The sequence below is a fragment of the Xenopus laevis genome, chromosome 1S (assembly GCF_017654675.1).
Source record: "Xenopus laevis strain J_2021 chromosome 1S, Xenopus_laevis_v10.1, whole genome shotgun sequence".
NCBI lineage: Eukaryota > Metazoa > Chordata > Amphibia > Anura > Pipidae > Xenopus > Xenopus laevis.
Genome location: NC_054372.1, coordinates 72,345,758 through 72,396,420, shown reverse-complemented (window position 1 = coordinate 72,396,420; position 50,663 = coordinate 72,345,758). Strand labels below are relative to the sequence as shown.

Genomic DNA, 50,663 nt, shown 5'->3' with positions numbered 1-50,663 from the left:
TCCCCATTACACTAAAAGTTCTGTTGTTTACTAACTCTGGATAGAAACCAAAGCTACAGTGTGTAGGAGAAAATACTGCGTACTCTATATACAAATATAATGTTATATCTATTTACAGCTATAGAAGGAATCTTAGTATATTTCCTCAGCACTCTGTTTGGTGTCTGAACTTAAATCTTATCAGGAATGCTTTAAGTTTGCAGTCTGGAGTCTTCTAATTCCCTTGACAGCTTTATGGTTCACTGGTACAATTTAAAATGCTATCAATCAATTTTTCCTTTTGAGCTAGTCTTCAGCCTTTACTTTAAGCTCACATAAGAACATTGTCATAATTACAGTGTGTGCAATTAAAAGCATATGTATTGTGAAGGCTGACATTGGATAGGAAACAATGTGGTTTCCCTTAAAGTCCATTCACAGCAGCATGTTAACCTAATTATTCCAAATGAATGGATTGCAGCATACCAATAAGGTCTTAAAGGAACATGGTCATCGAAATAAAATATGAAAACAATGTGAAATGTTGAAATAGTCTCTGGGACATAACCATTTGGTAGCTTTGATTTGATGCAGCATGTTCTTGGGACATTTAGTCAAAATGTGGATCATAAAAGGCTTCTAGTCAAACACCAAATAGTGGAGTACTGAGCTTCTCTGTGGGTTAAGTATTGCACTTTCTTTCAGTGTGGGCAGACTTCATAGGCTGCATCTACTCAGTGCTACTGAAACATTATTCTGCCTGCTTACGACACCTCCAATAGTATGCGATTGTGCAATTTCTCCATAGCAATTATTTTTCTGTGCTGAAAACCCTATTCTTATAGACACACACATCTCTCAGACTTATGAATGGTAACCTAGCCTGAAAGATAACACTGGGGAGAACTTAAATACGTATAGGGGTAGCTCACCCATCGGTGTACAGGTATGAACTATTAGAAAATCATTTAAGCATTAAATAAACCTAATAGGCTGGATTTGCTTCCATTAAGGATTAATTATATTTTAGTTTGGATTAAGTACAAGGTACTATTACCGTAATTCTGAGCTTTCCGGATAATCGTTCCCATACCTGTACTATACAAATGTGTGTTGCTGCCAATGTACTTAGGTCACCCCTTGGGCTAGGGAAAGCTCCCAACAAAATGTAATATTGACAGACTTGTTAGCTTCAAGTAGATTCACCAATCTGTTGCTTTACAAAGGTCCAACCACCTGTAATCTTTATCAAATTACTCTGACCCTGGAAGTGAAATAACTACCCAGGGTTTAGCAAGGGGGCACATTTACTTAGCTCGAGTGAAGTAATAGAATAAAAAAAACTTCAAATTTTGAAGTGTTTTTTTGGCTACTTCAAACATCGAATTGGCTACATTTAATATGTTATAGAATGGCTAATTCTAAGCAATTTTTCAATTGTTCTTCATTTAAGTTTTGAATTATTTAGGGGCACTAAGATGCTTATTTTACTGTTATCTCTTGCGCCAAACTTGCCTTCGCCACCTCAGACCAGGCAAAGTGCAATAGAGTAGATAGTACTTCCTCAAAAAATAGTTGAAAATTTTTCTAAGTCCCAAAAACCGTTGGCAACTTTTCATTTTGAGGGTGATAGGAAATGTAGGGGGGGGGAGATCTTTTGCAGCCTAACATATGGCACAAACTATAAACCGGGCTTATGTGTAGGGCGATATAACAACTCTATTTTATTAAGTTTCCCTGGGCTTGTGTAGTGTAATCTATTTGCTGCAACATATACATCCATTCAACTTTAACTTCCCGCCTTATGCAAATGAGGCAATGCTAGCGCAACTTCGCTTCACTTGCCGCAGTAATGCTAGATCAACTCCGCTCAGGGTTCAGTGCCCTGGACGCAACTTCGGATTTTAGAGAATTAGCGGTGTCCTGTCGAATCTACGCCTGGCGAAGTGTTGCGATGTGAGCGAAGCCGTCGCTGGTGAATTTTTGGAGGTTAATGAATTTGCCCCTAAGCGTTGTCCTGGTAAATCTACTACTGGCAAAGTGTTGCAAGCAAGCGAAGCCGTCACTGGCAAATTTTCAGCGGTTAGTAAATTTGCCCTGCCTCTTCAATTTGCCTCAGAGGGGAAAAATTCCTTTCTGAAGCCAAGATGGCAATAACACTTCTAAGAAGCCATCCAACCACTTCTTAAAGCTATCTTATATATCAGCCTGTACAACTCATTCAGGGAGAGAATTTCACATCTTCACAGTTCACTGTAAAAAAAAAAAAAAAAAACCCTTCTGAATAGATGGAACCTCCTTTCTTCTAAATGCTATGGGTGCCCTTGTGTCAGCTGGAAAGACCTACTGGTAAATAAAGCATGAGAGATTATTATATGATCCCCTTATATATTTATACATAGTTATCATTGCACCTCTTCTCCAGAGTGAACAACCCAAACTTGGCCAGTCTTTCCTCATAGCAAAGATTTTCCATACCTTTTACCAGCTTGGTTGTCCTTCTCCGCACCCTCTTTAATTCAATAATGTCCTGTTTGAGAGCTGGAGACCAAAATTGTAAGCCATATTCTAGATGAATTTGTTTCCTAAAGTTCATTCTGTTTTTTCACAACATAATCTAAAAGTCATTGGTACCTCTATGGCTGAACAAATGAGACAGTCTTTTATGATGATATCCACTATTTTTTTATTTTTGGTAAAGCGCTGAAACTAGGAGACACACAATATTTTAACATCAGTTTCTTCTACCAAGCCAACACATCTACATGGAGATCATTTCCTAGGAAGACTTTTGTCTGCATTTGATGTAGACCTTCATCTTGGGTAATGCCTTGAAGATAGATCCATTGTCAAGACTTTCATACAAAAGAGTATTCATACATAACATTTCTGTTGCTCTTTCTTTGTTTTATAACCCTATGTCACTTCTAGGTGTACACTGTAAAGATGTAACCATACCATAAACTGGCCGCAATCAATGATTTCTTTTCCAACTTTGCCAAATAGCAATTTTACATCTCCCACAAAAAATAATGAGATTATGCTAGATCCAATCTGGCACAAAAAAAATCAGTGGTAATTTGGTTTAACTAGGGAGAAATATAGGACAAAGCAGTTGCATTAAAATTGTATAGCATCAGAAAGTAACTTTTATTCTACAAGTTGTAGTTATATATATTTCTATTAACACTGGGGGGAAAAAACAGTATAATTCGCTGAAACGCTTCCACCATTTTTCAACCTCACACCTTATAAACAGAAACCTTTAGTAACATGCCACTTGAAAGTCAAAATAAATTCTGAAACTTCTGTCTACATTAAAAAAGGTGATTCATCCAAGTGAAATTCATGTATTATTTTAGTTATTTAGCTTCTTATTCAGCAGCTCTCCAGTTTGCAGTTTTAGCAATCTGGTTGCTATGGTTCAAATTACCCTAACAACCATGCATTGATTTGAATGAGAGACAGGAATATGAAAAGGTTAGAGCCTGAATAGAAAATGAGTAATAAAAAGTAGCAATAACAATGTATTTGTAGCCTTACAGAGCAATTGTTTTTAAGATGTTGTCAGTGACCCCCATTTGAAAGCTGGAAATAGTCACAAGAAGAAGGCAAATAATTCAAAACTTAAATGAAGAACAATTGAAAAATTGCTTAGAATTAGCCATTCTATAACATATTAAAAGTTCATTTAAATGTGACTCACCCCTTTCAATGGTCCCTTGACACTGACAGCCCTCCAGTTTGAACACCTAGGGGCACATTTACTTAGGGTCGAATGTCGAGTGTTAATTAACCCTCGATATTCGACTGTCGAAGTTAAATCCTTCGACTTCGAAGCGCAATTAAAGGATTTTAAACCATCGATCGAACGAAATTCCTTCGATCAAAAAAAGCTTGCTAAAAATGGAATATGATCATAATCATACCAGTGTGTGGGTATTTTTTTTTCAAGTACATCATTTATTTGTGTACCATCCATATTTGTACTTTGGCTTCTGGGATCCCATAGAGAAAAAACACCTTTTTTTATCGGCACATGTGCACTAGCTTGAGAGTTTTGGGTGGGCATATAATATGTTCACCAAGTCTATGATCCGCATTTTTGTTTTATTAAAGGAGCAGTAGTAAAAAAACATTTAGATATTGGTATTAACTTACTTTTTTTTTTTTTATTGTGAAGTGGACATATTCACCTCTAGCTGTCCACTTTGGTTGCCGACTTTCCACTCTTGGTTGCACTGATTAACATTACGGGAAGATCGGTATGTCCTCTCAACACTGGCACATTTTAAAGAGCAAGTAAGCTGTAACCATAGATGAAAGCTGTAAAGCTGATCATGGTCAGTTTTGGGTTTCAGTGGTCTGTAACATGTCTTCAATTGTATGCACATGAGGTTGAGTTCTGAATCTAGAACATGTAGTGCCACATTTCTTATGCATAATAAACGGTGTGTTAAAGAAGCATTATATGCTCTCCAAAGGTTTTTGGAGAAGATTACAAGTCCACATTATGTCTGTACCAAAGGACAGAACTAAAACAGGTTTACATAAACAGGACTGTAAAGTTAATAAGCATGGCTGGTTTGGCAGTATTAACCATTTTTGGCAGTTTGGGATTTTTAACAGATATTCTAAAGGTCATGAAACAAACAATAACTTTGCTATGACTGACCAATCTGTAATTCAAACATCAGATAGACTACACTGCAAAAATAAAAGATGAGAGATCTAGAAATGTACATTATACAGAACCCACATTGTTAATGTGCAAGACATTTATAGCAGATTGGTAATGTAGAATACTTTCCATTTATTTCAGAGATCTACTTGCCTTTTTGCCTATAATCAGGAAACCTGATGTTTATGTGCAGTTATACTGGCATGTCTTGGCTTGAGTCAACCGCCCTTCACACTGCTTGGATGATGGAGAATGCCTAATGGCTGGCAGAAGAAAATCTTTTCATTACAAAAGTCTGGTTGGTAGGACACTGGCACACAGCAAAAATATTACTTATATTAGACAAGAAACACATACCTGTGCCCTTTATTACACTATACTTCAAAGGAAAAAGTAAATATATTTAGTCATGGCGGTTATATTTCACCTTTATATATATAAAAAAATGCTTTGGCCTTGGCAATCTCTCCCCTTATAAATACTAATGACATGGTGGGGGGAACCAAGCCCAATTAGACCAGTACCATAATCAAGAGACATTTATCCCAATACATGCTATTACGTAGGGAGGTGCGAACCTATAAAAAAATGACCAGAGGTAAATAAATAGTTAGGGACAACCATATTTAGGGTTTACCTTGATCTATTATGGTGGCTTGTCATTTTTATAATCATAACTTTGTAACTAAGTTTTTTTTAAAATACATACACTTGCATAGATACTAAATGACTTGTGAAATGGGACCAGGCAATGTGTATTCATCAAATCCCGCTTTTTTGTATATTTTAAACATGCTGAAAGGATAACACTGCAAGATGCCGAGGTGTTACCAGATATCTGTCCTAGTTTAAGGAGAACCAAGCACGGAGGACATAAAGAGGAAATCATAAAAATGTATACAAATATTGCAGTCATCAATGGTGTTGGTATTGTATTAGTACAAGCTTAGACTTGGTCTGTGCCCCATTAATTTATATAGTGAATGTTTGAGTTTGTAAAGAGTAATGCAGACACTTTTCGTTCATGCACTTTTTTACAATTGAATTTCCCCTTTTAATGGATGGAAGAAGCGTGTTGCATAGCACTGTACTGTAGCAAAGTTGGGGGAAGGGAAGAACAGTTTATTGCCATTTAAATTATCCTAATAACACAAATATAGATTGTGGGCAGAATGCTTTCAATTTCAACTATTCTAAGAAATGTAATATAAGGCAAGAACACATCTCAAAAGATAGAAAAACATAAAAAAATGGTCAGTTATGAAAAATACTCCTGAGTGAGGGTTAAACAATATAGGGGCTGTTTATAAAGTGCAGCTTGGAAAAAATCATGATCATTGTACCACGTTTTCTCCACATTGCAGCCTGCTGCAAAACAGACTGGAGAGACTTATGTTTCCATAATGCATACAGCACTGCCTGCATTAACTAGTGATGCATTCATGAGGGGAGGGTTGGCACATTAGCCTTACTTAAACACAAAGTTGTCTTGTTGACTCAGGCTGCAACAGAGCCCTCTTCTTACTGCCTGCCCATTTTTTCCTAATGCAAAAGTGTGGAAGGCAGCTGCAAGTACTCTTTAAATGCACACTAAGGGGCATGCTTTCATCCCTTAGTGCTCTTGTGCTTGTGTCTGGGAACTCTGTAAATAAGACCCCGTGACAGTATCAGATTTCAGCATTTGGATTTTTTTTTTGTTCGTGAATATGAACAGTTATTTGAAAGATTGTGCTTCTCCAAATAATATCGGAGCATATAATTTACAGAAACCCCCACTGTTCTCTAACACTGCACTGTTTATACCATCCACTTCCATGCTGCAGCAGAACTCGTTCTTCCATTCGAGGGGCAATATTTCTAGTCAAACTTGTGTATTGCTTGTTGCAATATATTGGTATTGTGTTAATTGGTACAGATGAAAATTAGATTTGATTTAAAAAATGTACTTTCCTGCCTAGTTTAGACTATTGCCCTCCTTAATGAATAGTTGTTATTTGGACAATCTGCCCTTTGATTCCACTGTATTATGATCTCCTCCATTAATTATTTTGGATAAGACACGGCAGCAGTGTGGTGTGATCTGACCTTATGCGGACTTTAGATTCCTGTGTAGAAAACTAGGGATGCACCGAATATAGGATTTGTTTCGGAATTTGGCCTTTTTCAGCAGCATTCGGCCTAATCCTTGTGATTGGGCGAACCGAAACCCTAATTGCATATGGAAATCATGTGACTTGTCACAAAACAATAAAAATAATTTTTCACTTTTTCCTTTCCTGACCCTAATTTGCATATGCAAATTCAGATTCTATATTCAGATCAATCTTTTGAAGGATTCAGGGATTTGGCTGAATCCAAAATAGTGGATACGGTGCATCCCTAGTATAAACATGCAGAATACACTTTTATTGCATGTCCTATTGCCCTTTCAATGCCATGGTCCTAATCCCAGTGCAGTAAAGAAGTCCGGCATCAGACCCAAAGTGAATGGTTCCACAACAATTTAGTTATAGTTTATATTATTCCACACCCCATGTCCACATCAGAAGAACAGAATAAACTTATTGCCAGGACAAGCAGCTACAATAGGTTTCTTTATTGTAAACAAACACACACACACAGAGTAACAGAAACTGTATTAGATATATAAATGCTTATAAATTACAATCAATGAAAGATGCATTACAAGCATATATAGACAGACAGAAAACTTGTGCTCAGCCCTCAGAGTTACACAGATTTTATGAGCAGGAATATGCCCCAATAGAATGAATGTTAACAATGGCTACATACAGAGACACAATGACTGTAAATATTTGGGGATGTCAAGCCCACACAAGCTGCTCTATAGCTTTGCCTCTCAGCTCTTTTAATTTACCATAGATATGGCAAAGTGATAGCTAGATAGTAGTTTTATATTCATTAAAAAATGTGAAGTAGTAAGTATTAGGACACAACAAGGCATTCCCTCAAACTCTGCAATACATTTTGAAAGAAAATAGACAATAATCCATAATTACAGTACTTTAAATGCCAAATGGGATAGCTGCATAAAAACAAAGCTAAGCAATTCATGCATGAAATTATTAGAATATAGAAATCAACCCCAGGCTTTAAAACAACTGTACAGTGAACTTTCCTTTTAACAGCCTCTAACAAATTAAATGTATTACAGGCACTACAGAGCCTCTCCAGTAAGGTTCATATTAAAAAGAGAAGATAAGAGACTCTTCTCAATATGAGCAACAAACACGAGCGCATGTCTATACAAAAACGGTTTGCTTTGGTTGAAGCTTTAAAGGCATATCTCATAATTATGCTGAATAGAAATTGGTATCTGAGGCCTTTGCTCTTAATCGGAAATAAAAAATATCTGCCAGAGCAAAGAAAACAATTACTGGGCTGTTGGTTTCTATAAATGATGACTATTTACACTGACAATACCACATTTAAAAAGACACAAGAAAGAGACGATATTTACAGTTACAATTGGTTGGTGTTGCAATACAGTTTTTTAATCACAATTGTAATAAAACCATTGTAGAGGCTAAAAACATTTCAGAATATCAAAAATAGTGCAGTTTAAAAACAGAACATGTAATATTACAAGTTCTCATTTACCGTAGAATTGAAAACTGCCTCAGAATGGCTGGACTTCTTTGTCATCTCCTCCTGCAAATAAACCCAAAACAAAGGGTAAGCTGCTGCAAGGAATTACCCTGAAAAGTACAGATGCAGCAAATTCATAATAATTGGATTTGGTCAAATACTGAATCCTCAAAAGATGTCGGTGAATCCAGAGCTGCATTCAATCCCTAAATTTGCATATTCATGTTGATAAAAAAAAAAAAACATCAATATTTTACAAAAAAGTTTCTTGCTCAGGTGTTCAGAGCTAAGGTCACATAAATCTAAAAATTCAGTTTGGTTAAACATGGGGAGGACCATTTAGTAAAGGTCAAATTTCAAATTCATGTGATTTTTTTATATGAAAATACAACAACTTGACTGGGAGGTTATTTAGGAAATAAATTTGAATGTCTAATACTTGATCAAATGGTTCTGACCCAAAAATTTGAATCGTATTTGATTCGTTAGTTTTCTCCGAAAATAAAAACTCAAATGTCAGGAAGGCTATTATTAACATCTCCAAATGGCTCAACGAACCTCTGCCATTGACTTGTCCGTGGACTCTGCAGGTTTTAGGTGGTGAATATTCGAATTAAAACGGTTTCCATGGTCGAGGTGTGAAATCTCACATTCAAATTGGGGGATTAAAATTTGTATGTGCGAATTTTGACACCAAAAAAATTCGAAAATTAAAATTTACTATGCGACCCTTAATAAATCTGCCCCTTAGGGGTCAGCCAAATTCAAAATTGTGTATATCCCTTTTAATAAGTAAACATAACAAATAGTCCTACCTACACAAACACGAGAAAAAAAATGAGCCTGCATAATAATTTACTCCACTTTCCATGCAGTGGTATGTCTTTCATTTCCCAGGAGTACTGGGGTGTTTTCTGAACAAAGATTTTTTAGTGATGCAGTATTCAGAAAAATTTTTTGGGTAGCCTTGTAATTTTGCTAATTTGAATGCATGTAACTGCTCAAAACTGATTACTGGTAACACCAAATTGGTTGGATTAGCTCATTAAGCCTTGAAGCTATCTCAGAGGTTTAAACTGTCAGTTTCAACTGTAAGGAATGTAATCAGGAAAGGCCACAAGCACAGTTACTGTAAAACCCAGGTCTGCCAGGCCAAGGAAAATAAAGGAGCAGCATATGCGGAGGATTGTGAGAATGGATACAGACAACTCAAAGATCTCCAAAGACCTGCAAGAACATCTTGCTGCAGATGGTGTATCTGTACATCGTTCTACAATTCAGCGCAATTTGCACAAAAAACATCTGTATGGCAGGGTGATGAGAAAGAAGCCTTTCTGCACTCTCACAACAAACTTGTTGTATGCAAAAGCTCATTTAGACAAGTCACAGTCATTTTGGAACAAAGTGCTTTGAACTGATGAGACAAAAATGTAGTTAATTGGTCATAACAAAAATCGTTTTGCATGGCAGAAGAAGAACACCATAATCCAAGAAAAACGACTGCTAGCTACTGTCAAATTTGGTGGAGGTTCCATCATGCTGTGGGACTGTGTGGCTAGTTCAGGGACTGGGGCCCTTGTTAAAGTCGAGGGTTGGATGAATTCAACCCAATATCAACAAATTCTTCAGGATAATGTTCAAGCATCGGTTACAAAGTTGAAGTTAGCAGGGGTTGGATATTCCAAAAAAACAAGGCATTTATGCAGAGGGAGAAGTACAATATTCTGGAATGGCCGTCACAGTCCCCTGACTTGAAGATCATTGAAAATCGATGGGATGATTTGAAGCAGGCTTTCCATGCTAGGCAAATTTAACTGAACTGGAAAGATTTTGTATGGACGAATGGTCAAAAATACCGCCATCCAGGCACTCATCAAAGGCTATAGGAGGCGTCTAGAGGCGGTTACATTTGCTAAAGTAGGCTCAACAAAGTATTGATGTAATATCTCTTTATCGTTAGGGTGCCCAAATGTATGCAACTGTCTAATTTTGTTATGATGCATATTTTCTGTTAATCCAATAAACCTTATGTCACTGTTGAAATACTACTGTTTCCATAAGGCATGTTAGATATTAAAAAGAAGTTGCTACTTTGAAAACTCAGCCAATGATAAACTCCAAAGAATTAAGAGGGATTCCCAAACTTTTTCATATGACTGTATATATTAAAGGACAAGGAAAGGCAAAAAAATAAAATCCCATTTTTACTTTCTTTAATGAAAAAGAAACCTATCTCCAATATACTTTAATTAAAAAATGTGCAACGTTTTTATAAGAAACCTGGCTGTATGCAGTGAAATTCTCCCTTCTAGTGATGGGCGAATTTATTCGCCAGGCGCGAATTTGCGCGTTTCGCCGCCAGCGAATAAATTCGCGAAACGCCCACGAAAATTCGGGGGAAAAAACGGACGCCGGCGCCGTTTCGCGAATTTTTCGATGTTTCGCGAAATTCGCAAATTTTTCGGCTAAGCGAAATGGCGCAAATTCGCCCATCACTTCATTTACTGCTAAGCAGGGAAACAATCATACTTATGAACAGCAGGGGGAGCCCCCACCTTACTTACCAGCCATGCAGAATTCAAGCAGCTTTGTTTATGACGATCCCTAAGCAGCCCAGACCACACTGAGCATGTGCAGTGTCAGGGTCAGGCAAAGATGTTTAACAAAGTTACAAGATGACAGCCCCCTGTGGCCAACTTTGAAAGCATAAATCATTTGTTTGATTAGGCTTTGTGGTGCAGTAAGCTCATGCTTATATTTAGTATACAAAATACAGCATTTCTAGCCTTAATATATTTTAGACTTGTCCTTTAAGCTATAGTAACATGGCTAGACTGTCATATCATACAAAGCTTAGATCATTGGGAAGTTGCAATTTTCTGCTTAATTTATAGAACTGAAAAATCAAAACAGGTTATGCATGTTTCTCTTGTCTGAAACAGCAGATCAAGCTTGCACAATGGCATAGAAAGGAAACAAAGTGAATTAAGCAAATTTAATTAATAAAAGTAAATACACAAAGTGTATTTGGGCATCTAACTTCTTGTACTAAGCACAGAACGCTAAGCACAACTCACAGGCTTACTTATATAGGGAACAACATACACCACCTGTCACATTGGTTAAAATGATGGCGAGTCATTTGCATTGATTATACTGTAAGTACTACTGTAAGTAGTAATGGTCCGCTGAATATACTAGAACTATGAGGTATTTCCCTTGTTTTGTTTGCTACTTTTAGTGTGCCATAGCCCTAAAAACTCCTCCAAGCACTTTCCCTATATAGTGAAAGTGATAGCTCAGTTGCTGGTGGCTGCCACATGCTGTAACGGCAACTTCTGAAGCCTTATTTCTTACCGGCGTGTGTCCTTCTGCACACATTTTGTTTTGCTTGCGCATGTCTTTTTTCGATCATGTACGTGCGTGTGTCCGTTTTGCATGTGCGTGTCTTATTTGCGCACACGTGTGCCTATTGGGTGCTGCGATCTTCCAGGTTGCCTAGGTTGGCTGGCGCTGATTGGCCTGCATAATTTTATTTAATTATCAAATACAGATACATTGCTTACAGTGCCTCCACCAAGCCATAAACGAGCAAATTAAGTAAAAGTGGACTCAAAGAAGAACCATGCAGCATGCACACTCCAAACAGAAACCAAATGGAATGACCCTCTCTAGATGATCCTGTAGCCAGTTTACTATCCATGCAACATTACCAAAACTAACAAACCTTAGATTAGAAAACAAAACTTTTATGCAGAACTGTTTGTAAAGCAAGTAGATCATGTCCACTGCGCACGCTGCTGTCCAAATTCTGGCAAACCAAATTTGCCTCCTAAACTCATAGGCAATAATAATTGCAATATGTTGCCTGTTTCAATCTGGGTTTAAAATCTTATCTTTAAAAATGGTCCCTTTTTTGGAACTCCTCCAATTTGTAATTTTGTTTTGGACTCCTATTAACTTCTTCCCAACTTACTTAAGACAACATTTCTTTCCTAATGAAATACATTTTGAAATTCATGGTCATTTTAAATGGCAATCATTTTCTATTCTTTTTTTTGTAATTGAAAACCTCATGCCCCAGTGGACAGATTTCTTTACTGCTCACTGTTCCCCATGCCCACTTTAAAATCTCCTCTAACTTTATAGTGATGCTTTCCCCCAAAATACATCAATGAAGTGCAGCCCATTCCTTGCAAACAGCCTGTAGACCCCCATGAAGTCTCACCTTTAAAGGAACACTTCAGTGTAAAAAATAAAAACTGTGTAAATTGATGGGCTGTGCAAAATAAAAATGTTTCTAATATAGTTAGTTATCCAAAAATGTAAACTATAAAGGCTGGAGTGACTGAACAGAACACTAATTCCTGCTTTTCAGCTCTCTAACTCTGATTTAGTCAGCGACTTTAAGAAGGGCCATGTGGGACATTCAGTGAGTTTACAATTGATCCTTAGCATTCAGCTCAGATTCAAACAGTTATGACCCATGTGACCCCCCCCCTCAAGTCACTGATTGGTTACTGCCTGAAAACCAATGAGTGGAAACCAAGAGAGCTGTCACCATAAGAAATAATTCACAATCCAACTTGATATGATAATCAAAATAAACTTCACTTACAGTTTAAGAATTATTTATTTAAATATAGTTTTTTTTTTAGTCTTGGAATTCACAATCCAGCAGCATGCAGGCACAATTTTGTAGAAATGGTTATTAACGCAAGCTTTGCGTCAAAATCTTACTTATATGACACAAAGGGGGGTCTGATACCCCTGCCCATGCACTGGCTACGTAATTAGATGGTGAGGAGAGAGGGGGAATATGGGGAGTGCAGTGAAATCTAGGAAGTGCTGAATGGAAAGTAAAAGTAATTGCCTGCCCCATCCCTAAGGCATAGAAGAGGGGCAGGCAATATATGATTGACAGCTGGGAGTTTTACATGAGTTTATAACAGTTATGGATGTTTTAATAAAAAAAACAAAACAAAAAAAAAAAAACATTTAGGTTATAATGTTTAATTTGAAAAAGAATGTTCTGCTTTTCCTATAACTTTGCCATAAGTACCAATGTGGTCCACAACTGCTGATTCTTTTACAGCCTGTCTTATTAATCTGTCCACTTGCTCCACATTATGCAGAACCCTAGCATCAGATATTTGGCCATGCAGGGTCCTTGAGACAGATTACTCTATTCATCATTCTAACAAAGGAATTCCTTCCCCTGAGAGTCAGCTAGTTCCATTCTAATTTCATTATTAGTTAATTATATTTGTTTTATTGTGAAATTGTTAGATTTGGTTAGATTGTTGCGTTCAAAGATATGGTCAAAGCTGCAACCAATAATAGGTATGACTGGTCTGGGAAACTGTGGATTTTGGCCCTTACTAATAGAATGGGCATGAAATAATCAGGTATTTACAGTATATAAAAATGCAGGTCATACCTTAAACGCTGAATAGCTGCCAGGCTGGCTGGAAAGCCCACATGACTGTTTGTTACTGTCTTGCAGTGGTGTTCTCCCTGGTGTATCTCTAGTTTTCACTGGAGTCTGTAAGGTAAACTATATGAGTACAGTTGTTCACAAAGCTACACATTTTTTTATAACTAGAATGCCTTATGAAATTTGTAAGTATTAAATGGGCATGTAAATGGTTGAATTAAGCTAAAAGTACCAATGTACTCAAGTTTGCAATTTCAGCAATCTGGTTGCTAGGGTCAAGTTTACCATAGCAACCATGCATTGATTTGAAAAAGAGACTGAAATGTGAATATGAGAGGGCTTGAATAGAAAAATGAATAATAAATAATAGCAATAGTAGCAATTGTTTTTCAGATGCCACCATCTGAAAGCTGGATAAAAAAAAAAAAAAAGGGGGGGCAAATAAAAATACGAAACGTTATCTTAAAGGTTAACCACCCCTTTAATACAGTACATTACTATGCACATAACATTTCTGTAGACATCCACCCTATAGTAAGTGACCTAGTAATTTGCCAGTTGTTGCCTTGAGATGACACCCTCTATCCCACCTACAAATTGTAAGACTGCTCTAACTGTGCACGCACCAATACGGCGCTAACTTACAGAAGATGACCGGAGATCCAGAGGGTGGAGCCCATGAGTTTGCTGCGCTTACTCTGCACCGATACGTGAGCAAACTCTTAGGGGTAGTTTCAAAGCTAGCTAACTATGCAGAAGGGAACCATGGAGGGAGGGAGGAATTTACTTCTCCTTTAAGAACACCCAGTTCTAAAGCATGTTAAACAAAACACAATCAAAATTTCACTATAAATTCACAATAACGCTTCTATTAAATCATCTGGCAAAAAAATAAACATTTTTGAGCACACATTTCACAGAGGAAGACTGTAAAACGTAATGCTACAATTACTTCATGAAACAGCAACAGCTTCCACTGTACAATGAAGCAGGGGACAAGCCTTGTAATGGAACAAAAATCAATAATTGCAGTTTTATCTTGCTTGTATCATGCAAGTATGCCCATCTCCCAACACAGCAAAAAGCAATCCATTTTCTGATGTCCATCTTAGCCCTTAACCAATTTTCATCCTGCCCTTACATGCTTCCCATAGTCCTCAACAACTTTACTTATGTTTAGGGCTATGACACACCTGGTAGCCTATTTATTAAACCTCAATTTTTTCTGGTAAAGTCTTTACAAGGAAAAAAAGTTGAATTTTAGAGGGGAAAAAACAAATGTTTCTAGATTTATTATGCTCTGAAGCTGCTAAAAATCAGAATCTGAAAATACTCCAGCTAAAACCCATTGAAATTGTGTAGAAGTCAATGGCAGATGCTCTCTAACAATTGAAACATGTTTTTTACCATCAGGATTCTCAATAGTTTCAGGCTGTTTACTGTTTACTTTAAATAACCTGATAAATTAAAGTCGTTGCGGTGACAATTTGACAAAATTACGTTTTATGGGCGACAATTAAAAAAAAGTTGCACAAATCAAATTGAAGCACGATTATGTCGATTATGAGGTTTATTGATAAATTAAGGGGACTTGGGAGTTTTTTTTAATCAGTGAGAAAAAGTTTCAGTAAATATACCCCCCCCGTGGTGTTTCTGTCTTAATTTTGCTAATCTCTTCATACTATTCAAAATCTGCTCCTAATTGTTTTAAGGAACAGTAACACCAAATAATTTCAAAGTAATTCAAGCATAATGTACTTTCTTCCTGCACTGGTAAAACGTATGCCATTGCTTTAGAAACACTACTATAGTTTATATAAACAAGTTGCTGTGCAGCTTTGGGGCAGCCCATTCAAAGCACATGTTACATAGCAGATAACAGATGCACTCTGTAGAATCCCATTGTATCATACTACAGAGTTTATCTATTATCTGCTAAGTAGCCTGTGCCTTTTTTTAGCTTGAACGGCTTCCCCCATGTCTACACAGTAGCCTATTTATATAAATAGTATATATAGTAGTCTTTCTAACGCAGACACATATCTTTTACCAATAGCAACAGTACATTTGCATTACTTCAAAAGTCTTTTTTTGGTATTACGTTTCCTTTAAGGACCAGTAACCAAAAAAATTAAAATGCTTTACAGATTGTGACTGGTTGACTGGAACCTGAAAATACTATATTTCTTGGCAACAATAATCTTAATCTTAGAGGTGTGAAGAGCAGTGAATACATGTCTAGCTCTTGTTAAAGGAACAGTAACATCAAAAAAATGTGTTTTTAAAGTAATTAAAACATAATGTACTGTTTCCCTGCACTAGTACTCTGTAGAATCCTGTTGTATTCTATTAGGGCTAATCTGTTATCTGCTACGTAGCCTGTGCCTTTGTTCCTTTTATATCTTAAATGGCTGCCCCATGGCTATTTCTTTAAAACACTTTTTGGTGTTACTGTTCCTTTAAGCACACATTAATTGCATTCAAGAGTTTATCTGTTATATGCATGGGAAATGTGGAAGTTGATCATGGCCTTCATTGCAAAAAGGTAGCTTATTTAAATAAATTGTAATTTATTGTATTAGTTTTAGCTGGAGATAAAAGGCATTTACAAGATGTGATGAGTGAAAATTTTCACCACATTTCGATGCGAAAGGGACGGGGCGATAGACTCCAATGGGTGAAATAATGCATCGCATGTTGCCCATATATTTCAATGCATTTGGAGAATTAGTCGCCTTTTCGCAGATTTTCGGCAAATCGGGTCAGAATTGCCCATCTATAGTGATCTGTTCTAAAGGGGTTATTAAATAATGACTTACTAGGTTGTCCAAACTTCTGCACATTCTACTCATTTTACATTCATAATAGTGAGCCAAATCGAGCAAAAAAAAAAAAAAAAAAACGTTATTCGTATGGAGTACTAAAGCTAAACATTCAAAGAGATCTATCTGCTTTCGTATGCAGCTGGACCCCGTCTACTCTCATTTTAGGTCAGTCTCAACGGAATTAAAGGAGAAGGAAAGCCCCAGGGCGCAAAACCCCTCCCCCCCTCCCCTGTGTTGCCCCCCTCCCTCCTCCCCCCTGGCCTACCTGTCCCCCTGGGCAAATGCCCCTAACTTGTTACTCACCCCTCTGCGCAGGTCCTGTCCACGGAGTTCACAGTCGCCATCTTCTCCCACGCGCGTCTTCTTCCTGCTCTGACCGGCGTCTTCTGGCGCATGCGCAGTAGGAACAGGTACCGGTACAGCTCTACTGCGCATGCGCCGAATGTCACAAAGTTTTCCGATTTCACTTCGTGACATTCGGCGCATGCGCAATAGAGCTGTACCGGTACCTGTTCCTACTGCGCATGCGCCAGAAGACGCCGGTCAGAGCAGGAAGAAGACGCGCGTGGGAGAAGATGGCGACTGTGAACTCCGTGGACAGGACCTGCGCAGAGGGGTGAGTAACAAGTTAGGGGCATTTGCCCAGGGGGACAGGTAGGCCAGGGGGGAGGAGGGAGGGGGGGCAACACAGGGGAGGGGGGGAGGGGTTTTGCGCCCTGGGGCTTTCCTTCTCCTTTAAATCGTAACAGCTTAAATAATTTTCTTTTTCTATTAATTGTGAGCCAAATTTAGTTAAAACCTTATAAAGTTAAAAAAAACTTGCAAGTTATTCATCAGTCTCCCCATACCATAACAGACAGTGAGCAGTTTTAAATGGAACATTGTTCAGTTTAAAAGATAATTTCCATTATATGGGTACACCCTAGGACACATCCACCTTTGAAAAAGCTGTTCCTAACCACTTCAGCTTCTTTCAAAATATGGGATATCTACCAGTTTTAAATTAGATAACTTAAAAGCAGGCGTACATCCACTCCATTCTATTGATGCTTTTCAATATACGATTTCATATCTTAACCTTTCCACTTGTAAGAGAGCAGGTATTGTTAAATATGAAGATCTTTTTTATCACAATATAATCCAAACCTTCACTCAACTGTGAGCATTTTTTGCCTACCTGCAAATTACTACTTATTTGAAGTCTCGGGACATTTGCAAAATTAAACCAATGTCAAAAGTACAAAAAAAAAAAAAAAAAATTCACAAAATTTTATGCAACCTTACTGGACAACAATACGCAAAATATGGATATACATATAAACAAATGGGAAAAAGCGCTGTCCTGTACGACAGATCCAATAGATTGGAGTAACTCTTTTCTCACACTCAATATGACTACACACTCCATGAGCCTACTGGAAACTAGCATCAAAATAATGTATGGATGGCATTTAGTACCGACAAAGCTACACAGGATATATCCCAATACCTCTACAAATATATGCTGGAGGAATTGTGGACATATAGGAACTTTTACTCATATATGGTGGGAGTGTCCACTATTACAAACATATTGGAAATTTATATTTGACACCGTGGAATAATAGTACCTATTCAGACGTTTTTTTATTTCCTTAAATCCAGAAATGCTATTGGACCTAATGTTTGGTTTTATTATGACTTATAATACTTATTTCTTAATTTCCTTTTTTTGGTCGGTACCTAACACTAGAGCATTGTTTTTGTTTTGTTTTTCTCTTTTCTTTCTTTCTGGTAATCTACCGGTACATAGTAGATTAAAATACATGCTTTAACTTATTGTATTGTTATGAAAGTAAAATGTAAGAAATGATATAACAACAATTTAAGTACAAACTTTCTACTAGGTTGGGTTTTTTCTTCTTCAAATGTAGTTAATATTCTAAATTACTAAATAAAGGAAAAATGTAAGTAAAAAATAAAGAATCTCCAACATCTGAATTAGTAGTTTGCTAAACTTCATTCTAACTGCATGCAGGGGAAAAAGTGATATCATAAACATTCATAATAAACAGAAAGTGATATGCTAAATGCATGAATCAGGCAAATTCTTATTAGTTATACAGTTGTCTGAAAGCTCTCATTAATGCAAATACATATTCCTGGAAGGTAATACTAATAAATTACCATGATAAAATGACTACTGTATAGATTTTAAATGGACAGCCGTCTCAGCTGAATGCATTACAATATTTTACATATGTGTTGGTTGATACACAAAATGAAGAAGAAACAAAGTTATATATTTACTAACCTTAATAGTAGAAAGTGGTATCTTTCCATTTAATGACTGACTTGAAGTTGAAGAGGATGTGCTGGAATTACTTACAGTGGTTCGAGACATGACAGAATTTGATGTTCCATTAAGCTTCAAAAATAAGCATTTGGAAGGTCAAATTATAGCATAGACAAGAGGTGGATAAGGACAGACACTTTCATGGTTATAAAAAAGCAGGCTATATGCGTCTCTGCTACAACTGGTATTAGTTTTTACAATTAGATTACCAGTGGACCAGACTCTCAGACATACTTCAACCTGCAGCACTGTATGCTTCGACACTTGGCTTGGGGGCTTGTACAAAGTGTTGATAAAGAAGTACAACTGTAAATATTACATACAAATTATGGGGGGGAGTGGATCAGCAGGCATTATTTACAGGTCACCTGTTTAAAAGCAAAAATCTTATTGGTTTCTGTAACTGTACATACTTTGTGGCACTTGTATATGGGTGAATGGGTAGCAGTTGATAAACAAAAATTAAGTCTTTAAGACCAACATTAACATACCGAGGAGAAGGAAAGTATCCCCCCCCCCATGTATTTGGTTTTTTTTTTAAACTATAGTGCAGGAAATGTTTGTAACGTTTCCAGATATGTTCCTGAAAGCAAATACAAATTGGAGGCACTTCTGCTTACTTTTCGAGTTTTATTGCTAGGTGTACCCTGTATACAGGATCCTGCTGGGCGCTTGATTGGGGTCTTGAAAGGAGTGTGCTCTTCTTTCTTGAGGCTCTGTAAGATAAACAGTTACTTTTGTTAAATTAAAAATACAGTTCAGAGAAATGCAGTTCCGTTTTTCCTCAGACATTACACTAAATACAGGCCTTTTGCTTAGTTAACATTGAAGTTTAATTTTCACCTCATGTCCCCTCTTAACTGAATTTTCAACTCATGTAACCTGTCACTGAATTTCATTAGAGGCATCAATTATAACTGATACAATAGTTGCTAACATAATGCAGAAGCTGCTGAGAATGCATCATTTAATGTATCGCTGAAACCGTATTTCAGCATGGAAATCCTCTCTGCAACTGGGTCAATATATTGACTCTGGGTGCATGCAATATTATCCAGCAAAATAGGGTGATTTTAGTTATTTTATGTCAGCCCAGAACTATAAATAATATACAGTACATCATGTAGAGCAAATTCTGTGGAAACAAATGGAGCAAATATTGCTAGTGTGCTGTAAAAAGCATAGATTTCACATTCTAGTCCTTAATATGATGTTCTTTTGTTTGCTGAGGTGATGGCTACCCTTGGGGGAATTGGAACAGGTGGTTCAACCTGAAGGCCAATTAGGGTAAGAATACAGGAATGTGGCCATTTATTTGCCCTTCAAGATACAATGGAAAGCTAAGCTTGAAGGTCACTTGAGGTATGGTTGGGCTATAAATGCTCATTTGCTGCCCTAGATATTCTAGAACAGGAATCCCCAACTTTTTTTTTACCTGTGAGCTACAGTAAAATGTAAAGAGAGTTGGGGGAGCAACACAAGCATGAAAAAGTTCATGGGGATGCTAAATAAGGGCTGTGATTGGCTATTTGGTAGCTCCTATGACTATGTGCACTGGCAGCCTACGGGAGGCTCTGTTTGCCAGTAAACCTGGTTTTCATGCAACTAAAACTTGCCTCCAAGTCTGGAATTCAAAAATAAGCACCTGCTTTGAGGCCACTAGGAGCAACATGTTGCTCACAAGCCACTGGTTGGGGATCACTGTTCTAGAACTATGGGCTCAATAACTAATACATCAATATTTTGCTAACATAATGCAGCCTTCTGCATTTTACAGCAATTACTCCTGATCACCACAAGTAAATGATTCTTCTAGACAAAGGGTTATTTTCCGATGCTGTGCTGCCCGCAGGAAATGAAATCTCCATTAGGTGGCAAAGCATTTCATCTGACATGGCTGTAAAGTGTTTTGTAAGATAATTTCATAATTATGTCACACTAATATTTCATAACAGAAAAGAAGCTCGTCACTCACCCGGTCTTGTTTTTCACGTTCCTTTTGTTTTTTGTGCATCTCCCACTGACTTGTAACATAATCCATAAACCTGCTTCCTTTAAGTAAAAAGGCACATCCTTGTTCAATCTCCCATGCTTCTATTCGGGTCTTCAGCTCATCCTCCAACTGACAATCAAAATATGCATAGAAATGTGGATGAACTGGGCACAAAATACAATTAGATATTTGGCAAAAATATGCACTGGAGGTGCAAAAAACCAAGGTCACCCCTACACAGAGCGACCATACAATCAATATACCATACAATAGGTTATGCACTCTCAAAAGAATTTTTCAAATATAGACTCAGGTGGTATCAAAAAAATATTTTACTGTTTAAAACAATTATGCAATATGCAATTGTGTTAACAAAAGTTAAGTTTATACAGCAATGATATACAAAGTAATAGTATACATACAGTACCACCCAAAGGTTTGTACAAAGCAAAAAAAAGAAGCAACAAGGAGCAGATATACTTGCCACAATCAGAATAGCCCCAACGTTTCGGTTCGGGATTAGGCCTTTTTCAGTAGGATTAGACCGAATCCTTCTGGCAGGCCGAACCGAATCCTAACTTTGAATATGCAAATTAGGGGTGGGGAGGGAAATAGTGTGATTTTTTTGTCACAAAACAAGGAAGTAAAAAATATTTTCCCCTTCCCACCCCTAATTAGTATATGCAAATTAAAATTTGGCCAAATCCAAAATAGTGTTGCTTGGTATATTGGCATCTTAACTCTTGGTTCTATAATTAATACCATTAGGCTATAGCCCAGCCATGAACAGCCTATCTATGAATGCAAACTAACCCCAGGTGATTGTGGTTTCGGTATAGTTATACAGTATAAATTGGCAGTGGCTGCAGGTTGTTTTTTTTTGCCTTCCTCTGGATCAAAACAGTGGATATATGATAATGTATTTTAAGTTTTATTTGTCACAGCAGTGGTAGGACCTTCCCAGAGTACTGCACAGGTAAATTTAGAAAAGGGAAAAAGGAGGTTCTCTCCTGTGACTGCACAGTCGGTTGATTGATACAGACGCTACTACTGCTTGTGCTAGCTGACAGCCTGCTTGGATTTCCTATCATCGACACACTGCAGATTCCGGACCGACAGTAGGGCTGCTGAACCTCTCATGGTAGAGATGCAGCTCCTGCTCGTAGCAGAGTTTGGGGCCATCCTCTCTGTAGGTAGAGGCAGCCTAATACTCAGTGGTGGATATAATGACATAATGCTAATCTCAATTGAGGAGCTGCAGAGCATAGTAGCAATCTCTTATGGAATTCTGGCTTTGAATATTGCCTTGGGGTGAGGCTGGCAAGGTCCTATTTATTTGAAAAAATGAGAATAAATGCTGTGGCCATTTTCACCATTTCTGACTCCTGGTGTCTCATTACGGTATGTAACAATGGGGTTCAATGAGATAGCTGAAGGGTCAGTTGAGGAGTCCCCTTGTCATAACATTTCTTCACATGCCATACCAGAGAGGGCTGCCTTGCTACATTAGTTTTCAGCTTCTGGGAGACAATATGGCCACTGCAGACTACAGCTAGGATTATTTAAATGAGGAGTTGCTTAATTAACAGATTTAGCCATGCTACCTACTAACACTGTACATTATGAACATCACACATACACAGGATAAAAGTGAATGGCTGAAACAAAATAGTTATGAGAAATGGTAAGAAAAGCATGCATTAGATTTCACCATCCTCCATTAAAATCTAATCAAAAGTCAAAGTCTGCCATCATTTAAAAAAATACTGTCATTGGAAAACATGTTTGTTTTAAATGCATCAGTTAATAGTGCTGCTTGAGCAAACTTCTGCACTGAAATCCATTTTTCAAAAGCACAAACAGATTTTTTTTAATATTTAATTTTCAAATCTGACATGGGGCTAGACATATTGTCAGTTTCCCAGGTGCCCCCAGTCATGTGACTTATGCTGTGATAAACTTCAGTCATTCTTTACTGCTGCACTGCAAGTTGGAGTGATATCATCACACAGAACAATGGGAATATAACCAGATAACCACTCCCTTGTAGATATAAGAACAGCACTCAGTAGTTTATTATTGTTTGTAAACAGCTCAGAAAAAAACTACACCATAACCATCATGACAGGATCTCTTGTCACCCTAGAGAAACATGCTCTAAAGTTTTATTTTGATAGATTGGATACCACAGTCCACCAATTGTTCCAGCCTGCTGCAGAACTCTCCATTTGTAGCTTAAATATAAGCTTTAAAGCTTAATTTAGCTGATTGAAGAACACTGGGAGGTTGTTTCAAAGTACTTGCATTATTTCAGAAGGTCTGTATGCCATAATAACGAGGTATGTGGATCATAGTAATTGGAATACCATATGATATTTGTACTTAACCTAAAAGCAGAAACCATATTTACAATATGGTTGTGATAGGAAAATTAAAGTGTTGAGTTAAAGGCTGAATCCATCATTTAACAGAATAAAATGACACTATTATATTGAAAAGTGGGCACCCTTCTTCTGGGCTGGGCCCCATTCTTCTATGAAATCAGCTCTAGCCTGAGTGCATGGTGTAGTTATTGAAGCCTATCTTACTTGTTCAGCAAGTAGTAGCCATAGTGCCAACATGCAATGCAATATCTATATTTTTCTGGACTGGAAAAATTAGCTTTAGTATTATTTAGGTGGAGTAGAACCATGTATTTAGGGCCCGTATTTGACAGGCATATAATACAGGGCTGCCTTGAGAGCCTGTTAGTGCTGTACCTTATGCCAGATTTTTATTGCTCCCGATGCAAATGCTATGTAATGGAGTAAAATGGGGGACGATTTTGTGTCCATTAGTGTTCATGCCCTTACACCCGGGGCTATAATAAAGCTTACACCTAGCATTTATAAAGTGCAGGTAACAGCCACTATGAGCTTAACTGGTTACGGTTACTTGGCAGGCCCTACTGGACTTTAAACACAACCCCTGATAAATGAGCATGTTCTATTTTGTTTACAGGAAAACAGCATGTGTTAAAAAACAACAGAAAGACTTAAAAAAGTTTTAACTTACCTTTGACAGCAATTTTTGGAGTTTTACTCGTTCCTTCTCCTCTTTCAGCAAGCTTCCCCCTCTATTAGAAAATCTGTTGGGGTCAGTTGCTTTTTTCTGATTGGAAAAAACACACAAATACAGGGAATAAGTATTGACAAAATGAAGAAAAGGAGGTGCAAACAGGCATGGAAAGCCAAGAAACCTGCTGAAATCGGTCAGTATTTAGAAAGCTATCCTTCCCGCTATTAGCTAGTTTAGTCCTAATTGATGGGCTATAAAAAGGTTTCTCATTATCACACAATCATCATCTCATGAAGGGTAAAAGCAAATGGCTCCCTCAAGACCTTTGCAACCTTATTGTTGCAAAACATACTAATGGCATTGGTTACAGCTGTATTTCCAAGGATCTGAATGTTCCAGTGAGCATTTTTAGGGCCATAATCCGGAAGTAAACATCATTTCACCCTTAACCAGCCATGACCAGGTGCTCCTCACAAGATTTCCGACATAGGAGTCAAAAGAATAATCGGAAGAGCTGTCCAAGAGCCAAGGATCACTCGCGGAGAGCTCCAGAAAGACCTTGAATTAGCAGATACAGTTGTTTCAAAGAAAACAATAAGTAATGCGCTCAAGCGTAATGGCCTCCACTGCTAAATAAAAGCATAGTGAAGCTTGTTTACAGTTCACTGCACAACATTTTGACAAGACAATGAAATTCTGGGTGAAGTGAGTCTGGACAGATGAGACCAAAATTTAACTCTGTCATTGCACACATGTGTGTGCAATGGCATGTTTGGAGGAGAAATGGCACTGCATGTCACCTCAAAAACACCATACCAACAGTGAAGTTGGAGGTGGGGCTGTTTTTCAGCATATGGTACTAGCAGTATGAATTTAGAGAAATGTACTGGGACATTCTTGATAAGAATCTGCTGCCATCTACCAGGAAGATGAAACAAGGGTGGACATTTCAGCAAGACAATGATCCCAAACATATAGCCAAGGAAACTCTCAATTGCTTTCAGAGAAAAAAAGAGAGAGGCCAGAGAACCTTCAAGATTTGAAGACAGTGTTTGTGGAAAATCACACCAAAGCAATGCATGTGACTACTACTTTCTCCATACAGGAGATTGAAGCGGTCGTTACCAACAAAGGCTTTTCTACTAATATTAAATACATTTAAGCAAGCATGTTCAATACTTATTCCCTGTGTCATTCCACTTTACTACATATAATTTATGGACTTATTTGTTTTCAGTTCTTTGTATGTGTGGCTTACAGTACGTTGGTTGTTACTGACATCTGGTGTAAATTTCATGTCAATAGCCCATTAGAAACATTTACTGAGAAAAACATTGATATGTTCAATACTTATTTTCCCTGCTGTATATTGGAACGGAATATACTTTTTAAAGGGGCTGTTCACCACAAAGTTAACTTTTGGTACGTTAAAGAAATTCTTCTTTGAATTATTTGCTTTCCTCTTCTGTATCTTTACAGCTGACGTCACTGCCCTCCGCAAAAAAAAAATAAAATAAAAAAATTGCCTTGTGGGGCTGCAATTTTATTGCTTTTATTACTTATTTTTCCATTCAGGTCCTTTCCTAGTTATCTTTCAGTCTCTCATTCAATATACTTTTTTGTAATAATTATTTTTAAAAGCCAACTGTACGCTGGCAATTTTTCTCTATTTGTGTACAAATATTGCCTTTTTATCGTTTATGACAGCTGGTCAACTCCAAATTGTGGGTTAGACTGATTGCTGGCACAAGGGTGCTACTAGCAGCTGGTCAATGCCACAGCATCGGTTAGACCGAGCGCTGACGATTTTTATCTGTGTTTAATGTACAAATTGTAGCTAAATTTTGCCTATAGCTGCCATTCAGCTTTTAAAACAGGGAATGATTTACAGGTATATGTTAATGGGCTGGGGCTTAAAAGCTTCCTGCTTTCTCTAGAGATTTTGAGTTAAAGGAACAGTAACATCAAAAAATGAAATTATTTTAAAGTAATGCAAATATAATGCAGTGTGGCCTGCACTGGTAAAACTGCTGTGTTTGCTTCAGAAACACTACTATTGTTCATATGAATAATCTGCTGTGTAGCCATGGGGGCAGCTATTCAGAGGAGAAAAGGCTCGAGTTACACAGCAGATAAGCTCTGTAGAACATAATTGTTATGTTTAGGGTAGCCGAGGAGGAGTAGAGTATAACAGTGCTTTATTAGCAGAGTCATGCAGGCATTACACAACAGTAACTTTCAAGCTGTACAGAAAGTCCTGTGCACAGTGACCCTCGCAGACCATTTGTATAAACACCACATATTCCCTCTTTAGTAGGAAAGCATTTGGGCAAATGTAATAAACAACAACAGTGCATCTTAAAGCAATATACATTATTCACATCACATAGTCCTGGGTCCATGCAGGTAGTTTTCTGATTCTCTCAGTACGCCTTATAGGTTCACTTTCTTCAGGCCTATTGCAGTTGACATCAGGAGTAGGAAAATGTCCTTCATCAAATGGAGCTTCTCTAAAGTCATATCTAACAGGAGCAAGACGACTTGCATTCCATATGTGTCCATCAGACAGTTCATATGTGTATGGTCCTCGCTGGTGTCTCACTTCAAGTAGTAAATTTAGATTGTCCAGTATTCCTGGTTTTTTAATTCTGACTAAAGAGCTAGGCTGAAAGTGTACTTCTCTTGCACCACGTTTTCTGTCAGTATAAGCCTTGCATTTGGCTTTTTGACGTTTCACAATGTCAGCAGATGATTTTGTAGGCACAGTATTTTGTGGAAGTTTGATGTCTGCAATCTGTAACTTAGTGTGCATCTGTCTGCCATGTAATAATTCGGCAGGAGATGATTGGGTTGTTGCATGGCACGTTGCTCTGTAGTTATGTAGGAACTTTGTTGTAAATACTTTCCATGATTTCCCAGTAAGATTTTGCGGTCTGTAGTGCTTCTTTCAGACTTCTGTTGAATCGCTTGATTTCTCCATTTGCTTGTGGGTGATACACTAAAGATTTCCTATGCACAATATTCCTCTCTCTCAGAAAGGATTCAAACTCATGAGAGACAAACTGTGGTCCGCTGTCTGATATTAACTCCTTCTCTGCTGAAGACTGTAGACAGAAAAGTTATTACTGTAGCTGATGTTATATGAGAAACAAAAGCAATTTCATGCCATTTAATGTAACAGTCTATCAAGGTTATAGCAAATCTACAGTCTATGGGAGCATCTGTAAAAGCACCTCCTCCATCCGACTTCCAGACCTTACGAGCTTTCTTTGGTCTTACTTCATGGTATTCTAAGTTTATTCCCAACTATGCTTCAGTTGTGGAGCCACTTAGAGCACTACTACAAACGTCACAGTATTAACTGTGCACAGTGACACCAGCAGACCATTTGTATAAACACCACAATAATGTTATCTGTTATGCACTATTTATCCTGTACCATATAGCCTTTTTTCAATTTCCACCGTTGCTATTCAGCAGCTTGTTTATATGAACTATAGTAGTGTTTCTGAAGCAAACAGATCAGTTTTACTAGTGCAGGGCAACACTACATGATATTTTCATTACTTTAAAACACTTTCAGTTTGTGGTGTTACTGCCCCATTAAGGGCAAGTGCACGGTTGGTCTTACTACTTAAGTCACATTGTTTGCTGGGGGACTATTTTAAATGCACTACATACTAGAATGCTAATGGAGAGTGTAGGATTCAAGTACAATGAGGGCCTTGACGTAGCACGTGAACTTACATATTTTGCCAAGGCAAACCATTTGCGGACAGTTTCTCTCTTTTTGCGTACAAATATTGGCTTTTTGTCGTTTGTAGCAGCTGGTCAACTCCAGATTGTGGGTTAGAACGAGCGCTGGCACAAGGGTGCTACTAGCAGCTGGTCAACACCACAGCGTGGGTTAGACCGAGCACTAGCAATTTCTTTGTGTGTTTATCATTCAAACCACTGCCTGCTTACTAGGATGAACCACATCAACCACATATTTGTTCAGTTGCTATCTACTTTGTATATTTAGCAAAGGAAATGGTATACAAAAAAAGACTAATGTAGTAATTAACCAGAATGTTTTGACTGCAACCAAACACCAATCTATGCTATGGGGTAGAGTCCTGCAGCGGGTCGGGTACCCGCAAAAACCTGCGTGTTGCGGATAGAAGTTCCGGGTGCAGGTATAGAAGCGTGTCGGCAGTTCTTCCGGTCGGCCCGCGGGCCTTCCAAATAGCGATTTTTACTCTTTTTTTTCTGATCACGTCTACTTCCAATGACGTCACTTCCGGTTTACAATTACAGTACATCCTGTTTTACTCCTTTTTTTCTGATTATGCCTACTTCCGATGATGTTACTTCTGGTTTACAATGACAGCACTTTCTGATTCTTGATAGTCAGCAGGTCTGGGTTGCGGATATGGTACTTGCAGGTCGGGTAGCGGGTCCAAGTGGGTAAGAATGCGGGTTGCAGATAGCAGGTTGCGGGTCGGGTACGGGTCCCAAAAAATAGACCTGCACAGGACTCTACTATGGGGTGTTCGATCTTAGCAGCAATACTGGGCTTAAGCACCCCTTAGAAATGTTAATTCATTAACAATTAGTGATTAAGGATATTAAATATTTTTTGCAGAACTTAAACGATTAACTTAAATGCCTTATACTTTTTTTTTTACTCTATAAAAACTATTAAGGTATGATAAATCTCCTCTAAGTCTAATTATAGATCTGAAACTGGAAATTACCTCAAGCAATACAAACTGCCCCCAGCTGGTTTCCCATTTGTTCACAGCATCAAGCATTTCTTTGCATTTTTCATATTGTAATCTCATTCGAACAACTTCTTCATCATGTTGACTGAGAAGGTCTTCTGTGAAGTCATCTGCAAAGTACAAAAAAAAAAAAAAAAAAATGAAAATTTTGTCCATTGTTAAAAAATATTTTAAGAAACCATCTGCACTGTTACCACATACTGTAACTAAGACATAAATACATAGATCATTCAGAATATAAAGGAAAAAAAACTGACTCAAAATACAATTTAAATGCTTAAAGCAGCTCTTATTAATAGGGCTCTTGGTATACAAAGTATACAAAGTTTAGTCTAGTAGATCAAAAATAAACATAAGGGCTTGTTTACAAACACAAGTGTAATGTGTAGAACCACAGCTAAATAGCCATAGGTTTAACCCACAATTCAAGCAGACTGCACTAAAATGTATGCGTGATTTACCAAAACAGATGCTAAATTGCATCTGTTTTGGCAAATAGCTTTTGTATTTTGCTTACGTCCCTGGTATGGTATTCGTGTCTCTTTCAAATCACCAATGCGCGTAACTGTAATAGCGAGCAATTCATAAGATGCAGGTCAGGTCTGTGCCTTGTGTAACAAACAAGAGCGCTCCCTTGTGTCTACTCACCTACAGTACATAATCCCAGCAACTTCCAAACTGATTGCGGTCTTTTTTTTTTTTTAATTTCTTTCTATTCTGCCACTTTCCAACCTGAGAGCTAGCAGCAAGACTACTACTATCATCATCTTATTGTGGTCCTCTATTTACTATTCTTCCAGTCTGTCACTGCCCCATTGTGGTGTTTATACAAATGGCCTGTAGATGTCACTGTGCTCAGTGTGCATACTTCCTGTCAGCTTAAAAAGTGAAAGTTACTGTTATATAATGGCTGTCTGATTCTGCTAATTAAGCACTGTTATACTCTCCTCATCCTCGGCTACCCAAAACATAACAGATTGACGATGATGGATCTTCTACCTCTGCAGCAGCCTGCACCTTTTCTTCCAAACCCTGGTGAGCCTACCATACCTTTTACTGCTTGGATTCATATGTTTGAAAAATTACATTATTGCTGCTGACCAAGGGGTGATTTCTGCTGCTAGAAAGCATGCTTTACTTATTCACTGCCTGGGAGCAGAGGGACAGAATATATTCTATACATTACCATTACCTGATGCTTATGAAACTGCTCTTACTGCTATAAAGAACTTTATTGTGCAGAGAGTAAATGTGGTTGCTAAAACATATAAATTCCACCAACATAATAGCGAATCTACAGAACAATTTGTAGCAGCTTTGAGAGAGCTGGTTGTTACCTGTGACTTTGGGAATCTAACAGATGAAATGCTAAGAGACCAAATAGTGGAAAAAAACACTCACCTCGCATTAGAGAGAGACTGCTCCCCTAGAGCAGGATTTAACCCTTGCAAAGGCTATTACAGTTGCTAGCCAAATTGAAACAGCAGTGGCAGAGGCTAAGTCTCAGTCAGGGATCTGCTGGGAATGTACAGACTGTGAATTCAGCACCGTGGCCTAATAATGCACAGTCACAGACAAAATACAGTGCTAAGGAAAGGGATTCACCCTACACTGCAAAACCTTACAGCAAAAACAAATAGAAAATACTGCTTTCGCTGTGGTTCAACACAACACACTGAAAATCATGTTACATGTCCTGCAAAAGCTAAACGGTGCCGCAAATGCACAAAAATAGGACATTTTGCCAAGATCTGCCGTAGTTCTGCTAAAGATGTTCATGAAGTCACTACTACAAATGTCACAGTATTAAGTGTGGATAAAGCTGGTACATTTATTCCAGACAAGTTTATATACACTGTCAGTGTCAGTACTGCTTCTGCTGACAAGGGGCATTCCCTTAACCTGATACAGGTTCAGCTGTTTCTATACTACCAAATGATATTTTCTTGAAATACTTTGCAAAAGATGCACTTGTTGCACCTGCACTGAAACTGGTCAGTTACTTAAAGGATCCAATCCCTGTGCTTGGTTGCTTGCCAGTGACTGTACAATTTGAATCAAATACTGCAAAATATAACTTTTACATTGTGAATAAGGGTACTGCTATACTTGGAAGGGATCTCTTTGCTGAATTAAACCTACAATTAGTTGGTCTCATTACTACAGCACCAGTGCCTGCCACACAGCCAGTGTGTAAAATGTCACCACAAAGCAACACTTCACTGGGTTGTGCAAAGAACTTTGCACACAAAGTTAAGTTGAGACCTGATGTAAAACCAGTACCATTTCCTCATTCAGCACGGGAAAAACTTGCTATTGATATTGTCGGTCCTTTTACAGCTGCTCCTATAGATTGTAGATTTGCTATAACCGTGCTAGACTATTACAGTAAATGGCCTGAAATTGCATTTGTTTCTCATATAACATCAGCTACAGTAATAACATTTCTGTCTACAGTCTTTAGCAGAGAAGGTAATCCAAAGGAGTTAATATAAGACAACGGACCACAGTTTGTCTGACATGAGTTTGAATCCTTTCTGAGAGAGAGGAATATTGTGCATAGGAAATCTTCAGTGTATTACCCACAAGCAAATAGATAAATTGAGTGATTCAACAGAAGTCTGAAAGAAGCACTACAGACCGCAAATCTTACTGGGAAATCTTGGAAAGAATTTACAACAGAGTTCCTACATAACTACAGAGAAACACGCCATACAACAACCCAATCATCTCCTGCCGAATTATTACATGGCAGACAGATGCACACTAAGTTACAGATTGCAGACATCAAACTTCCACAAAATACTGTGCCTACAAAATCATCTACTGCCGACATTGTGAAACGTCAAAAAGCCAAATGTAAGGCTTATACTGACAGAAAACGTGGTGCAAGAGAAGTACACTTTCAGCCTGGATCTTTCGTCAGAATTAAGAAACCAGGAATACTGAAACAAGGACAATCTACATTTACTACACCACTTGAACTGAGATGCCAGCGAGGACCATACACATAAGAACTGTCTGATGGACGCATATGGAATGCAAGTTGTCTTGCTCCCGTTAGATATGACTTTGGAGAAGCTCCATTTGATGAAGGACATTTTCCTACTCCTGATGCCAACTGCAATAGGCCTGAAGAAAGTGAACCTATAAGGCGTACTGAGAGAATCAGAAAACTACCTGCATTGACCCAGGACTATGTGATGTGAATAATGTATATTATTGCTTTAAGATGCATTGTTGTTGTTTATTACATTTGCCCAAATGCTTTACTACTATAGGGGGAATATGTGGTGTTTATTATACAAATGGCCTGTAGATGTCACTGTGCTCAGACTTATACTGTGCATACTTCCGGTCAGCTTAAAAAGTAAAAAAGTTACTGTTATGTAATGGCTGTCTGACTCGGCTTATAAAGCACGGTTATACTCTCCTCATCCTCGACTACCCAAAACATAACACCCATGCCAAACTGCAGTAATTAAGAGTTTTCTCCTTAAAGACATGGAAAACCCCAGCAAGAAATATAAAATAAACTATTTGCTTTCTAAATACTGCAGCAGACCTAACATTAACACTTAAGCATCCAAACTGTATAAGTTCCAGTCGTTCATAGAATTTCCATTGTAAAATATCCATTGTAGGATCTTGTGTAGGCTTGTGTACTTAGGCATGTACATAAAGGTTTTGAGAAAACACATGCAATCCATTCAATAACATTTTTGGAACAGTTATTAGTGGTGTCACTGGGAAAAAAAGGTTGCAGGAAGACAACAGAAATGGTATTGCTTGAAACTTTTCTTAGTTGCAATGTTATTTGAGCCAAAACAATGTTGAGGTTGTGTTGTGCCAAGAGTGGCCCATGTCCTTTAACAACATCACTGTTAACATATAAGACTAATACCACACGGGGCGGATAATCAGTCCCTACACTGACATCAGCCTTCTTCCTTGCACCAGGAACCACTGCACCAACCTAGGTGCACATGTGGCAGAAAAGAGCTGAAATGCATACTCATACCTTTCGTGACAAATATGCTGTGTGTGCCTGCATGCAGGTTGAGGCAATGGTTTTGAGTGCAGACAAGGAAGAAGACAAGAGTATGGGTGGATTCTTGGCCTGTTGCAAGTATAATAAAAATTACCACTATAGTATGGAGTGAAAGCATTTCTTTGTTCTTTGGTATAAAAACATTTGTCCCAGTACATCTTCAGTTCTTCTCGGATTTTCAAAACCACATCCTTCAGATTTGCTTTCTTAAGATCTTCTAGACGTAGAAGTTCGTTTTCCCACTGTGGGCAGAAGAAATTCGATAAGCAGAATGTGAATCTAAGCACTAGCAACTTCAAGACCATTAGATGAACATCACATGGGCAGAAATTTCAATGGTGTTTTTTCTTTTACATAGATAGGTGACACAATTAAAGGCAATAGAAGCTGCAAGATTTTTATGCACTGGAAGTCTTAGCCAGAAGAAAAACATTACGTGTGACATTTTTAGGCTCCTCTAATGGGACAGACAACCCATGCACAATGAAATAAGCCTACTATTTCTACTTTAGAATCCCAAAGCCAATGGGTACAATTCACCTGCTGATTTTTATTAACTTCTACACAAAACACAAATTTAGTGTGCTTCTGCAGTAATATTTTATAGAAAAGCTCTAATAAGTCTTAAAATGATTGTAGCAATGCATGAGCATTAAAGCTTTTAGACCAGTGATGTCATGCTCATGGCTAGAACTCCCAGTATTTCAGTGTTGTAGAATGCTCAGACTTGCAGTTCTTAGAGCCTGCACATATGTTTGTACTGGAGGTAGACTGATTGAAGACATTTGCATTCCACAAAACAAAAGGGTTTTAAACTAGCTACAGAAAACCTACCAGTTTAATGGAGTCAGCTATAGGGCACAAAGGAGCTTTCTGGCATGTTTCCTGCTCATTTTGTGGTATCAGTAGGCGGCACCATAAAACTTGGACTCTTTCTTTGAGGGCACTCATATTGGACAACATGGTTTCTTTTTTTAACTCAAGCTAAAAAATAAATAAATAAAAAAGGCAGATAAGTTTTGTCATCGCAAAATTTCTGAACTCACATTTTTTTGTTGTTTCTAAGAAAGCTTCTCATTATACAAGCTTAACAAACCTGCTCTTTCAGGACCCTCAGTGCTTTGATATTATCAACTGTTAGGAAGAATGCTTCTTCATCCTCACAGATGGCATCCTGTTCTAAAGAATTTTCAGGCTGACGTCCCATTTCATCCAAACACTGGCGAATTTCTGATCTCAGATTAGAAAAGACCTGGAGACGCTGTTTCTATAAAAAGAATAAAGATTTTTTTTTTTTGGACAACACACATTCTTTAGCTTTACAAAACAACATGAACTTAGTTTCAATTACATGATGTCAAATTCAATTCAGCAGCACTTTATAATGTAAAAAAAAGCATAAAATGTTTTACTTTTTTGTATAGTATGGTACATTGGCTAAATATTCATAAACAAGTATTTTAGTGTACAGAACAAGGTCTCTGGTCATCTTCTAAACGGTCTAGATTAGTAACTCAACCCCTTGTATTTTAATCATCACTTGGAATTTTATAAGCCCCAAATACATAATCTTTCCCATTTTTAAACCTGCTTTATCCATTCTTTACTCAACCAAATGCAGTGGGCCAGATTTAAAAAAAAAAAAAACAAAAAAAAACAAAACACACATTTGAAGGAAATTAGGATTGGGGTGTCTTTACTGCTTTTGCCCCATGTTCCATAGGTCTAAACATCAAAGGCCTTACAATCAGAAAAAACGAATACATACAATGCTGATTTGCACTTTAATTTGCTCAAGTTAGAACTTACCTTTTCTTCAGTATAAACTTTAATATGTTCTTTGAGCTCCTCCAGCTGTTGGCGACTTGGTATACTTCCAGTAGGTATGTAATATGGAGTGACACAAAGGTCAGTACACAGCTCAATATCCTTTTGCTGCAGTAACCGAAGCTCCTCCAATCTCTCATTTTTTTCTGTTAGCAATATTTCCAATCTCACTCTCAAATCCCTCTCTGTTTGAAGGACAGTCATGCCCTCATCCACCTGCAAAAAAAAAAAAGAAAGTTTTGTAATTTAATCAGTGGGTACTTTAAAGCACTTTTTTAAATACCCAATGAGAAGCATCCAAATCCATGGTATGCATCAACAGGACTTTTGACCTCTGGTCTTACAAAAGACAATATTAGTTACAGTAAATTTATACGAAGTTAGTGTGTTGGCTTGCCAAGCTTAGTCTGAATCTTTCACTAGCGCCCTGGAGAAAAAGGTCAATAATAAGGCACCAAAGCATGCTATGATTGCTGTATTAAAATTCACTAGTTGGTCTGGCTTTTAACACACCCTGTTACTGTATTGCTTAAAATGTACAGTACCACAAATACAAGTAGGTAGATATAAATAAAAAGACAGTTGAATGCAACAGTTTGGTCACCACTGGCCAAATGACATTTTTTAAGAGAAAAAAGTAGTAAAACAACTACTAATCAATGTAAAAAAAAAAAAAAACACTTAAATGCACAATAAATAATAATACATTACATTTTATGAACTTTCAAATATAAGTGTAATGTAAAAAAGTGCAGACACCCTTCCATAAGTTTAGTGATAAAAGCTAGTTCTAATTACCCATTAGGCATTAACAGCCATTAGGAATGGTCACTTGTTGACAACGGCAGAGTTTAATAAAATCTGACACCCCAAACTTTGGAATGTCACTCAAGTATGGGCATCTGTAAGCAACTTTGTGAGGATATGAAAATTAAAATAACTGATGCCTTCAAAGCATATTATTTGAACATGTAATTTTGCATAAAACTGTATATACATTTACTTTGCTTATAACACATAATTGTAGTAATACAGTAGTACAGTAGTACACCTAATGGACACCTATCGTACAGGGGGACATTTTTTTTTTTTTTTTTTAACACCCCCATGAGCACTAAGGCACCCACACCGGGAGGGAGCTCCTGGTGTGGTTGGCTATGTTGGGACACTAAGCAATCACTCATTATGCGCATGTGTATGATGTCAAGGATTAATGAACATGGTTTTCACTCTTTGGAAATGCCACAGTTAAAAAGAAATAAATGAGCTGTTTAAAGAGCCCATCTCCTCCTCTTATGTGTACATGTGGCCAAAATTTAAAAACATATAATAAAGCTGTGGCATTTAAACAATACAGCTTTTTAGAAATTTAGCTGTGGATGTCAAAGGGAGCAAAACTACGCGAGTGTAGTCAACATTTTCGGTGACTGTGTAGTTTCTGTTAAAGCTGCCATAAGAAATTTACATAAAATGTCCACTAACTTTCCACAATTGAGAATTTGGGAGTATTTATAGAAATATGCATGAGGTAAGAATCCAGGAAATGCAAAAGACTCGTGTTTTTTTTAGTTTTTATAGGGAAACACAAATAAAGCAAATTAAAAATCTATTCTTTAGATTCATAAACATAGGTGTTGGCATAACAGCTGCACAGATGGGAGGTTACATATATTTTGTGCTGGAGCACTTTATAAAAATGTTCTTGTTCGATTTGTTCAGAGATATTCACTTACCATGTACTCCTCTACGGACAATTCATGGCACAGTACTTTCAACTCTTTTAGGCAGCTCTGAATACTCTTCTCAATCCTGTCTTTCATATCCACTTCCTCACTTATCATACGGTTTAATAATTCCTGAAAGTCAAAAATAAATGTATATTAAGAATAATGTGCATGTACCATTCAGGTCAACTCATCCAGGAATATTAGGAACAAAATCATGCTAGTTTTTGCAGAGCTCAAAGCCCTTACATTATATATAATGTAATATATTACATTATATATATCTAGATATAGATATAGATATACACACACACTAAATATAATTTATGTTGCAGCCCAGACAAAGTAACAGACATTTAAGGGGTGGTTCATCTTAAAGTTAACTTGTATGTATAAAATGGCCAATTCTACGCAACTTTTCAATTGGTTGTCGTTGTTTATTTATTTATTTATTTTTTTAAATTATTTGCCTTTTTCTTCTGATGCTTTGCAGCTTTCAAATGAGGGTCATTGACCCCCTTCTAAAAACAAATGCTCTGTAAAGCTACTAATTTATTGTTATTGCTACTTTTTATTATTCATCTTTCTATTTAGGACTCTTGTATTCATTTTCAAGTTTCTAACTCAGATAATTGTATAGTTTCTAGGGTAATTTGGACCATAGCAATAAGATTGCTGAAACTGCAAACTGAAGAGCTACTGAATAAAAAGCTGAATAACTCAAAAACCGCAAATAATAAAAAACGAAAACCAATTGCAAATTGTTTATCACTCTCTACATACTAAGGTACCTCAAAGGTGAAGAACCCCTTTAAGGAGGGTCAGGTTTAATAGGCACCTCTCCTAGTGGCCTATATCACTGACATTTCTTGCCCCCAGCCAGCAAAATTAATTGGACTAGGAAAGATGAAGAAAGAAAAGGGTGCCACCATAATTTTACCCTAATCTTAGACCTACCATAGAATGCCCTGGTTACTTACTGTGCATACACCCTGGACACTTTTTTTTTTTTTTTTTTTAATAAGAGGCATGCTAGCCCAGGAAAAAAGGCAAGTGATTTTTGTCACTGGAGGGTGCCTCAAAAAAATCTAAAGGTCATATCAGCAAGATTTAGTCCCACACACGAGTGACCACAACAGGCAAAGTTCCACTTGTTTAGTGACCAAGTCGGACAAGCAGATCTTTACAAGTATGACCACTTTTCATTTACATTTTTTTTTTATATTCCAGACTTTGATAAAGACAGAGGCTTCGTACTAGCTATGATTCATGCCATTACTGGTCAGTTTTAGGGCAGAGACACACGGTCAGATTTGGAGAGATTAGTCGCCTGGCGATAAATCTCCTCTTCTTCGGGGGCCTCTCAAGGAAACTTCGGGTGACTTCAGAAAACAAAGAGCTCTGAGTGCCATCCCTCCAGCAATTTACATTCTAGCCCACGGGAAGGCAGTTCAGGGAAATTAGTCGCCCTGAAGAAGAGGAGAGGTTAGCCGGGCAACTAATCTCCACGAATCTGACCGTGTATCTGCCCTTAAAGACAGCATAGCTTTGGCTTCTGCTAACTACAAAAACCTAAATTTTTTTTATATAATCATATTAGAATCCCATTAAATATTAAGTGAAGACTATGTTAAGATTACCTCAACGTGCTTCTTAACCTCTTCCATACGTCTCAATCGCATCTCTTCTTTGATGCCCAACCCATCCCAGATGTCCATAAGCCTTGCAAGGGCATGGTTCATGCTCGAAATTAGAGTCGCAGCCAAAACTTCACTATAGACAATATAGGGGAGGAAAAGCTCTAGGTCAAAAGTGGTGCTTCTATGCTGTGATATTACGAATTTGCAGTGTGGCGTAAAAACACTGCAGAAAACAAACATCTCTTTGCAACAATCCGCCATCTTAAAATCACTTTGCATTGCTTCATACAACACAATGTGGAATACTGAAAAAACCGCTGTAACTATGAATTATTGAAGCCAGTATGTATATAGCAGTACTGGCTTGGACCAATGAGTACAGGGACTTGAACAGGGGCATTACACTGTAGTGTGGCAGGAATTCTATAAAAAAACAGCATAAGGTATGATGCTTCATACAGACGCAAAAATGCTTGGATACTTTCAGCAACCATGTTCAATTACACTATGTTTATATGGTACATGTCCCAGCAACCCGGGCATATCAATTGGCTTTAATAGGTTTTGATTTGTGGAAGTGTATCAGCTCCTAAATGCATATTCTGGAATTGTTGGATAGCCGTGAATAGAGATGTAGCAGCACATCTGAAACAAATGTAACAAATATCGGTCAGATGTGTAAACTACATGAAATACATCATCTGACACAACAGAACTGTCAGAATGGAACCCTGCATGCTGCATTTTTAATACCATCAGGATACCCAATTAACTATCAGATTCAGATGCAACACAAGTTCTCTTTTCCAGCTGTTACAGAAATGCAGTCCCCTCCAGGCTCCAGTGCTGGTATGTTCAGTTGTTATCCAATACCTCACGCCATGAGTTGTTATATACCTTTTATACATGGTATTGATGCAGGAATAGTAAACCAAAGGACATTTAAGGGTTCAGTGTATTATATCTGCCTTAATAGCTCGCGTCATTGGCAACACTAACGTAGCTGCCATGTTTCTTTTTCAGGAGAGTTTATTTTATCTGCTCTGGTTCCGGTATCCTTAGTAACTCAATAATCGCCATGAGAATAATAATAGATGAAGTTCAGCAACAAATCAGAAGATAACCAGACAAGCACACAAGGTTCCAGGTGTAAACACAAGACACATAGCCCTGCGACGACCCCGAGCCGCCAAACCAATTAGTACTCACCTTTTCCTGGTACCCCGCGGCATAGTTCTGTCTATGCAACTAGCAGTCCAGAAGTTCCACAGACTTCCTGAAATAAAAAAAAGACAGATAGGCAGAATACAAGCACCAAGAACCGAACTAGCCAGCGAGTTTTCAAATTTGGCTCCACGGTTTCTACTCCGCCCCTGATTGGACGAAGGCAGGAAAGAGAGGCGCGGCAAATATTTTTTTTTCCTCTCAAAGTGATCCTTCCGGGTCACGCACGCCGTTGGACCAATAAAAACACTGCACAATAGAAAGTAGTGGATGCATCGCGGTTGTTGCGTCTTTTATGCTTTGTTTGGCCGTGTATAGGCTTCGGGCATCGATGTCGCAGGTTTGCAGCAACTGGAGTCATATAAGTGTGAAAAAGCCCCATGTGTGGACGTGGGGGTTGCCCTCTGTTACGACTTACAGCTGTTTTAAAGCTGAGCTCCTGGTTTTGTCGATCTTGATAAAAGTGAAAATGCTCAGTGGAGTAGTAGATACTATGTTCATGTTAATTTGTTAAACAAGTTAGGGATAGAAAAACATGGGGATATTTCTGCCACGGTAAATCCTAGGCATCATGCCAGCGACAACCATTATTGTCCTTCACGTTTAGCTTGAAGGCATTTAAAGGAGAACTAAACCTAAAAATGAATATGGCTAAAACTGCCATGTTTTATATACTGAACTTATAACACCAGCCTAAAGTTACAGCAGCAATTATGCAGGACTTCAAACTTGTCACAGAGGGTCACCATCTTGGAAAGTGTCTGTAACACTCACATGAAACAACACTGATTGGTATCCCTGTGTGTGTGTGTATATATATGTATATATATGTATATATATATATGTATATATATATATATATCTATACCAAGTAGACTCAAACCATAAATTACAAAACCAAAATAATTAATGATAATAATTCATTCATAAAGGTGCTGACTAATAAATTAGGTAAAGTGCTAGTGCAAATAAATAAGGTGAGATCAATCAGTCCAAGGACTGATAAAAAAAGTTGATTATTCCTGCATCCAGAGGGTGTATTACCCCACCATTAGATTCCAATAACACCCCTTAATAAATAAATTCATTCATTAATTAATATATAAAGTGTGATTAATCAACATAGATTTTGCAAATTAATATTGCAGTAAAATACACCAATAAAGTGCAGTGCAATAAATAGGCTAAAAAATGAGGCTTGGTAATTAATTAAATGGTTAAAAAGGTATTGGTAAAAAATGGCCAGAAAAAAATTCAATATGGGTTAAAAGGTTATTTGGTCATATTCCAAGAATAAGATTAAAAAAAATTTGAAAAATATAGAGGGTGGAGTTGTCCCAAAAACTAACTGCCTATTTTGTTTCTAAGGCCTGGGACACCACAAAGTCAAGGCAGGACAGGGTAACCGGAGCTGTGGCCTTGTAATTTAAATTGCCCTAACAATTAAAAGAGGCTAACTAGACCTATAAAGCCACAAACTCACGGCCCCTTAGAATGGAAGGAAGATAGAAGAGGTGGTAAAGCAAAGAATTTAGACCAAAATTCCTGCCCCCATCAAGAATATCCAGTATGTTCCCCTAATGGAAATATCGCTTCAGAATCAGAATTGTTATCTTAAGGAGATCAAATTTTCAGGGGGACGCAGACGCACGTTTCGCTTAGAAGCTTTGTCAAGGCGAAAGTGATTGGGTCCGTGTGGTATGCACCTAGAAATAGACTTCCGCATTGGCGTCACTGTAATCACTTCTCGCGAGATCCTGGTCGTAGCAGACGCGCCGAACACAGTCTGCGTCTCCGCCTCCCCACTGTCACCTCACCAGGACCTCCCTACAACGATGACGATGCCTACAAGTGCACTCCCATCAGTGACGCTTGTGGGTTTACCCAGACGGACCCTTTTTATCCTGAGCATGTATAAATTAATTTTTTTAAAAAAAATATCAGTTAACCATTTTATTAATTTATTTATTAATTTATTAAACACTACTCAGAATAAAATATATATTTTAAAAAAAGAGGATTGTTTATTTATGGATACTGTATATAAAATTAAAAAGTACCTTTAAAACAATTGCTTAGCCGCATATGGACGCAAAGCAACATTTACATATAGTAAGATTGAAAATTAAAGGGGAAGAAACCTATTTATTTCGAACAAATTTAAATAAAAGCAGTGTAGAGGTTATTTTCATTTATTCCTTTTGGGGAAATTGTGTCTAACTTAAAAATCCAGTAGCTTTCCCGTTTAAGGAGAGCTTGCTCAAGATCCCCTTTACAGATTCCCAGGTCAATTGTTTCCAAGGCCCAGAATTTTAAGAGAGACGGATTCATATTATGACATTTTAAAAAATGAAGAGCTACTGTTGACAATGTTTTGTCATTTTTAATTGCATTTCCTGCTGTTCTTATTGTGCTGCAATGTTGCTGTACCCTTTGTTTGAGCATTTGAGTTGTCATGCCAATGTACTTCTTCTGGCAAGGACATTCAAGACAGTAGATCACATTGTGAGTCCGGCAGTTGATATAACTGTTGACTTTGTGCTCCTTTCCAAAACGATCTTCAAAGGAATCAACTCTAATCCTCCTATTACACATGTTACAGTTTCCACAAGGGAAGCAGCCCCAATTCCTTTTATTAATTTTATGGTTTGAATTATAGAAATGGCTTCTCGTAAGCATGTCCTTTAAATTCGGGCTCCTTTTGTAACAAATAGTAGCTCTGTCTTGCAGTATACCTCCTAAAGTTTCATCCTCCAACAGTACCGGCCAATGTTTATTAAGAATCCGCTGAATCTGGGAGCTATTAGTGTTATAGGTAGTAATAAAGCGTACGATAGTATTATTGTCCTGTATTTTATTTTTAATCTTTAAGGGCTATTCCACACGGGGAGATAGCCACGCGTTTGCGGTCGCGGCGACAAAGCGCCGCGCCAGTCGCCGCGACCGGCGCAGGCGACAGTTTTGTATGGGCGCCTATGTAAAAACGCCTGTGCTAACCACACGAGGCGATGCGCTTTTCAACAGTCGCCTGAAAAAGCCTGGCGAGGCTATCTCCCCGTGTGGACTAGCCCTAAGAGTTCTGACCTCTCAGTACGTAATGCCCTATTGTATGCTCTTTTAACTATTTTTCCAGAATAGCCCCTGGTTTTTAAACTTAATTTGAGATCTTTAGCCTGTTCTTTAAAGGTCTCGAGAGAAGAGCAATTCCGTTTCAGTCTCAGAAATTCACCTGTGGGGACCGATTTTTTCACCGGATGGTGATGAAAGCTGGAATAAGTTAGGAGGGAGTTGGTTGCTGTGGATTTTCTGTAGTTTTTGGTCAGCAATTGACCTTTATCTCTATCTGTAGATCTAAAAAAGAGATACATTGTGTAACACTCACATGCTCAGTGGGCTCTGAGCAGCTGTTCAGAAGCTAAAGGGGTTGTCGCAAATTATCAAGCAGAAAATTAGGTTGGCTTGTAATATAAGCTGATGCTACAGGACTGATTATTAAATTGTGGTACTAGTTGCTGTTTTCTGTACTGCTATGTAGTAATTATCTGTATTAATTACTAATCAGCCCTATATTGTGACATTTGTATTCTATGTTTACTGTATATTTTAAGTCAGTCCCAATGCTCAGTAACTGACAGCAGCACAGAGCATGTGCAGTGAATCAGCAGAAAAGAAGACGGGGAGCTACTGGGGCATCTTTGGGGACACAGATCTGCTTAAAGGCTGTGAGGACTCATCGCGCATGAGCGCGCACGGCAAGGAAAGGCTCTGTGCTTGTTGATAATTTAACCTGCTCCTGAACGTTTGGAAACCTTGACTCTTGATTCTGGTTTTGACTCGGCTTTGGATATCGACTTTCGACTGAACTCCGCCTGCATTTGACCCCAGCCTGTTTATCCGTTACGACTGAACTCTGCCTGCATTCGACCTCGGCCTGCTTCCCGATTACGACTGAACTCCGCCTGCACCGACCCGGCCTGCCCCTCCACTATTCTTCTGCCTACTCCACCTGATTACTGTCGTCTGCTATATCTTGTGTCACTCCTGCTGGACCTCGTCTCCTCACATCTGGACTCTGGACAGGTGAGGCCTGACAAGGGCTGTGGTTGCCTGGGAGTGGTACTCAAGCCCAAAACATAATGTACACATTTCTAGCCTACTTCTTTAGTTTAACTTTCCTTGTCCTTTAAATTTATAGACCACACTGTTTTTTTAAAAGTAGCAAGGTATGAGTTTGCTGCTGCAGTCTTACCCTAAGAATCCTTGAAATAGTTTGTGAAGTATTTTCTGCAGAAAAACATACCATTAGGCATAATAGTTTCAGTTTATTTTTGAACTTAATTATAAAGCAAAACAAGCTCCAAATCGGGATAATGGTAGATATCTTATAGTACAAATTAATCCAGGGACTGGTGCAACTTCCATCTTGGATGTATATTTATCAATGAGTGAAGTTAGAGATCACCACAGTCCTCTAGAGTGAAATTCCGCCACTCTCCATTCATTTCTATTAGATTTTTAAAAGTGTATTTATCAATGGGTGAAAGTGAAAGTTCGTCCTTTGATCCTATAGAATCCCATAGAAATGAATGGAGAATGGCTGAATTTCACTCTAGCAACTCTTTGATAAATATACTGGTTGGAATCAGGAAAGATTTTTTCCCTCTCTGAGGCAAATTGGAGAGGCTTCAAACAGGTTTTTGTTTTTGCCTTCCTCTGGATCGATTAGCAGTTAGGCAGAATTTATACAGACTTAAAAGGTTGAACTTGATGAATGTGTCTTTTTTCAACCTAACTTACTATGTTACAGCATAAATATACACAAAAACATATAACCAATTCAAGAAATAAAGTGAGTGTTGCCCAAAATACCTTAAAATATAAAAGGAAAGGTGTGTCCTCTTACTTTTCTAAATAGGTTCTACTTCCTCACTTTTCTAAATAGGTTCTACTTTCCTGCATTTCTGTTAAACATTCCAATCACTTCAAATAAATGGAAATTGTTTCCACCCCCGTTTACTCTTTTGAAGAATGGTTTTACCCAGTCAAACTCACAGACTTAAAGGGTAACTATAGCGAAAATTAAATATAAACTTCCTCATACTGAAGTAAGAAACTTTCTATGTACAATCAAATTCTGATTTGTTTCTAAAATAAAGTTTATATTCACTATTCCTCTCTCAGCATCTGTTTCTCTTTATTCTGTCTTCATGCAGCAGTTGGGTGTCTGATGAATGATCCAATATATCTTATAGGGTGCCCCCTTTCCTTGGAGATGTATTAGTGCTCACTCAACTTATTCCAGTACAAAATCTAACCAAATAGCTGGCTTTTGCACAAATTCTTCATGTAGAGAGACATGATTTCTGGTGATATTAATAGTGATATCTAATACATGTTCTTGGCAAAAGGAGCCCCCCTACAAGATATATTGGATGATTCATCTGACACCCAACTCCTGAATGAAGACAGAATGAGGAGAAACATATGCTGAGAGACGAATAGTGAAGATAAACTTGATTATTTCAGAAACGGTGCAGAATTTTTAAGTGATTCTATTTAGAAAGTCTCTTATTTCAGTATGCTGACGCTAATATAAAGTTTTCGTTTTCGCGATAGTTCTCCTTTAAAAAACTGCTGCAAATAACTTTAGTCTGGTATGCCAGTACTTTGCACCAGTGCAAAGTAAAATGATCTTAACATTGCATATGGCAATATAAATTGTATATTTGTAAATAAATGATGAAAATACATTTAAAAAGCAAATGTAGGGAGATAAAAGTAATGTATTAAATAATTAGCAAACAAAAAGATATACATTTTAAAATGAAACTTGCTTTCCTGTTAAATTAGCATGTCATTCAAAAGGTAACTAAATACTCAGTTAAAATTAGATTTATTTTATTGCCATGGACAGCGACCTTGTGCAAATTTAAAGGGCATGTAAAGCCTACATTTCCTATTATTTATATAAGTTGGGCATATCTTCCCCACCCAAGCCACATCATTTGTACTGCATATACCACTCCATTTGCCAGTGCCACTAATATTCTCATTCACTCTCTTATCATAGCACAACTTGATTATTGTAACTATCTATTAAAGGAACAATAACACCAAAAAATAAAAGCGTTTCAAAGTAATGACAATATAATGCAGTGTTGCCCTGCACAGGTAAAACAGGTGTATTTGCTTCAGAAACACAACTATAGCTTATATAGCGAAAATTCAAGGAAGCAGACGGCACTTCTGAAACTGGGGTTTATTGGAGTACCTGCTGGTAACACCTGACGCGTTTCGGGAGATATCCCTTAATCATAGGTGAGCAATACGTTTGTTACAGCTGGGTTATATATACACAGGGTATTAGTGCCCTCTAGTGGGCTTACATAGAAATTACATCTTTATTTAGATCATTTAGAGCAACGTGGAGTGGAGCTAGACGACTACCCCCACCAAGAGTCCTAACCGACTGGCCCCCTCACGACCCGACAGCATACACGGCAAGCCGATTACGATGAGGTCAGGCGCATACTGAGGCGCACCTCAATGAACGCCGGCAGCCTCACGGCATTAATCCCCTACCGCCTATCACGGAAGAGGCCATAACGCGCATTGAAACAGCGTGTGCCGAACGGCACTAAGGGGAATCTGCATACCCACATACTCGCGTAGCCATCAGGCAGCGGAGGCAAGGTATTGTACTGCTTTATTTGCCTACGATACATTATGGCAGGATACACGCGAAATATATGAGCTTGTTTGCATTGTTTTCTCACTGACTTGGGCAATTCCCGTGATTTATGTTAAAGTCTGGCATACATGAAAACGCTGCCTATTTGACAATTGTAACGTGGGGAGAGGGAGGGCTCCGCAGTTGGGTATAATAACCTGGAGCCATTGATATTATCGGTGTTTGGCAAAAAAGCATATATCCCATTGAAGTTGAACACGAGTGGATGTGAAGGGGATTATATTCATACTTATTCTGCCTTTGAACATTTCCCTATATTGACTCCCACGTGCAATTTAACTTTTCCTCGACAAAAGGACTGGCTATACAATGTCTACTTAACAAGCTCATATTGCCTATAGTGCCATATATTCATATGGTGGGATCTTTTGGGTTGCAAAGCCGCTGAAGGGGGACACTACACACAATTTTTTTCGTGTCTCCCCATTCTGGGTCACTTAATTTTAATTTTTATTTTTAAGTATCACCATATTGGAGATTAGCCTAAGAAAGTCTCTTATTGATAAAATGGCGAACAATCAACCTGCTGAACTTTTAGTACCAAACAAACTATATGCTCTGGAGAAACTAGAGGATAGGGTGTCACGATTTAATCAGTTTGAAACAGCCTTTAATAATGCTAATTTGGATGAAGATACTGATGACAACATGCTTGATATTTTTAAAAATTTGGAAAAACACATGTCACAGGAATTGCTATTATGTTGGGATATTGCAACACTGGAGAAATATGTGGCCTTGAATAGAATACCGAGGGGGCTAAGAATTAGGAAGTTTCCCACTTTTGCCAGAGATGATGAGACATTCGTAAACAAATGGAATGACACGCTGTCGAGATGCTCCTTCGAATTGATAGCACTGATTATTAATCATAAGAAAAAAGTCTTAATTGATACGAGGGAGAACATTAATGAATCCCAACTTCTCCTGTCAAGTATGGAGAAATTGTCTGATTTAGGGGAGCTCGACAAGAATTTAAAGGAACATCTCTCATATCTGGAGCAAACTGTCAGTACACGCAAAAAGCGGAAACTGAACAGGGATCGAATCGATTATGAGAACAATATGGTGTATATATGGAAAAGACCGAAATCCATTCTTAGATCAAAAAGTTACCAACGTGATCGTACTAAATCAGTCTCCTTCTCAAGTGACTCAGGGGAGGAGACCTCGTTCTGTACCGATGATCTGACATCTTTACGCCAAAATAGGCGTGTACCTTCAGTGGCCGATCTAGATGAAAGGGAACCAAAAGAGGACACTAGGAAGCCAAAAAACTACCATGGCCAAGATCAATACACCAATCGGAAGAAACAGGAAAGAATGGACTGGAACAGGAAAAACGACAAGCCAGGAAGAAGACAAGAAGAGGGGGGCAACGGTTCCAGAGAAAAACCTTACAAATTAAGAACCAACCCCAAGAAGAAGGATCGAATTTATTGAATGTTGTTAACTTATCCTCCATTTCCCTATCCCCTGCACAGACATCTGTACTCAGCAAAGGGTTATCCTTCGCCCCAACACACCACTTCAGTCTGTTCAATACACTACTAGATGTGAACAGATTTGTCCGTAAACTTACACTTAGAAGACATTTTGGGCCTGGTGGTGAAGGGGTGGATCGAGTCCCTCCACATAGAGATTATAGTATTGATCCAAGGGAGAAAGGGGCATCCAGACAGGGAGCCCACTTCGACACATTTAGGGAGCTTTGTTGCCTTTCTGACTTGAGCTCGATAGAGAATGAGAGTATCAGGGAACATGTTTCAGATGAACCCTTAATTGGCAATACGTCACTTGTCAATAAAAAGAGCAATTCCAACTTTTACCCTTTGCAGTCCAGGTGTCCCTCAATGGACATGTTCCAGGATTTGGTCGAACAGGACCTTAAGAAATTGAATACCAATATTTCACATAGAAACAAACGGAACATCTCCCTTGAGGAACGGAAGGCCCTTATGTCCCTCAAAACTGCCACAAATATTACCATAAGACAGGCGGATAAAGGAGGGAGTGTAGTCGTTATGAATACGGTTGATTACATAGCGGAGGCCAAGCGTCAACTAAATGATTTTGAAACTTACTCCACCCTCTCCTTCAATCCACAGGAAAAATTTATGAAGGCCATTGAAGAATTGGTCTCGTATGGCATATCTTTGGGAGTGGTGGATACATGTGACAAGGACTATTTGGTCAAAAGTACAGCCATTGTTCCTATTTTTCACCATCTCCCAAAGATACATAAGTCCATTCATGAACCAGAGGGCAGGCCGATTGTTGCGAGTATTGGATCAGCAAATGAGGGGCTCTCAGACTGGCTTGATTCTAACTTAAAACCTCTAGTCCCAATTTTGGGTTCATATATAAGAGACACGGGTCATCTTATCGAAAAATTATCCACCCTTACCTGGTTGGATACTTACCATTGGGTTTCCATGGATGTGAAATCCTTATACTCCATAATCCCTCACGATAGGGGTTTACAAGCCATTTCGGACACTTTGATGGAATCACACACCTATACACCAGATTTTATTCATTTCAATTTATTGGTTCTCGAGTTTTTATTAACACATAACTTTTTTCACTTCGACGGGGGTTACTACCTCCAGAGACGTGGCACTGCTATGGGGGCCTCCTTTGCCCCCTCTTATGCCAACCTGTACATGGGTCAGTGGGAGCAGTGCCACGTCTATGGATGTGCTAACCCCTTTCGTGAACACGTGGTGTGGTACGGTAGATATATCGATGATTTGCTATTCATATGGGATGGTCCCTTACACTTAATTGAAAAATTTCACCAATACCTCAACAAGAACCAATATAATTTACAGCTATCACTGGAACATCATAAGAACTCCATCACCTTTTTAGATTTAACACTAACAGGGAACACGTTCACCAAACGTATAGACACTAATATTTTTAGGAAACCCACGGCGGGTAACACAATTTTAAAATATAACAGTTGTCATCCTAAACACACCTTGAACAGTATTCCTTACAGCCAGTTTGTGAGATACCGCAGAAACTGCAGCCAGGCAGCTACATTTGATCTTCAATCGCAACATTTAGGCAAAAGACTGCAAGAAAGAGGATATCCCAGCCACCTCATAAAAAAAGCTTATGGGAAAGCTAAAACAGCTTCCGTCATGCGTGAGGGCAGAAAAGATACAAAACGACCAACCCAGGGCAATGTTGATCAAACCAGACCAGATAAAAATAAACATAAAACGTTCTTCGTCACTGAATTTAGTGAAGAATATGGCCACATCTGTAAGATCATCAAAAAGTATTTACCTATACTTAACAGTGATATTAAGATGTCAGAAATATTGTCCGAAACCGAGGTAGAGTACGTTTCAAGAAAGGCACCCACTTTAGGCAGTATTTTGGCCCCAAGTTTGGTTTCATCAGCCCCACTAAAAACAACAGATAACTGGTTGAAAGTGAAGGGTACATACAAATGCGGGGCCAATGTATGCAAAACATGTCAAGTGATCTCCACAGGCCCAGATTTTAAATCCAATATATCAGGGCAATCCTTTAGAAAAAGTGGGTTCTACAATTGTAATACAAGGAACGTGGTATACCTACTGGAGTGTGGCCATTGTAATAAACAATATGTGGGTCGCACATCCCGTACGCTGAAGGACAGGGTAAGGGAACACATTAGAAGTATTACCAATAGGGAGGAGAATACTCCAGTGGGCCGGCACTTCAAAATGTGCTCACCCAATGGTCCAAAAGACCTAAAGGTAAAGGTCATTGAGAAAGTGCAGGTTCCGATTAGAGGTGGCGATATTATTCACCGTCTTAACCTCAGAGAGGCATTCTGGATCCTCAAATTAGACACAAGGATCCCGAATGGCCTAAACTATAGACATGACATTAGTTACCTGTACTAGTGAGTGAAATAAAGGGGGTCCCCACTGATTGAAAATAGCCCACTTGACTATGTGGGCCTAAATTGGTCACATTCTAGCACAATTGCTCTCCAGTCCCCCCACCTGTTAAAAATGCAGGCAAAGAACACTACCTCCGCTTGGTTTGTTTGGTTTTTATCTAACTATTAATGTTTTTTAGTAAACAAAAAAAAGTGATGTTTTAATATCTTTATGCTTTATCCGTTTAAATTTTAAATGATCTAAATAAAGATGTAATTTCTATGTAAGCCCACTAGAGGGGACTAATACCCTGTGTATATATAACCCAGCTGTAACAAACGTATTGCTCACCTATGATTAAGGGATATCTCCCGAAACGCGTCAGGTGTTACCAGCAGGTACTCCAATAAACCCCAGTTTCAGAAGTGCCGTCTGCTTCCTTGAATTTTCGCTATATTCACAGTAGGGACACTGTGTGACTGAGCACCTGAACCGGCGGAAAAACGGTGAGCTTGTGCGGTCCATATTCTGTTTTCTCATTCACTATAGCTTATATAAACAAACTGCTGTGTAGCCATGGGGCAGCAATTGAAGCACAGGATACACAGAAAATAACATCAATTCTCTGATACACTCTCTCCTGCACTTACCCACCTATTTAAAGGAGAATTCAACCCCTTCAGCGCTAAAACCCCTCCCCCCTGGGCAAATGCCCCTATATTGTTACTGACCCCCCCATGCAGTTTCTCTCCTGTTGAGTTCACGGCAGCCATGTTCGCCCATGCGCTCTTCTTCCTGTATTCACATTTGGTGACGCATGCGCAGCAGAGGGATTTACCGGTAAGGATTTCTTTTCGCAGAAACTTCGTGACTTTCG

General features: G+C 38.2%; 1 protein-coding gene across 4 annotated transcripts; it reads right to left on the bottom strand.

Moving 5' to 3' along the window:
• Window positions 1–7,241: 7,241 nt before the first annotated feature.
• prc1.2.S (protein regulator of cytokinesis 1, gene 2 S homeolog) lies at window positions 7,242–39,329 on the bottom strand. 4 transcript variants are annotated; one of them, NM_001086128.1, is given in 14 exon segments: window positions 7,242–8,332; window positions 13,710–13,814; window positions 18,825–18,938; window positions 19,487–19,582; window positions 20,842–20,988; window positions 23,914–24,009; window positions 28,656–28,792; window positions 32,828–32,975; window positions 33,568–33,717; window positions 33,830–34,000; window positions 34,543–34,776; window positions 36,294–36,416; window positions 37,925–38,057; window positions 39,134–39,268. In NM_001086128.1, coding segments are annotated over 14 exon segments (1,746 nt in total). In that variant the 5' UTR covers window positions 39,157–39,268; the 3' UTR covers window positions 7,242–8,263.
• Between the last annotated feature and the right edge of the window lie 11,334 nt (window positions 39,330–50,663).

Bases quoted from the DNA above. Each gene is read 5' to 3' on its own strand.
- prc1.2.S (XM_018232839.2), bottom strand. From the start codon at position 39,156: ATGCCGCGGGGTACCAGGAAAAG. The intron at 33,718-33,829 runs GTTTGTTAAGCT...TTTATTTTTTAG, and splicing joins TGAGGGTCCTGAAAGAGCAG to CTTGAGTTAAAAAAAGAAAC. The intron at 19,583-20,841 runs GTGAGTGACGAG...TTTATCTTACAG, and splicing joins AACGTGAAAAACAAGACCGG to AGCCTCAAGAAAGAAGAGCA.